The 72,089-nt window shown below is 41.9% G+C and overlaps 2 protein-coding genes across 5 annotated transcripts in view; one reads left to right on the top strand and one right to left on the bottom strand.

Moving 5' to 3' along the window:
* cenpn (centromere protein N) overlaps positions 1-14,277 on the bottom strand; it is an 18,533-nt gene extending 4,256 nt beyond the window's left edge. The window contains exons 1-9 of one of the 3 annotated variants that reach the window (XM_072595874.1): positions 14,217-14,277; positions 7,399-7,576; positions 7,051-7,096; positions 6,717-6,776; positions 6,531-6,610; positions 4,748-4,918; positions 3,894-3,995; positions 3,281-3,338; positions 2,386-2,501 (exon numbers count right to left, since the gene is read on the bottom strand). In XM_072595874.1, coding sequence (XP_072451975.1) covers positions 2,386-2,501; positions 3,281-3,338; positions 3,894-3,995; positions 4,748-4,918; positions 6,531-6,610; positions 6,717-6,776; positions 7,051-7,096; positions 7,399-7,566 — 801 coding nt within the window. In that variant the 5' untranslated portion in view covers positions 7,567-7,576; positions 14,217-14,277. Of the gene's footprint in view, positions 1-2,385; positions 2,502-3,280; positions 3,339-3,893; positions 3,996-4,747; positions 4,919-6,530; positions 6,611-6,716; positions 6,777-7,050; positions 7,097-7,398; positions 7,577-14,155 lie in introns of all 3 variants that reach the window. The other 2 variants (XM_072595875.1, XM_072595876.1) reach the window with 2 other exon arrangements.
* A 9,953-nt stretch (positions 14,278-24,230) lies between these two features.
* cmc2 (C-x(9)-C motif containing 2) lies at positions 24,231-50,652 on the top strand. 2 transcript variants are annotated; one of them, XM_072595872.1, is made up of 4 exons: positions 24,231-24,288; positions 37,160-37,296; positions 46,263-46,334; positions 50,029-50,652. In XM_072595872.1, exons 2-4 carry the CDS (start codon positions 37,216-37,218, stop codon positions 50,101-50,103), a joined length of 228 nt encoding a protein of 75 aa, XP_072451973.1. In that variant the 5' UTR covers positions 24,231-24,288; positions 37,160-37,215; the 3' UTR covers positions 50,104-50,652. The 2 variants fall into 2 exon arrangements, with proteins under 2 accessions (XP_072451973.1, XP_072451974.1); XM_072595873.1 differs by lacking the exon at positions 24,231-24,288 and adding an exon at positions 27,072-27,186.
* The last annotated feature ends 21,437 nt before the right edge of the window (positions 50,653-72,089 follow it).

Raw genomic sequence — 72,089 nt, 5'->3', positions numbered from 1 at the left:
AAGGCAGAAAGCAAGTTTGTTTAACCTTGTGGAATAAAAAAGAAACAAAGGTCAAAGTGAACAAAGGCTCTTCAGAGAATGAGACTGGTGAAATCACAATAGCGATGTGGAAAATGGTAGAGGAGTTGAATAAACGCTTTACATCATTCTTCATGGTACAAGACACCATAGCACCCCGACATATTAAATAATTAGAGGGGCTAAAGGAGAGGGAGAAAGTAAACAAAATATCATCTGAGAAAAAATGCTATGGAAACTGATGCAAAACACACAAGTCCGCTGGATCTGGTGGCATGCATCCTGCAATATTTAAGGAAGTAGCTGCACAGATGGTGGATTCAAAGTATTAATATTTCAAGAATCCTCAGGTTCTAGAAGTCTCAGAGGTTTAGAAAATTGCAAATGTAACATGCTTATTCAAAAAGAAAAGGAGATAAAAATAAAGGTAACTATAGTGTTAAACTGCAGATTTGAGAGGGCCCAGGGAATCCCTAATGGACTTACTTGTAAGCCTCTCTTGGTTAGTCCTGGAGATCATACTCTTTGGTCATCTAGAATAAAATACCGCTTACTGACAGTTTAGTTTAATTTTGGTCTTCCCCTTTATTTACCAATAGCATCACTGTTACAACATAACACTGATACTTATAAGCCAGGCTAACTAAGGTTCTAAAACCTTAGGATACCAGCTCTTCCCTGAAGAGCCCTCACAGGCTACTCTCTCTCCTTCTGTCACAAACAGACTTCCTTTATACAAAACATTTACAAAAATACTGCATATTCTAAATCAGACAGATAACAGCGGAAAGGCAATAAATTATAAGGAAGAGGAGTTAATTGACAGGTCTGTGTATGCTTAACTGATCACTCCCACAGCCCCTTAGCAATCCATCAGATTGGAAAAACAAATCCAGCCAAGTCAGGCGCTTGTTGGCGAGACAAGTTCCTATCATAAAAAAGTACCAGTCTAAACTAAGAGGGAGAGGTCAGAAGGTAACCTTGGACAGCTTGCATGTCCGATACCATTGTTTTATAAAATGGCTTCTTAGCAAGGAGGGCAAACTTGGACCATAAAATGGCTTCCTGACAGATTGTGTCAGAATTCTTCAATGTTTGGTTTAGAATAATTTAAGCTAGGAGCAGACTGCTGCTTTTTACCTTAAGCACAGAATCATTCTGTACCTGAGGTTGAAACATTACCGTAAGGTTGTATTTTAAATGATTCATTAGTCTCGAATTAAACACGCTTTCTTTTCAGGGTTGTGATTCAAATAAGACATAAGATCTGACTAGTTAGAGTTGACAGTGGGGCAGTTATGGTCTGTAAGAACAGTAAGTAATTTAAAGCTTCATCAATATTACCTTTTACAGAGTTTGCTTTTCATAATCAGCGATGGCTACTCAAAATCATCATAAAGCCCCAAAATGCAATTAAATTCAAAACATTCAATCCAGAGCAAGGAAGCACAAAGAGTTAATTTTCTAATGGCTTTGGCAATCTCAGCACTAAAGTGGTCTCTCTCTAGTGTCCTTTTGAACTCTCAAGTCAGGGACTGTAACAGAAAAATGTTTTTCCCCTCTGTCTGCCTAGCTTGCAAGGGTAATAAGAATCCATTATAACTGACAGTACCTGACTGTTAATTCCAAGGCTTTTGACATGCTTACAAGATGATCAAACACTGTCATTAATTTCACAAGGGAACAGCCGTGAACGTTATCACTCTGTGTCCTGTTTACACAGATTCATTAATGTTAAGGCAAATATTCTTAATTGCCTTACAGCATTCTGTTATCACTTGATGAGAACAGATATTTTTATCTCTGCATATCCTGGGTTCCCCCTTTATGTGGCCTGACACCTCCACCCTTGCCTGTTGGCTTATTTTCTAGTGTGCAGCAAATGTGTTCTATAATTCAGTATAGCATTAGTTTAGTTTAAGGACAAGTTTTAAAGCTATAGACTTTCTCAATAGGTCAGTTAATTTAGCTTCTTTATTCAGAGACCTGCTGAATTTTTTCCATCTTGATTTCAGATTTTAAGCACCTGCAGTATTTTGCTTTCATTCAGGTGAACAGAACTTCAGTCCATATGCCTCATTTGAAAAAAATCATGTGCAATTAGCTGACTGTTAATACGTGCCCTGCATTAAATGTCAGTTAAATTATTTATTCAATACTGCAGAATGAAGCTTGACACAAAAACGTTTGGACCGGATAGTATAGTGCTGAACTGGAACTACTAAAAAAAACCTGAACCTGGAAGTCCCAGTCTACATACACAGAATAGATTATTTTAGCTTCCCTGTGAGGAACAGAAATGGTCTAACATATGCTGTGATCTTCAATCAGTTGCATCAAATTAGAGAAACAGTACTTAGTACACACTCTGTAATGAACCTCCTCCAGTTTTGGGAGCGATCCTTCACCAAAAGTTGCAAATGTTAATCTTTTGGCATCTTCCTTCTCTCTGAGATTTTCTATGATGATCCTCTGATCTTGTACTTAGAGGGTAGAGGAGAAGAGTAGAAAATGTCAGAGCAACCTGTCTAGTTAAGGACCAATTAAATAATTTCTATTACCCAGCAAGGTAACATCTATTCTGTTTGAATCAGAAAAACAAGCAGATTAGTTAAAAGTTTCAGTTTATTCTTGCAAAAGATATTTGTATTAAAAGTCAACAGGAGAGCCCTCTCCAATATATAGGTTACTGCAAAATTGAATAAAAGAAAACCACCACAGTTAACCTATTATTAGTGTAGATAAATATGTAACATTCCATTTTTGTATACTGCAGTCTTCATCTCTGGGCCAGACGTTTGAGTTCAAGTCCCATATGGCCCAAAGATATGTCATGATGGTGTCGGTTCAGATTGGTTGAAAATATTTTTCTCAAATATTACTGTAATGCACGGGCAATACACAAAACAAACCAAAAGTCCAAGTTTAACAAAATAATTAAATACTAAATACTGTTTCTGATTTCAGTTTATAATTTCCAACATTGTTAAGAAACAGGCCAAGATCATTTGGCATTCCTCCTCTGCCAGCATCCATAAATAAAAGGTTTACCACAATAAAATCATAGCACTTCCTGCAATCAGGAAGGAGGTTACATGCACCTACAACACAGAAACAACAAACACTTCTTCCTTGCCCAAGTAAATACACCTTTTATAATTTTGCGCAAGGCATTTCTCCAACCGAGCATGTTATCTATAAATCATCCAACCCCTGTCAGAATACGGGAAGATTGTAATGCATGAAAATAATGAATTAATACCAGATTCCTGATTGGTGTTTATCTGTTGGAGTGCTTTCCTGTGGTGCATAGAAAGTGCCTGAAATTAAAATAAATAAAGTATAATGTCAACACAAGTGCAACTTTATTTACATCGCGACTTTAACAAAGCAAACCTTCCTAAGGTTCCCATAAAAATGAAAAGAAAGCACTTACAACAAATCATTAATGGCAGAGGTGACAAAAAAGCTTTAACCAATGAGCTGTGTATTGAAAATAATTCTTCAAAGAGATGGATCTTTCAAGAAGTGGGCTGGATAACCCAGGACTCAGTAATGAGTGGAAAAGACAAACAAACGTCATTAAGACTCTATTCATGTAGAGAGTAAAGAGCACAGGCAGTATTTTATGTAGGCAATGGGTCTGACAAACTGTGATTCCACCACCCGACATCCTCAAGTCTTGGAAATTATCGCTCAAGAGCAAATTAAAACAAAAAGGCTCAACCCATGACTATCCAGGCAATGCCTGATTTTCATTGGAGAACTGGGGATGGGGTGTGGGAGATTAAAACTTTTCAAGGAATCAACCCAGTTCAGTGTCAAGAACTCCAGTTTGTAGCAAGTATTGGAGGGAAGAAAACGCTTTATATTACCGGATTAAATCTTTTAAGAGTAATGGCTCGAAGGGAGTCCAAACAACGTCCTCGTAGATCCAATTCTTTGAGCATGTTATGCTCGGTAGCAACAACCAGTGCCTGAAAAACAAATCAGTCAAATTAGGAAAGAACTGGTACTTGAAACTTCCAGTAAAATGCACCGAATTCTAAGCAAGGGGTGGCAAACTCAAACTGTTCATGCAATCTAGCCAAATTCCTGCCAATGTTACATGGCAAGATGATCAGAGTTTAGTTCATTGAAAAGATTTTTTTTTATTTCTAAATACCTAGAGCTGCTTCAACTCCAAAAGGAAAGTAACCTAAAAGTTCATAGTCAAGAGCTTTTCAGGCAAGGGACTTGAGGCCTCTGGAAGTCCACATGGAGTGCATGTTTTGTTTTCATGGTATGTAACAAAAATAACATGCAAATTAACAATTTCTGTACGAACAATTCTATATTCCTTTCAAATATCCATCAGAATGTTAACTTGCAATCCCAAGAGTGACAGTACTCGTAGATCTCATCCCTAACAAGGAAACCAATACCAAGAGTCAGCCCACAATTTGAGAAAGGCTGTACTTTCAGTTCAATTTGTTTTTGCATTTCTCTGCAAAACCATTGACTTGGAAATATTAGTGCTCCTTTCTCGACAGATATTTCCTAACCTGCTAATAATGCCCAGCATTTTGTATTTAATTTCAAAAACCCAGAATCTGCAATTTTTTTGCTTTTGTACATTTGAGAGCTATGCTAGGTTTAAATATTATTTTGAGAAGGATGGCGAATTGGAAACAGTCTTCCATGCTACATAATCCAGATTATAGGTAATATCTAAGTGAAGCTGTTTTACCTGAGAAAGATACACCCTGTACTGTGCAACAATATTAGCCATGAAAACATAAGGGGTATGTGGGTAGTACACTGCATAGGCAGCCCGTTGCTGGTTAGGTGGGGAGTGATGTTTGCCCCATGCAATTCGGATCCAAACTGCTTCCCCATATTCCAAAAAGTTGACCATGACCTATGAAAGAAAAGTAAATTGGAATCTGAAATTACAATCAACGACAGAGCCATCTAAGTATTACTATATAAGTAATTCTTTTAAAAACACAACAATCTGCACAAAGTCAGGTAACATGATTTAATTGAAAATGGCTATAAACAAATAACTTGGAGTTAGACTACACGAAAGTAGACAGCTGGCAAAAATAAAATGATGGTTTAACAACTCTTATAACTTCACTAAATTAGTCACTTCTTCCAAGTAACCACTTGTCTTAGGTTACTCAGTTCATCTGCGAATAATTCAGAACAGTAGACAAGTCTGATAAATTCAGTTAACATATCTAAGAAGGAAATGCTGCAATTACACAGTAAATGCAACAAAGCTTTGAACTCCAGATTTTCTTTTATACATTGACTAACCAATGTACCTCAAAGTTTTATCTTTAGAATTTTACAATTTCTAATATTTATGCACCTCAACCATTGTACACCAGTTTTAACATGTACGGGTTATATTATCATGCAATGGCTTGGTTTAGTTGGGAATGCTCATCTCGGTCAAAACATGTTGTTGAAACCCACTTGAGAATTTAACAAAATCTAGAAACATTCATGTAATCATGTCCAAATAAATTTTTTCCAAATTCTTGAGAACACTATTGAAAATAAAATGAGTGGCATTCCATTTCAAATAAAAACACAAATCACATAGTTTGCTGGATTACTTGATTAAAAGGATTGTTCATTCACCTTTTTGCTGTTTGTAGGAACATTACTGGTAGATAGAAAATGCTGAGCTTTACTGTATAGTAGTCACTACAGCTCAAACACAAATGCAAATCGTTTCAAGAGAGAAAAAAAATCACACTTTGATTCATGATCACTTTTGCAAGTGCAGGAGGCGGCTATTCAATTCAATTCCTATGCCAGCACTTTGAAAACTATGCAATTAGTTCCACTCCTCTGCTTTCCCCCGCAGCCTTACAAACATCATCAATATCAGTGGAGTACATATTTTCATTGGTGAACAGGTGAAAACCTACAGGTGACTTTGAGATTCCCAAGCAGCTTCACAGGGATTTTTTGCATTTACAATTAAGCACAACACCTCGATTTGTTTGCAAAATATTACATACTGTTCTCCAATATTTAGTACTGATTTCTTGTAAGAGAAAGTGAGGACTGCAGATGCTGGGGATCAGAGCTAAAAATGTGTTGCTGGAAAAGTGCAGCAGGTCAGGCAGCATCCAAGGAGCATGAGAATCAACGTTTCGGGCATGAGCCCTGAAGAAGGACTCATGCCCGAAACATCGATTCTCCTGTTCCTTGGATGCTGCCTGACCTGCTGCGCTTTTCCAGCAACACATTTTCAGTACGGACCTCTTGTATTGAAATTTTATTTAACTGTTTAATGTACACCATTAAATTGAAAAGAATCATCACTATAGCCAAGCACTCTTCCAAAAGGGCTTGGAACTTTCACATGAACATAAGGACTGGTTTGCTCAATGACGGGAAAATCCAGTCTACAGTACTTTATCCTTGCACTTGGAAAGGCGAAACAAAAATGTGTGCTCTGGCTGAGCGAATAAGAGCTAAAAGGCAGTTTGGCAAGTAGTGTGACTTACATTTCTAATGAGCATTTTGAGATTTCTTTCAAATGTTTTTTTGAAGTGTCCAAAATCAAATAAAGTTGCTTCCTCACCACCTGAAAATAAAACATGAATTGATGAAACATGTTGCAGTTAATTGCAAAGCAGCTACTAAATGCTGCCCAAAGAAATGCGCATGGAATTATAGAAGATTATACACACCTTTTGACCTAAACATTTGGTAGGAACTCCATCTTTTCTTCTGAGGGTATGTACAATAATCTGCGTGTGTATACAATTCAGAAAATAAAACACAAGTTAAGCATCTTTGCATTTAAATGTTCAGATAACAAATATTTGTTCTGATAGTACTTCAAGAGAATGCAAAAATATTGGCGCAAAGCAGCTGTACAAACTAGAAATAGATAGCAAATTCTAATGTTTTAATAACAAAAGGCCTGATGGAAGTATTAGACTTGATAGTAAAAGTTTTATTGTAAATTATTAACAAAACGTGACATATCTAAACTGTAAGGCAAACTTAATTAATACTTACAAATCATATCCAAATCTGCTATCTGATTTAGGGTTACTCCATTGCCCTAGAATAAATTTTTAAAAATATATTTGGTATTGCTTTAAAAAAAACTTTCAAAACAACTGAAAAACATATTCAATTATTTTTTGTTCTCCAAATCAGTCAGCAACACCACGTCACTATAAAATATACTAGTGCTTCCTTAGAAAAGAAATAGCACATTTAAATATTTATAAAAGTGGTGGAGCTAAAGAATTGAAATTTATTTGCTGCCAAAAAAGTATTGTTTCTTGAAGAGACTATTAAGGATTTCTAAAAGAAGGAAACTCAGTCACCCATCAACTATTACATAACATTGTACATCACCTCACAGAGTGCAGCTATCTCCAAAATTAGGTCTTTTCTTGTATACTCCTTGAAGTTTATTTCTTGAAGTTGACTTGCAGACAGAAAATCCCAGGATTTCAGTAACTTGGGGAAGTCACTTATTCGAAACCTTGACAGCACTTTAATCAGGTATTCTGTTGCATCCATTTCCAGGCACCTGATAATACACAAAAATCTACTGAAAATGCATTGAACTGGGTGCAGAATTGAATAAGCCTCAAAAGGTCAGCTGTGGCTCAATTTTAATACTCTTTCTCAAGGCAGATGATTGTGTCCCAAACCTGAATGGAGTCTTAGCATTCAAACTTAGGATATCACATCAAGACAATATTGAAAGAGTGCTGCACAGTCTGAGATACCATCTTTTAGTCAAGAGTTTAAACAGAGATCTGGTCAGACTTTTCAGCTTGCCACAAGAGGTCCCATGGTGTTATTCAAGGAGAAGCAGAGCAGTTCTTTCAGTGTACTGGACAATGCTCAACAATCAACATCAAAAGCAGATAATCACACTATTGAAGGAGCTTACTATGCACTAATCAGCTGCTATTTTCTCTACACCAGTACTCCTTAAATTAGTGTCTGTAAATCTGTAGAAACTTTCTGGGGAATCTGCAAAAATGTGAGTGCTTAGGACCAAACTCAGGTTTAGTGCGAGCTAGGAGTGGAGCACAGCTTCAACAAATGCAATGCAAAAGACTGTTCATGTGGCTAGGAGAGGAAAGCACAAGGATGAATAATTTCTGCAGTAAGATGACACTCGTTTCAGTGACCTCTCTCATTAATCTCAGAATAAGGGCTTGGCCATTCAAGACGGAGGTGAGGAATAATGTCTTCATCTAGAGGATGAAAAGGCTTTGGAATCATCCATCCTATAGGAATGTGAAGCTCACTCATTGAACAAAGCAGATATTTCAGGAGTCTGATGGCATCCAGGCATATAGATACAGTATAGGATGATGACATTGGAGCAGGTGATCAGCTACCACCACCAGAGTCAGAGAGATACATAGCACAGAAACAGACCTTGCAGTTCAACTCATCCAGGCTGACCAGATGTCCTAAATAAATCTTGTCCCTTTTGCCAACATTTGGCCCATATCCCTCTAAACCTCTCTTATTCACACACTCACCCAGCCTCTATTTCTCTGGCAACTCATTCCATACCCGCACCATCCTCTGCTTGAAAAGGTTGCCCTTTAGGTCAGTTTTAAATCTTTCCCTTCTCACCTTAAACCTATGCCCTCTAGACTTGGACTCCTCCAACACAGGAAAAAGACCTTGTCTATTCATCCTATCTCCCTCATGATTTTATAAACCTCTAAAGTCACACCTCAGCCTCCAATGTAGTTTCTCCCTGTAGCTCAAACCCTCTAAACCTGGCAACATCCTTGTAAATCTTTTAAGAACCATTTCAAGTTTCACAACATTCAACCTATAGCAGGGAAACTAGAACTGGTCTCAATAGTGGCGAAAGTGAGTACAGCAGATTCTGGAGATGAGAGTCCAGATTAGAGTGGTGGTGGAAAAGTACAGCAAATCAAGCCGCATCCGAGGAGCAGGAAAAGGCTTTTGCCGAAACGTCGATTTTCCTGCTCCGCGGATGCTGCCTGACTTGCTGTGCTTTTCCAGCACCAATCTAATCTGGTCTCAATAGTGGCCTAACCAATATCCTGTACAGCTGCTACATGACCTCTCAACTCCTATACTCAACGCACTGACCAATAATGGCAAGCATAGAAATGCCTTCTTCATCATCCTATCCACTTGCGACTCTATTTTCAAGCAATTATGACCTGACATTCCAAGGTTTTTGTTCAGAAATACTCCCCAGAACCTTACCATTAAGTGTATAAGTCTTGCTGTGATTAGCCTTTCCAAAATTTAGCACCTCACACTTATCTAAATTAAACTCCATCTGCATTCCTTGGCCCATCTGATCAGGATCCCACAGTACTCTGACGTAACTTTCTTGGCTGTCCACTACACCTTCAATTTTGGTGTCATCTGCCAATTTATTATTAACTTATGTTCACATCCACATCATTTATATAAATAACAAAAATAAGTAGATCCAGCACCAATCCTTGTGGCACCCTGCTGGTCACAGACCTCCAGTCTGAAAAGCAACCCTCCACCACCATTCTGTCTTCTACCCTCGAGCCAGTTCTGTATCCAAATGGATAGCTCTCCCTGTATTCCACGTGATCAACCTTGCTAACCAATTTACCAAACAGAACCTTGTCAAATGCCTTTCTGAAGTCCATATAGATGACGTCCACTGCTCTGTCTTCATCAATACTCTTTGTTACTTCTTCAAAAAAAACTCAAATCGAGTTAGTGAGACATGATTTTCCATACACAAAGCCATGTCGACTACCACAATCAGTCCTTGCCTTCCCAAATACATGTAAATCCTGTCCCTCAGGATTCCCTCCAACAACTTGCCTACCACTGATGTCAGGTTTAAGGAGTAATTGAGACATTGGCACAAGATGTTCAGAAATATCATGACCAATGCATTCCACTATGCAATTTTCTCATGCTAATCATTGGGTTTGTTGTAGATTAACTGAGAGAGATCGAATGCCACGATTAATCAACAGATCTATTATAATTTTATCACAAGACTAGAATGGTAGAATGAAGGTTCCAAGTAGATCATACCTGTCACCTTAAAAGTAAGAGCTAGGCCATTTGTTGTGCAGCAATGGAGCAGGTGCAAAATCCAGTCAAACCAAATACAGGCTGGGATTCCATCAGAGCAGGAAATCTAACCTTAAACTATACTCAAATTCACAACCAAGATAGCCTTGCTATAATTACATCTTCTAAAGCAAATATAACAAAACTCCTCATCCATTGTGTCCTGGAATACAATTCTCTTACACACAAAGACTTAATTCAGTTTCAGTGGCACAATGACTGACGCAGAAAATGGAAATGGTTGGATCAAAAAAACAATGTTGGTCTGAGCGAGTACGAGCTCTAGAATAATGAACAGTGCTGTCTGAAAACACAAAGATTCAGGTCAAGGGTTATCAAGAACAGGCCAAAAGAGAGTTAAAGCTGCAGTCAGACTAGTCACAAATTTTACCAAAGGGGAGAATCACCTTGAGGAGCTGAATGGTCTACGCCCAAACCCAATTCTAATGGTCTTACACTTACATTGCAATAAAATAAAAGATAAAGGAACAGAGTTCATAATCTGAAATTTTTGAACTTAATGTTGAATCCAGAAGACTGCACAGTTCCTCATCAGAAGATATGATATTTCCTCTATATCTTGATGTTATGAACAGAATGCCCACCCAGCCTGTCCTCCACAACAACTCTCAGAAAATACTGGAAACACTAATCAGATCATAGCACATCAGATCAGATCATAATTGTTCGGGATAAAATAGATTTTGAGCAAGGGTGAGTGGGACAAAGAAAAAAGATCTAGGATTTAGAAGATAGGGGAGTCAGACTTTTAAGGAATGATGTGAGAGCAAGAAAAAAAAACAAAGGTGTTCAAAGCAGACATGCTACTGACTGAAATCAAAAGTAGAGAAAAACAAAAATGCAATAAAAAGAAAACAAAAATGGGAACATAACATACATAAAATTGTTGAACTTAACGTAGAATTGACTGTCAGACATGTTGAGCATTTTCAACTCTTGCTAGTTTTTGTTTTAATTTCAATTTCCCCAACATCTGCTCCATTATGAGTGCACTCCATAGAAACCAAAATGTACATTTGAATAAATACCAGGAGTAAGCCTTTTCACCCTCCTGAGTAAGCTTTCTCTTTCAATATCATGACTGACTGAATTTGATTTACTGTTGTCACATATCCCGAGATACAGGAAAGTATTTTGTGTGCCATACAGGCAGATCACGCCATACAGGCAGATCACTCCACACAAGATGCACTAGGTTAGCAGAACTGAAAAGAGGTACAGCTTACAGGGAAGGTGCAGAGAGACAGTGAGAGAGCAGACTTAACATTTAAGTGGTCCTTTTAAAAGCCTGAAAATAACAGGAAAGAAGATGTTCTTGAATCTGCCCAAACAGATATTCAAACTTTCACATCTTCAGTCTGATGGAAGAGTATAACCAGATTTGGAGGGGGTCTTTGATAATGTCGATTGTTTTCCCAATGCAGCAGGAAGTATAGTTGGAGTTGACGGGTGGAAGGTTGGTTTGCATAATAGACAGGGCTGTGCTTACAACTCTCTGCAGCTTCTTGTGGTTTTGGGAAGACAGTTACTATACCATGCTGTGACACATCCAGATAGGATGCTTTCTATGGTGCATCTATAAAAATTATTAAGTGTCTTTGTGGACATGCTGAATTTCCTTAGCCTCCTGAAGAAGTACAGGTATTACTGTGCTTTCTTGACAATCATGTCAACATGGGTGGACCAGGACTGATTGTTGACAATCATCACTCCCAGGAACTTGATGCTCTTGACTATCTCCACTTCAGCAGCATTGATGCAGGGGTGTGCTCTCCACACTGTTTTCTGAAGTTAATGACCAACTCCTTTGTTTTGCTGACAGTGGATTGTTGTCTTTACACCATGCCGCTAAGCAGTCAATTTCTTTCCTGTATTCTGTCTCATCATTGTCTGAGATCCAACCTACGACAGTGGTGTCATCAGCAAACTTGCATATGGATTTGGGGCAGAATTCAGCCACACAATCCTGAGTGTACAACGGGTAGAACAGGGGCCGAGTACACAGCATTGATTCAAGTATGCCTGCCACATTCCTGCCTACCCCCATAACTTATCATTCTCTCATTTGTCAAGAAGCTTCATACTTCTGCCTAAAAATATTCCAAGACTGCACTTAGTCATAGAGATGCACAGCATGGAAATAGACCCTTCGGTCCAACTTATCCATGCCGACCAGATATCCCAACCCAATCTTGTCCCACCTTCCAGCACCTGGCCCATATCCCTCCAAACCCTTCCTATTCATATACCCAATCCAGATGCCTGTTAAATGTTGCAATTGTACTAGCCTCCACCACTTCCTCTGACAGCTCATTCCATACACGTACCACCCTATGAATGAAAAAAGTTGCCCCTTAGTTCTCTTTTATAGCTTTCCTCTCTCACCCCAAACCTATGCCCTCTAGTTCTGGACTCCGCCACTCCAGGGAAAAGACTTTGTCTATTTACCCTATCCATGTTCTTCATGATTTTATAAACCTCTAAGGTCACACCTCAGCCTCCAGCGGTCCAGGGAAAACAGCCCCAGCCTATTCAACCACTCCCTATAGTTCAAATCCTCCAACCCTGGCAACATCCTTGTAAATCTTTTCTGAACCCTTTCAAGATTCACAACACCTTTCCGATAGGAAGGAGACCAAAATTGCAAGCAATATTCCAACAATGGCCTAAGCAATGTCCTGAATAGCTGCAATATGACCTCCCAACTCCTGTACTCATTACTCTGACCAATAAAAGGAAAGCATACCAAATGCCTTCTTCGCTGTCCTGTCTACCTGCAACTCTACTCAAGGAGCTATGAACCTGCATTCCAAGGTCTTTGTTCAGCAAAGCTCCTTAGCACCTTACCATTACGTGTACAAGTCCTGCTAAGATTTGCTTTCCCAAAAGTGTAGCACCTCACATTTAGCTAAATTAAACTCCATCTGCCACTTCTCAGCCCATTGGCCCATCTGATCAAGATCCCATTGTAATCTGAGATAACCTTCTTCACTGTCCACTACACCTCGAATTTTGGTGTCATCTGCAAACTTACTAACTGTACCTCTTATACTCACACCCAAATCATTTATATAAAATGAAGAAAACGTAGTGGACCCTGCACCGATCCTTGTGGCACTCCACTGGTCACAGGCCTCCAGTCTGAAATACACCCTCCACCACCACCTTTACCTTTGAGCCAGTTCTGTATCCAAATGGCGAGTTCTTCCTGTATTCCATGAGATCTAACCTTGCTAATCAGTCTCCCATGGGGAACCTTATCAAACGCTTTACTGAGGTCCATATACATCACATCTCTGCCCTCATCAAATCACAAAACCCTCCAAGTAAAGTGAATGAATGTGTTAAACAAGCAACCCCCATAATTTTGACAACCACCCTGTACAGACTACTCAAGATTTTGCATTTTTCAATCAAATCCACCTCACTCCTCTATCCTCTAGAAGGTGGTATAGGATTAGTCAGTCTAACATTCTCCCATAAATCCTTCCCATTTCCAGGTACCAACTAGTAAACATTATTTGAACTGCCTCCAACCTATTTGCATCCGTCCTTAAATGAGGTGAGAAATCAAGTACATAGCACTTCAGATGCAGCCTCGCCATGTGCCAGATATAACTGAAGTATTACCTCCCTACATCTTTGCATCCAATTCTCCTGGAAATTATTGATAACATTCTGACAGCTTTCCTAATTACTTGTGTAGCTGTTCATTCATCTTTTTGGGCTCATTGACTAAAACACCTCAAACTCACTATTGAAAAGCAGCCGTTTTTACATTCTTACTGTTAAAGTGGGCAGTTGCATATATTTCACACATTGTCTAGATGTTTACCCATTCCTTTAACCACAGACAATATTCTGTTCCGCCCTGAACAGGATATAGCCGCGCCGGGACCGATCACCCTTTAAAGAAGAGCGGCCTGAAGGGACGGGGAAATGGAGTGGGAGAGACAGGGTAGGGGGACTCATTCGATCACCCCCTCCCCTAAACCTGAAAGACCTCCATTACTTCAGTTACCGAGCCTGACGATAGGAATAACCCCCCCGAGTCTCCAGTCGCCACGCTTTACCTCAGTCTCCAATTCCAACCGCCACCGGCACACCCCGCCAAAACCAACCCTTTTTCAAAATCAGCCAATCAGCGGACACCGACAGCTGACCCCGCCCTCCCTTGGCGGCGCACGGCCTGATCCCTCCCCACTGCCTCAGACTCCGCCCATCAACTCACCGCTTCGGTACAATCATCGCCCCGCCCCTCCAATGCAACGCCCCGCCCCTCCAATGCAACGCCCCGCCCAGCCACACCATCGCCCCTTCTCCTCAACGCCCCGCCCCACCACATCACTGCCCCCCGCCCCTTCGTCGCCTCATCCGGTCACCGCCCCGCCCCACATTTCCACCCGCCCCTTCACCGCACCGCCCCTCTGCCTTCTCGCTCCGCACCTGGGCATTAGGTCACGCCCCTGCAGTCCTGGTTCCGACTTTTGGTCACGCCCTCCTCCCCCACACCCACCTGACCAGACGCTCCACATACACCGCCACCCAGCCTGGCGAGGAGATAGTGCAGTCTCTTGCTTATGAAGTTACCACATACCAAGTTAAAAATCACACAACACCAGGTTATAGTCCAACAGGTTTAATTGGAAGCACACTAGCTTTCGGAACGACGCTCTTTCATCAGGTGATAGTGGAGGGCTCAATCCTAACACACAGAATTTATAGCAAAGATTTACAGTGTGATGTAACTGAAATTATACATTGAAAAATTGATTGTTGAACCTTTCATCTGTTAGAATACAGTGATAGTTTCACTTCTTTCATGTGTAAATCACAAAAACTTTTTTTAAAAAAGTTTCCCCATCTCAGGTTAGTTGTTAACAATGGTCATGCAGTTTTTGAGCTCAGAATTGAAACTGCATGAATTTATGTAAAACTCCGTTATCTCACTTTTTAGATTAGAATCAATCTAAACATCATGGCATAGACAGAGGACACAGGGGGCCAGCATCTTCAACATATTACTGGATTAGTGGTGCTGGAAGAGCACAGCAGTTCAGGCAGCATCCAACGAGCAACTAAATCGACGTTTCGGGCAAAAGCATTCCTGATGAAGGGCTTTTGCCCGAAACGTCGATTTCGCTGCTCGTTGGATGCTGCCTGAACTGCTATGCTCTTCCAGCACCATTAATCCTGTATTTGCTTTCCAGCATCTGCAGTCATTATTTTTACCTCATCTTCAACATATTGTCTAGCTATCACCAATGTTAACAGCTAACCCGAGAATGCAACTGTTTAAAAAAAACGGTTTTGTGATTTACACATGAAAGAAGCGAAACTATCACTGTATTCTAACAGATGAAAGGCTTAACAATCAATTTTTCAATGTATAATTTCAGTTACATCACACTGTACATTTTTGCATTAAATTCTGTGTGTTAGGATTGAGCCCTCCACTATCACCTGTTGAAGGAGCGTCGCTCCGAAAGCTAGTGTGCTTCCAATTAAACCTGTTGGACTATAACCTGGTGTTGTGTGATTTTTAACTTTGTACACCCCAGTCCAACACCGGTATCTCCAAATCATGACCACATACCAAGTTATCCACACAGAAATGCTGGAACTCTGAAACCAAAACTGCAACAAAAATACTCAGCAGCACCTGTTTCTGCTCTCGATGGACCTTTTGCACAGCTGCTGCCTGACCTGCTGAACATTTCTCGCATTTTCTGTTCCGTCTAAAAGAACGTTGCAAAACATTTCAAATTGGACATTACACAAAATGAAATAAATACAAATTTACTCCAAGTTTTGAGAAGATTTGTAGCTCATGTTGAGGTTCTGGATGAAGTTTCATCCAGAGGCACACTGATGATGTTACCTAGTATGGTGACAAAACGTTTGAAAACTAACCTTTCAGCTCAGTGAGCAAACCTACATCTATAAATTTTCTCCGTTGAGTATGTTGCATGCTCGACAGAAATTTGATTCATTCCTGGTTATGGGCAGGAATGTGGAGATGAATTAGATCAGATCAGCTTTGATCATATTAAATTATGGTGCAGGCATGAGGGGCTGAATGGATGTACTACTAACCCTTATGTGTTGCGGTGCAAGTGATATTCTCTACATCTACTCTGTGGACCAGGAAGTGACTGTGTGAATGTGCCATTGAGGTCACCAGGCTGGATTTGATGGGGCCAGAGAAGATGAACTGGAAGTGGAGCTGGCAAAGCAGAGTTACCCCAGCACCTCTCCCCTGCACTGTATGGGCAGCAAGTCTCCTCAGCTGTTGCTTCTTCACTATGCATGCCCAACCATAACCAACCAGCCCTCTAGAGTCACACGCTATCTGGGAAGGGGTCGAGAGTGTGGTGCTGGAAAATCACAGCCTGTCAGGAGCAGGAGAATTGACAGGAAACCTGATGAAGAGCTTATGCTCGAAATATCAATTCTCCTGCTCCTCAGATGTTGGCTGACAGGCTGTGATTTTCCAGCACCACACTCTTCACTCTGATCTTCAGCAAATGCAGTCCTCATTTTCTCCCATCTGGGGAGGGGTACTGCCTGGAGTTGGGAGGCTGTGCAAGGTGCCTAGAGCTGCTCAAACACCTGTCTCACACATACCCCCCCCCCCCCCCACTACACTCCCTCATTGACTGTTCCCTTTAGCCCTCTCTCCATTCTCCCTCACGCTCACCCCAATCCCCCTGTCCAGATCCTTGTACAGATTCCAAAATGCCTGTTAAAATGGCTACTGGTATTAGGATGGTGATGTTAACAGGCCATGACACTGTGTTCCTGGCTGTGCACTTGTTTCTCCTGTTGGTGAAAATCACAACAAACACAGCCTTCAATGATAAACACACAGCCTGAGGAGTTCTATATATTACCAGATCCTCAAAACCCTTAAAGTTACAGAACTTTCACCTCTGTGATTAACTGTGAAGAAAAAATGATTTATGCCGCTCCTTCATGACATTTCAAAATAGTTTACAGACATTGAAATACATTTTGAACTGTAAACTTGATAGAAGAAATTACAAATTGGTGGTCATCTCACTGCTGAATGTGGACTTTTAAATTTAGCCCTAGGTTATTGCCAATTGGGTGAAGTCTGTTCTGGAGTTGGTGATGCATCTTGACCAGGTGTCTGCTGATCATCCTGTTCTCTGCAAGCTTTGTACTGCTCAGGAATATGAGCTGCTGGGGAGGTGTGGGAAAGGGATGCATAACAGCTTCAATGGCCTAATCCAGTAGAAGATCTTTGTCAGAATATCACACTCCATCATGATGGAGGTACTCTCCAAAAAGAGGTCTTGGGATATAAACCACACGCAAACGTTGTGCACCAACATCATGAGGACAGTTCCAAGCATGGACCGGAAGCCAATATGCTTTCCAATGAAATCTGAAGAGTAATAGGGATACTGTCTCTCCTGTGTCCTGTTCGTGCGCTGTATAGAACCTACTGCTAAGTCTATCAGAAAGGACAACGTGGTATAAGGCGGAGTATTAGTCCCTGTTAATGGTGGCACACAAGTCAAAATCTCCCTGTACATGGACAATGTTAATATCCTCTGCCTGGGTCCATTCTTGATGTCCAGACTAATGAGCATCTTTAAATAATTGAAACAAGCCATTAGGTTCCACACATTATGTACCAGACAAGAACTGTATATTGAGAACATCGGGGTTGATGTTGTATTGGGGAAAGTCAGAATGGAACGTGATACCTTGCATTTCTTACCTTCCCTTCTTTTGTATTTACTTTAGCTTTCAATTTGAAATGGCTTTCCCTCAGGCTGTGGTCTGACATGGAATGCAAATTGCAGATGTTAAGACTATTACAATTGTACTGAGGCACCTCAGAGAGCAATGTTCTGTCTGGGGGCAAGTTGAATTTTGTTGAAACTTTTGTAATTTTCAAGTCGTATTTTTTGCAAGTTTTATGAATAAGGTATACTTTTGAGAAAAAATCTCTAGTCATTTGATTCAGCATTTACTTAATTATTTGAAGGGATCCAATATCAACCGTTTTTTATGGCTGGTGCAAAAATATTTATTTATATAATATGTCTTAGCTGTGGGACTATGTTGCTACAATAGCATTTTCAGGAAAAAAAATCAAAACACATCTAAAAGGTATTAAGGGGTAACTTATTAGAACTCCAAGAGAAACAAACCCAAACTATTAGAATTTTTATCATTTACAGATATTCATTAATTTCTTGGGATTAAATTCTTGTCAATAGCACTGAACATTTGATCCCATTTCTGGCTGAGGAAGCCTGTCCCCTTTCTGTGTTTGTAGTAAAAAAAGACCACAGCACTTTGCTGTAAGTAGTTCAGTAAATAATCATTCAGGGAGTGAGCCGAAGCAAATATTTCTATTACTAGTCATACAGTCCTACAGCACGGAAACAGACCCTTTGAACGGCTGAGGATACTGGGGTTGTATTCGTTGGAGTTTAGAAGATTAAGGGGAGATCTAATAGAGACGTACAAAATAATACATGGCTTTGAAAAGGTGGATGCTAGAAAATTGTTTCTGTTAGGCGAGGAGACTAGGACCCGTGGACACAGCCTTAGAATTAGAGGGGGTCATTTCAGAACGGAAATGCGGAGACATTTCTTCAGCCAGAGAGTGGTGGGCCTGTGGAATTCATTGCCACGGAGTGCAGTGGAAGCCGGGACGCTAAATGTCTTCAAGGCCGAGATTGATAGGTTCTTGTTGTCTAGAGGAATTAAGGGCTACGGGGAGAACGCTGGCAAGTGGAGCTGAAATGCGCATCAGCCATGATTGAATGGCGGAGTGGACTCGATGGGCCGAATAGCCTTACTTCCACTCCTATGTCTTATGGTCTTATGGTCTTATGGTCTTTGGTCCAACCAGTCCATAGCGAACATAATCCCAAACTAATCTAGCTACACTTGCCTGCTCCTGGCCCATTTCCCTCCAAGCCTTCCCCATTCATGTAGTTATCCAAATGTCTTTTAAATATTGTAATTATGCCCCCATCCGCCACTTCCTTAGGAAGTTCCACATGCGAGCGACCCTCTGTGTGAAAAATTTGCCCCTCATGATTTTTTAATATCTTTCTCCTCTCTTAGTAATTTAATTTCATGAATGAAGAGGCTATTAGCGCAATATGGCCACTCAGGTATATCCTGCAAGTTGTGCATTTAAAAGTTTAATGGTAATATCAGTTACTAACCTACGAAACTTAGCGCAGCTTTGTGAGAATTAAAAGCAAAAGTTTTGTAGGCTGTGTGAAAGGTCAAGGAATTGTTGTACTAGAATTTATTAAAACCATTAGATTTGAAATTTTAATGAGGCTTAGGGTGTAACAGGACACAGGGAATGATCTTATTCATCTCATTTAAGTGCCACTTTAGATTCTGATGATGGAAATGGCTATATTTTCCACCATCCCCTCCATCTGAACTGAAGGGATTCCTTGGCTAAGTCTGGAACTTTACCCTGAATCGACCTCAATAGAACTCTCAGACCTGAAAGCTGACTTGGATTCTCCAAGGCCTCACTGATTTGCCCCTGGACCACAATGTCAGGTTACATCTGTCCATTCTCAACATTGATGCCTGAGTTCCTGCCCATGAGCAAGCCTTTGCTCAGTGTGCGAAGGAGGCTCGTGAGCATGGAAAGATCCCAGCTCATTTGGCCTTTATTTGGATGGAATTTTTTTCATTGGCACAAGGCTGTGAATCCCAGTGTTGGGACACATCTGACAGAGGCAGGTGCTTGAAATGGAGGGATCCCTTTGTGGGAATCCTCCTCTGACATACCATCTAAGTATCTTATTAAGTTGATTGGTGGACTGTTTGTGATGAGTGCAGCCTGGAAGTTACAGGCAGGGGGTCAGGGAGTCAAAGTGCTGCATCTCCTTTTCCACTAATTGAAGGCGCTCTGCCTCAATTTCTGGCTCCACCTCTGTCCCACATTCCTGTTCTTTGGTCGCCTGATGCAGAAAGGGATGGGCAAGGCGGAGCTCCTGTCCATCTGTTCCCAGGACTGGCCAAGGTAATCATTCATTGCTCTAACAGGGTGTGAACAATGGCAGTACTTGTTCCAGCTGCTTGCCTCTCCTTCCTGACTATGTCTCCATCCATGTGCCATGGAAAGGGAGCACAGCAGTGCCAGACAAAATCATGATGGGAACCTGCAGCTGCTGGTGTAATGCCAGACACAGAAATAAAAGTTGGAATGTGATAAAATTTTATTATATTTTGTGTAAGGAATTGTTTGGACCTCTATTGTAAAGGGGCATGCATTTTTCAAAGACTTGTTACAGTACGGACAGAGATCATTTAGCCCATCACTCATGCACCAGTTCTATTACCAGTGCCAATCTCTCACCTTTTCCACATATCGCTGCAAACCATTTCTATCCAAATAATCACCCCATGCCTTCTTGAATGTCTCACTTGAGCCTGCCTCCCCCACAGTAACAGGGAGGCCATTCCATACCCTAACTACCTATTGTGTGAAAAAGTTTATTTTTCACATCACTCTTGCTTCATTTCCACATCACTTTAAATCTGTGCCATCACATTCTTTTTTCATTTACAAATGGGAACAGTTTCTCCTATCTACTCTGTGCAGCCCGCTCATGATTCGGAAAACCTCTAGCAAACCTCCTCTTGGATTTCTTCTCTCCAAGGACTTCAATCTATCCTTATAACTGAAGTTTCTCATTCCTGGAACCATTCTTGTAAATCTCTGTGTTCTGAGAAATAGTGACGAGACCCAAAACTTTACCTTTGATTTCTCTTCACAGACCTGATGAGTTTTTGCACCAATTTCAATTTTTGTTTCTGATTTTCAGCATTACCAGTTCTTTCAGTTTCTTGTAAATCTCTTCTGCACTCTTTCTAATACAGTCACATCTTTGGGACTATGAGGTGCCCCCAACTTTATACAATATTTCAGCTGGAGTCTCACAATTGTTTTGTAGTGAGCCCAATTGAGGTTTTAATAATTGAAGGTACTGGGGAAAAGTCGGGCGAAACAGCCCCTCAGGTCTGCTTGGCCATTTATGATTACAGCTGAGTCATTCTCCACAGGATAACCATAAAAGAAAAGGGATGCCCTTTCAGTTGTTTTCTGTTGGGCTTGCCTGCTCTTTTATCTCTTGCTATAACCTCAGACATGAGCATCAGATGCTGTGACAGAACTGTATCTGCTTATTCGCACTGTTGGACATTCTAGGCCTGGGTAAGACTAAAGCTCCGTCCATATTATCCCCATCAAATATGCTCTGGAAGGTACAGCATGGGGTTCAATACAGAGTGAAGCTCCCTCTACACCATCCCCATCAAATGCTGCCTGGAAAGGGACAGCACAGGGTTCGATATAGAGTAAGGGTTCCTCTACGTCATCCCCATCAAACACTCCCTGGACAGGTACAGCATGGGGTTTAATACAGATTAAAGCTTTGTCTACATCGTCCCAAACAAACACTCCCTGGACAGGTACACCATGGGGTTAGGACCAGAGTAAAAGTTCCTCTGCATCATTCCCATCAAACACTCCCTGGACAGGTACACCATGGGGTTCGATCCAGAGTAAAGGTTACTCCGCATCATTCCCATCAAACACTCCCTGGACAGGTACAGCATGGGGTTAGGTCCACAGTAAAGGTTCCTCTGCATCATCCCCATCGAACACTCCCTGGACAGGTACACCATGGGGTTAGATACAGAGTGAAACTTCTTCTACACCATCCCCATCAAACATTCCCTGGACAGGTACAGCATGGGTTTGATATAGAGTAAAGGTTCCTCTACACCATCCCCATCAAACACTCCCTGGACAGGTATAGCATGGGGTTCAATACAGAATGAAGTTCCTTCTACACCATTTCCATCAAATGCTGCCTGGAAAGGGACAGAGCTGAAAAATGTGTTGCTGGAAAAGCGTAGCAGGTCAGGCAGCATCAAAGGAGCAGGAGAATCAATGTTTCGGGCATAAGCCCTTCTTCAGGAATGAAGAAGGGCTTATGCCCGAAACATCAATTCTCCTGCTCCTTTGATGCTGCCTGACCTGCTACGCTTTTCCAGCAACTCATTTTTCAGCTCTGATCTCCAGCATCTGCAGTCCTCACTTTCTGCTGGAAAGGGACAGCACAGGGTTCGATACAGGGTAAAGGTTCCTCTACACTAGTGTTTCTCAACCTTTCCATATACAACGCTCCCTTCTTATCCTTGAAATCATGCAACGCCCCCAAATCACCAAAGTCTGTTTTTGCATATAAATTGCCCATAGTGTTAGGTAAGGGGTAGATGTAGGGGTATGGGTGGGTTGCGCTTCGGCGGGGCTGTGTGGACTTGTTGGGCTGAAGGGCCTGTTTCCACACTGTAAGTAATCTAAAAAAAAACTGCAATACACTGCAGTGCTGAAAATGGAAAACTTTGTGAAATATGTTTATATACAACAAAAAATAAATGTTATCATTTATTACTGTTCTTACTGTCCACCAACGTTTGGTTTACACTGTATAAAATTTAGTCTACGATAGCAAAATAGTCAATGCGATCCTTGTGGTTCATGTTGACTTGCTAAATCATATACATCTGGTTCAAGTTTTGTCAAAAGCAATCTCAGGTCACCACGCTGAACAACATCCATGCGATTGCGGATCTTATTTTGCAATTAGCTTTGCTATGTTGGATGATGCCACAAGGACATCTACATTTGTGGCTCCCATCTTTGAAAAAGCAGTGAAAACCATTGGTCACTGATTGAATTTATTCTTTAATGTTTGAAAATATGCCAAATCTTTGTCCTTTTTGTCACTGTGTTTCTTTTCCAAATGTTTAATAAGACGGGAAGGCTTCATGGTCTCGTTGGAAAAACTTTGTTCACAGAGCAAGCTCAGTGATAGCTGCTTATTAGATGGAGATTGAATAAAGCCATATCGCAAATAGTCCATGCTATACTGCCTGCACTTTTTCTTACTTGATGAGGCCACTGTCACTCGAATACCCTGATGGAATCATGGGTATTACCTTATCATGATAATTTTAAGATGCTCAGACAAGTAACAAAATTTGATTGGCTAATTAGCTGTAATGTGCATTCATTCTGCCACCGGTAGAACAGTTGAAAAGCTATGTTTCGTCTTCCTAGAAGCGACACGAGTTCGGTGATATTGATCTCGGCAGTAGAATCAGTGCCAACTGCGAACGAGTTCAAATGATTTGCCATTCACAGAGAAGACTATCAATAATAGCGCAGCAACCAATCAGAGCACATGCCTCCATGGGTGCAGGGAAAATATCAGACTCGTGCTATGCGACTCTCCATTTGCACACAGCAATGTCCTTCAAGGACACGGCAGTCTTCCAAGTGATTGGTAAGGTCTCTACAAAGTGGTTCGGTGCCCCCTTGCTGCCCCCTTTGACTTCAATGCCCACTGAAGGAAGGTAAACACCCCTCAGCGGGCGCTCCTGCTCCCATTGAGAAATACTGCTGTACACCATCCCCATCAAGCGCTCCCTGGACAGGTACGCCATGGGGTTAGATCCAGAGTAAAAGTTCCTCTGCATCATCCCATCAAACACTCCCTGAACAGGTACACTATGGGGTTAGATCCCGAGTATAGGTTCCTCTGCATCATTCCCATCAAACACTCCCCGGACAGGTACACCATGGGGTTCGATCCAGAGTAAAGGTTACTCTGCATCATCCCCATCAAACACTCCCTGGACAGGAACACCATGGGGTTAGATCCAGAGGAAAGGGTCCTCTGCATCATCCCCATCAAGCACTCCCTGGACAGGAACACCATGGGATTAGATCCAGAGGAAAGGGTCCTCTGTATCATTCCCATCAAACAATCCTAGGATAGGGATTGCATAATGGGGTGACCTGTACCTTTAAACCCAATGACGGCTGTCAGTTCCTGCTCCACTAAATGTCACAAGCCGCAGCAAACCTCCCCTAATCGCGGATTGGTCTTTTAGTAGGGAGCCGCCCCTTCTCCGATTTTGTATTGGACAATGTCACTTGACAGGCGTTTGAATTCGACAATCTTATTGGCCAATCCCTCTATCACTCACCGACAAATTGTTACTTCCTGCCATGCAGTGACACAAGGTTCTGGGAGCAGCTTGATTCAGAAGGTGAGTGTTGGGAGGTAGGATATTTAAACAGTGAGACTTTTACCTAAATTGATCTTAAAATGCTTAGAAGTTGTAACTAAAATTAGACGTTGAATCCGTAAGGCTCCAGTAATTATTGGCGTAAGTGTAGAAATGAATCTCTTCCTCCTTTGCCACCTTGAGTTCTGTCTTATGTCCTACAATGTCCTTATGTTGTAATTAACTCTCCATTTATCTCGTTGCTACGGCCGAGTTTTGCAACAGAGCTGTCCCATCTACTTCTGTAACAGTAATAATAGCGTTTAGTTATGCCTGGTTGTTAGGACTCATTTGTTCTTGAATCAGGTAAGGGATTGTAAGTTAGTTCTGGTTTGTTACTTGCAATGGATAGGGTACAGTTTTTGTGTTGATTGGAGCTGGGAAACTGAGTGTAAATTATGCTGATTTGATGTAATTAACCTGGTGTTTTAGATTTCTGCCTGTAAATATATATGTGCACGTACAAATGTAAAATTTTCCATGAACCATTACAACTGATTGGTGTTAGGATAACAGTTTTTAAAATATATTTAATTATTAAATGGTTCAATTTTATTAATAAAGCTGTAATTTAATTAAAAATTTCTTGTGATGTGGGTGTCTTGGCTCTATTCCTGCTGAAGGGCTTTTGCCTGAAACATTGATTTTCCTGCTCCTTGGATGCTGCTTGACCTGCTGTGCTTTTCCAGCACCACTCTAATCTCTCTCTGGCAAGGCCAACCTTTGAAATTCATCCTTTAATTGCCCTCAAGATGATTGTTGTTATGGACCAGGCCAGACCCCCTAAAAACATTTCAAGAAGGTAGCCCAGACCCTAACTTTGCTAGTTATTTTAAGCAGGTGCAGAGTGGATATTCCAGGAGTGATGCAGCTGGTCAAATCATGTAGATAAATTCTATTTTGTTCAAAAACTGCAAGATTACCAAATGAAACACAAACAAAACAGAACGGAAGATGGAATAACTTAATCTATCTGACCCAACAGATCATCTCACTTAATAATTCTGTTCCAAATACTTGCAACAATCTGTATGGTGCCTCAGTGATTAGCATTGCTGCCTCACAGCACCAGGGTCCCAGGCTCAATTCCAACCTCTGGCAACTGTCTGTGCAGAGTTTGCACATTCTCCCTGTGTCTGTGTGGGTTTCCTCCCACAGTCCAAAGATGTGCAGGCTAGGGTGAATTGGCCATGCTAGATTGTCCATAGTGTTAGGTGCATTAGTCAGAGAGAAATGGGTGTGGGTGGGTTACTCTTTGGAGGGTCGGTGTGGACTTGCTGGGCTGAAGGGCCTGATTCCACACTAGGGAATCTAAACTAATCCCCATAAACACCCCTTAGCACAAAAGGTAGAATCAAACACCGGGTCTTACAGGAGTGATGTCACAAAGAGAGGACCAGCTTTGACCTGCTTTATCGGGTCCAGTATCTTCAAATACTGCTGAGCTGGGAGAACTGGCTGCTCATTTTTCATTGTACAAGTGTATTTTTTTTTAAACTTACAAGCCTTTTGCCTGAACTAGTATCTGTTAGCTATAATAAAATTGCTCCTAAAACCATTGAAAGCCAGACTTTTCAGAATCACTGCTTTTATGACCTCTCTGGGAGAAAAAATGGTTGAGGACAGCATTTAAAGGAGCAGTATCATTACACCACCCCCTCCACCAGAAAAACCCATCACTATCCAAAGCTAGCTTAATCTTAAAACGGCTTAATCTTAAACTGTTAGTACTCTACAACACCCATATACGTTACATTGACTATGATCATGCAAACATGCACTACTGCATTTTGTTTCAGTCTGTCTTACTCCTGCCACCACCTCTGTTTCGCATTCAAGTCTCGCTAATGCGTCGGCAATCAAGTTTTCTCTTCCTGCCACGTGCATAATTTTCATCTTGAATGGCTGTAGCAACAAACTGCATCTAAACACTCTGGCATTTTTGTCCTTGAATTTCTCCACAAGCTTCAATGGGTTTTGATCAATGGGTAGGATCATCTCACATACATTACTCGTAACATAAACCATGAAATGTTGTAACGCCAATGCCAAACTCCAGGTTTCCTTCTCCACTGTGGAATATTTCTGCTGATGAATGTTCAGTTTCCTGGAGAAATACCCGATAGGTCTTTCTATTTTGTTATCATCTTGTAAAAACACAACACTGACTCACTCATCACTTGCATTGATAGCCACCTTGAATGGCTTTGCGTAATTAGGTCTGGCTAATACTGGGGCAGTGGTTAACACAGCTTTCAGGCTGTCAAATGCCTTCTGACAGTCCACTGTCCACTGAAACGTCTTGGCTTTCTTTAGCAATTCAGTAAATGGAGCAGCCACCCTGCTAAAATATGGTATGAATTTTCAATAAGATTCCAGGAATCGTAGTACTGCTCTTTCTGCCGATGTAATTGGGGAGTTTCCCATACCATTTGTTTTTACATTCTGTGTCCAATGACTTGGGCTTTAGCAAATTCATTTTTTAGTCAGGTTTATCACCAGGCCTGTCTTCCAAAGTCTATCAAACAAGTCTGATAAATGTTGCAAATGTTCCTTCCATGTGTGACTAAAAACCACCAGGTTATCTCTATATATGACACAGTTGGGCAGTTCGGCAATGACCTTTTTGGTTAGTCTCTGAAATGTGACTGGTGCATTTCTTTTCATACCAAAGTGCATGATTAAGTTGATACAGTCCATATAGCGTTATAAAAGCCAAAATTGTCTTTGCTCTTTCAGAAAATGGACTTAGAGTATCATCTGAGCAAGTCCAACTTAGAAATATAAGTTGCTTGTTCCACCTTTACAAACAGTTTTCCAAACGTGGAGTTGGATATGCATCAATCTTTGTGATGGCATTGATGTTGCAATAGTCAACACGTAATTATTAAGTACTATCTGGTTTTTGGCACTATTTCTATGGGTGAGCTCCAATCACTAACTCACTTTGATTATGTTGTCTTAGAGCATATGTTCAATCTCCTTTTGAACCTGTGCCAACTTTAGAGGGCTATGCCTGTAAGGATGTTGTTTAATCAGAGCAACATCTATATCTGCATCATGTGTACTTAGGTTAGTATTTCCCAGCTTATTTCCACATATCTCCCCATGTGATAGTAATAACTCTTCCAGGTCATTTTGATTTTCCTCTGGAAGGTAACTCAGTAAGTTATCCCAATTTTTGACAACTCCTTCATTGTTCAATTTATTTTGAGGAATATCCAATTCAGAATCCTCTGAAATTGGTTCTTCACTCTGTTATAATCATTAACACATTCTCCTCTTGCTTTCCTTCCCTGTCCAAATACCTTTTGAACATGACTTACTGAGATTTCTTTCAGTCTGGAGTCATTATCAAATAATTTACCTCACTCAATTTCCACTTGATGTAATACGGTCCACGAAGCTTTACTTTTAATAACAGGTGAACCTTTTAAAAAGGATCATAACACCTTTATTTCTGATAGCAGAATTGTGAGGTTTTTTGATTTCTTTTTATGCTTCCTGTTTCATTGTATACTGTGGTACTTTTAAACACTGTCTAGCCAACTCCCCTGCTCTATTTAATTGATTCCTAATTGTTTGACACAATTCAGAGACCACATCTTTGAACTCTGACTTAGCAATTTCTCCTTAATCAGTTTTAGCGGTCCTCTCACTTCATGCGCAAAAACTAATTAAAATGGACTGAATTTGGTTGATTCATTTGGTGCATCTATGGTGGCAAAATGTACAAAGCAAATTCCCTTATCTTAGTTGTCTGGATACTCTTGACTATAAGCCCTCAACATGGTCTTTAATACTTGATGCTACCATTTGAGCACTCCCTGCAATTCTGGATGGTACGCAGTGGATTTGCATTATTTTATTCCTAAGCCGTCCATTACTTTCTTGAATAATTTTGATGTAAAATCTGATTTTTGATCTGATTGTATCTCTGAGTAGTCCGTATCTAGTGAAAAATTTGACTAATTCCTCTACAATCCTTTTGAGCTGTAATATTGCGTAATGGAACGGACTCTGGAATTTTGATGGACACATCCATCATTGTTAACAAATATTGATTCCCACTTCTTGTGCAGAACTCCTACCTCAAGCAATCAGTTAAGACTCTTACAAAAGGTTCCTCAAATGCAGGAAAAGGTATTAACGGTCTTATTACTGCCTGTGGTTTTCCAATTACCTGACATGTATGACATGTCTGGCAAAATTCAACTACATCCTTGTGCATTCCAGGCTGTAAAAATGTTTTTGTATTTTTAGTTTGAGTTTTTCTCATGCCTAAATGACCCCTTAGTGGTAGCTCATGTGTAATTCTCAACACCCCCATTCTATAACCCACTGGCAATATGGCTTGATGAACTTCTGCCCTTTTCTCATCTGCCTGAATATGTGATGGTCTCCAGTTCCTCATTAAGATATAATTTTAAGATAATAACATTCTGGAACACATTCTGATTCTTTTTGTGAATACCTTTTTGATACAGTTGCTTTAAATTTTAATCTTCCTGCTGTAACTCTGTTAATTTATCTGAGCTAAAGATGTCAACTTTGACATCTGTTTGCTCCTGGTTTGTGTCAACCATCTGATCAAATAGAGTCGCTGTTAATTCCCGTCAACTTGCTTATCTGTACTCCTTTTTAACCTCTCCTGTGTCAACTAGTGATTCATTCCTCCCTCATGGAATACAGAGAGAACTAGCCATTTGGATACAGAACTGGCTCAAAGAGTGCGGGGAGGTGGTGGAGGGTTGTTTTTCAGATTGGAGGCCTGTGACCAGTGGAGTGCCATAAGGATCGGTGATGGGTCCTCTACTTTTTGTCACTTACATAAATGCTTTGGATGTGAGTATAAGAGATACAGTTAGTAAGTTTGCAGATGACACCAAAATTGGAGGTGTAGTGGACAGCAAAGAGGGTTACCTCAGATTACAACAGGATCTGGACCAGATGGGCCAATGGGCTGAGAAGTGGCAGATGGAGTTTAATTCAGATAAATGTGAGGTGCTGCATTTTGGGAAAGCAAATCTTAGCAGGACTTATACAGGTAAGGTCCTAGGGAGTGTTGCTGAGTGTTGGAGTGCAGGTTCATATTTCCTTGAAAGTGGAGTCACAGGTAGATAGGAGAGTGAAGGCGGTGTTTGGTATGCTTTCCTTTTATTGATCAGAGTATTGAGTACAGGAGTTGGGAGGTCATGTTGTGGCTGTACAGGATATTGGTTAGGCCACTGTTGGAATATTGCGTGCAATTCTGGTCTCCTTCCTATCAGAAAGATGTTGTGAAACTTGAAAGGGTTCAGAAAAGATTTACAAGGATGTTGCCAGGGTTGGAGGATCTGAACTACAGGGAGAGGCTGAACAGGCTGGGGCTGTTTTCCTTGGAGCTTTGGAAGGTGAGGGGTGACCTTTTATAGAGGTTTACAAAATTTGAGGGGCATGGATAGGATAAATAGGCAAAGTCTTTTCCCTGGGGTCAGAGACCAGAGCTAGAGGGCAAAGGTTTAGGGTGAGAGGGGAAAGATATAAAAGACACCTAAGGGGCAATGTTTTCACGCAGAGGGTGGTACGTGTATGGAATGAGCTGCCAGAGGATGTGGTGAAGGCTGGTACAATTGCAACATTTTAAGAGGCATTTGGATGGGTATATGAATAGGAAGGGTTTGGAGGGATATGAGCCGGGTGCTGGCATTTGGGACTTCGACAGGAGTTCAAAAATTCACTTTCTGATGTAATGAGAACTCGTGTGGAAGAGCAGAGAGTTAAAACAGCAAGATTAGCAGTTGAAATAGCCAGTGATAATGAATTAGTCCATAAATCAATGTTTGGTTTCCAAAATCGATTTCAATTCGTGGGCAATAAACTGGGGAAAAGAGAAATTCTTGTGTGGAAAGGGAAAGGTAGATCTCAGTGAAGGTCATAAGGATAACTTACCACAGGGTATAAAGGAAACCCTCTGAAGAGGAAAGAGAAGTTAAAAAGCTACAGTGTTTTCACTGCAATAAATTAGGCCTCATGAAATCAGTGTTGGTGGGTTAGGAAAAGGACAGGGAAACCAGATGTGGGTAAACAGGATAAGCCAGCAAATTTTGTTGTAGTGGTAATGGATAGCACAGAGGTGACTAGAAATCTGCACCAGAATGTATAACATGATCAGAGGTTGGTTAAGGAGGAAATGCTAGGTCTTATTAAACCATATACTGTACCTGCAAAGGTAAAGTTTACTCGCAAAGGCCAGAAGCAGCAGATAATTAGGTTACAGTCTTAAAAGATACATGATCCTCTCAATCTGTGATGTTGAAAGATGAAGAGACATGTACCTCTGAAGGTCTATTGGCAGAAAAGGTACTCTTAACAGGAATTCACAGTGAGACAAGTGCTCATTATATAGAATGAGATTAGAATGTCTAGTGAAGTGTGCAGACGTTGTGGTAGGAGAACTGGACAAACTCTCAGCTCCAGGAATACAATTTGTCCTTGCTAATGATATAGCTGGCTCACAAGTAGGAGTGTTACTTACTGTGGTTGGAAAGCCAGTGGAAACTCAGGCAACTGAACTATTGTAGGACACATATATCCTGAGATCTTTCTGAACTGTGTGGTAAAGAGGTCACAAAGTCACCATAGGGTCATAGAGATGTACAGCATAGAAACAGACCCTTCGGTCCAACCCGTCCATGCCGACCAGATATCCCAACCCAATCTAGGCCCACCTGCCAGCACCCGGCCCATATCCCTCCAAACCCTTCCTATCCATATACCCATAATATACCCACTCATGCCTCTTAAATGTTGCAATTGTACCAGCCTCCACCACATCCTCTGGTAGCTCATTCCATACATGTACCACCCTCTACGTGAAAAAATTGCCCCTTTATATCTCGTTCCCCTCACCCTAAACCTATGCTCTCTAGTTCTGGGCTCCCCGACCCCTGGGAAAAGACTTAGGATAAAGAGACAATCTATGCCCCTCCATAATTCTGTAAACCACTATAAGGTCACCCCTCAGCCTCAGCCCCAGCCTGTTCAGCCTCTCCCTGTAGCTCAGATCCTCCAACCTTGGCAACATCCTTCTGAACACTTTCAAGTTTCACAACCTCTTTCAACAGTGGCCTAACCAATGTCCTGTACAGTCTCAACATGACCTCCCAACTCCTGTACTCAATACTTTGACCAATAAAGGAAAGCATACCAAACGCCGCCTTCACTATCCTATCTACCTGTGACTCCACTTTCAAGGAACTATGAACCTGCACTCCAAGGTCTCGTTTTGTTCAGCAAAACTCCCTAGGACCTTTACCATTAAGTGTATAAGTTCTGCTAAGACTTGCCTTCCCAAAATGCAGCACCTCGCATTTATCTGAATTAAACTCCATCTGCTACTTCTCAGCCCATTGGCCCATCTGGTCCAGATCCTGTTGTAATCTGAGGTAACCCTCTTTGCTGTCCACTACACCTCCAATTTTGGTGTCATCTGCAAACTTACGAACTGTACCTCTTATGCTCGCATCCAAATCATTTATGTAAATGACGAAAAGTAGAGGGCCCAGCATCGATCCTTGTAGCACTCTGCTGGTCATAGGCCTCCAGTCTGAAAAACCACCCTCTGTCTTCTACCTTTGAGCCAGTTCTGTATCCAAATGGCAAGTTCTCCCTATATTCCATGAGATCTAACCTTGCTAATCAGTCTCCCATGGGGAACCTTGTCGACCGCCTTACTGAAGTCCATATAGATCACATCTACTGCTCTGCCCTCATTAATCTTCTTTGTTACTTTTTCAAAAAACTCAATCAAGTTTGTGCGACATGATTTCCCATGCACAAAGCCATGTTGACTATCCCTAATCAGTCCTTGCCTTTCCAAAAACATGTACATCCTGTCCCTCAGGATTCCCTCCAATAACGCCCACCACCGAGGTCAGGCTCACCAGTCTATAGTTCCCTGGCTTGTCTTTACCATCTTTCTTAAACAATGGCACCATGTTTGCCAACCTCCAGTCTTCCGGCACCTCACCTGTGCCTATCGATGATACAATTATCTTAGCAAGAGGCCCAGCAATCACTTCTCTAGCTTTCCACAGAGTTCTTGGGTACATCTGATCAGGTTCTGGGGATTTATCCACCCGGAACCGTTCCAGCAGTTTATTCTTAATCTCCTTTTGCAAAACCCCCTAAGTCATTTCTTCTACCCCCAGAATCCTCTTAGTGACTGCAAGAGGTATTGCTATCCCGAGCGCTGTTTAAACCAACTGAATTCAACACCCAGAATAAAAGACACTAACACCCAACATTCGCTGCCTTCGAGTCCAACAACCCTACTCCCAATTTGGAACTATAGAACAAATCCCGCAAAGAGCTCTCAATTTATGGACCAGGCCAGACCCCTCAAAAACACTTTTAAAAAGGTAGCCAAGACCCTAACTTTGCAAGTTGTTTTAAGCAGATGCAGCACGGATATTCCAAGAGGGATGCAGTTGGTCAAACCACATAGTTTTAAACAAAACAGAATTTATTTACAAGATTACTGAATGAAGCACAAACAAAAGAGAACACAATACCAAATAGCTTACCTATCCATCACACCAGATCGTTCTAATGTAACGATGCTGTTCCAAAATACTTGCAACAAACCCCATAAGCATCCCTTGGCACAAAAGGTAGAATCAAACACCGCGTCTTACAGGAGAGAGAGAGAGGACCAGCATGGACCTCCTTCTTTGGGTCCAGCAGCTTCATCTACTACTGTGCTCAAACCAAACCAGAGAAAAGCTGAGCTAGGAGAACCAGCCACTCCCTTTTCATTGTACGAGTGTTTTTCTTTTAAACTTGAAAGCCTTTTGTCTGAGGCAATATCTGCTCGCTATAATCAAACTGGCCCTAAAATCCTTCAAACCTTGCGTTTTCGGAATTGCTGCTTTGATAACCTCTCTGAAATAAAGCCAAAGACGGCGCAGTTTTGCTAAAGGAGCGGCATCATCACATGGTGTTGAGTTACCTTCTTGAACTGCTAAAGTGCAGACAGCTTTGGTGCTGTTGGTGGGGCATAGTTCCAAACATTTGACCCAATGACACTGGAAGAATAATTATGCTTCCAGTTCTGGATGGTATGTGACCTTGAGGAGAATTTGCAGGTAGTGATGTTCTGTCATATCTGTAGATCTCCTCTTTTTTTATGGCGGTAGAGGTTGTGGGTTTTGATGAAGCAGCTAAAGATGGTTGGGTTGAGAACATTACCCTGAGATTCACCTGCAGTGATGTTCTTGAGCTGAGTTGATTGTCCTCCAGGACAGTGAAGAAGCTTATCTAGGAGTACAAAAGGATCCTGATCAATTAGGCCAGTGGGCTGAGAAAAAGCAGGTAGAGTTTAATTCTGATAAATGTGATGTGTTGTATTTGGTAAAAGAAACCACGGTAGGGCTTGCAGAGTTAATGGTAGGGCCGTTGAGAGTGTTGTGCACAGCGAGACCTAGGGATGTAGGTACTTTTAAAACTTTCGTCACAAGTAGATAGGGTGGCGAAGAAGGCTCTTGGCACATTTGTCATCCTTGGTCAGAGTTGGGACATCATATTACAGCTGCACAAGACATTAGTAAGTCCACATTTGGAGTATTGCATGCAATTCTAGTCCTTCTGCTATAGGAAGGATGCTATTAAACTGGAAATGGTGCAAAAAGATTGACAAGGATGTTAGTGAGAGTGCAATGGTTGAGGCTAGATAGGCTGGGGTATTTTTCCCAAGAGCTGAAAAAATGTTGCTGGAAAAGCGCAGCCCGAAACGTCGATTCTCCTGCTCCTTCGATGCTGCCTGACCTGCTGCGCTTTTCCAGCAACACCTTTTCAGCTCTGATCTCCAGCATCTGCAGTCCTCACTTTCTCCTATTTTTCCCTAGAGCCTGGGAGGCAGAGGAGTGATCTTATAAAGGTTTGTAAAATCATGAAGGGCATAGATAAAGCGAATAGCCGAGGTATTTCCCTCAGAATTGGGGTGTCCAAAACTATGCCCTCTAGTTTAAGGTGAGAAGGAAAGATTTAAAAGGGACCTGAGGGACAACCTTTTCACACAAAGGATGGTGCATGTATGAGATGAACTGCCAGAAGAGGTGATAGAGGTGGGTACAATTACAACATCCAAAAGACATTTGGACAGGTATGTGAATACCAAGGGTTTAGAGGGATATGGGCCAAACGCAGGCAAATGAAAACCTGGTTGCCATGGATGAGTTGGGCTGAAGGGTCTGTTTCTGTGTTGTATGACTCTATTACTCTATAACCGCACCCTCCTAAGTGCTAAGTATGACTCCAACTGGTGGTCAGTTTTCCCATTGATTCTCAATGACTTCAAGCCTGCCAGGGTTCCTTGGTGCTATACTTGGTCACATCCTGCCTTAATGTTGAAGGCAGTCACTTGCATTTCACCTCCTTGCATTCATTTCCTTAGTTTTAATTTGGACCTAGGCTGTAAGCGATTTAGTGGTCTAGCAGAATGCAAACTGTATCCCCCTGGCTAAATACATAAGGCATGAAAGCTCTGTCAGTCACTGCTTATTGTCAATTATATAAATGATTTAGATGTGAGCATAGAAGTTATGGTTAGTAATTGTGCACATGAGACCAAAAGCCAAGAAGGTTACCTCCAAAATACAATGCATCTTGATCAGATGGGCCAATGGGCTGAAGAGTGACAGTTGTGAGGTGCTGTATTTTGGAACAGCAAATCAGGCAGGACTTGTACACCTTAATGATAAGGTCCTGGGGAGTGTTGCTGAACAAAGACACCTTGGAGTGCAAGTTCATAGTTCCTTGAAAGTAGGGTTGCAGAGGGAGAGGATAGTGAAGAATGTGTTTGATATGCTTGCTTTTGTTGGTTAATGCATTGAAAATAAGAGTTGAGGCATCATGTTGCAGCTGTACAGGACACTGGTTAGACCGTTTTTGGAATACTGTGTTCAGTTCTGGTCTCCCTGCTGTAGGAATGATGTTGTAAAACTTTTCTGAGCCCTTCCAAGTTTCACAAGGATGATGCCAGGGTTGGAGGATTTGAGCTAAAGGGGGAGGCTGAATAGGCTGGGGCTATTTCCCCTGGAGCGTTGGAGGCTGAGGGGTAACCTTAGAGGTTTATAAATTCATTAGTGGCATGGATAGACTAAATAGGCAAAGTCTCTTCCCAGGGTGGGAGAGTCCAAAACTCAAGGGCATAGGTTTAAGATGAGCGAGGAAAGATGTAAAAGGGAGCTAAGGGGCAACTTTTTCACACCAAGGGTGGTGTGTATGAATTGAGCTGCCAGAGGAAGTGGTGAAGGCTGGTACAATTACGACATCTAAAAGACATCTGGATGGGTAAATGAATAGGAAGGGCTGAGAGGGACAAGGGTCAAATGCTGGCAAATGAGACTAGATTTATTAAGGATATCTGGTCAGCATGGACAAGTTGGACTGAAGGGTCTGTTTCTATGCCTATCTATGACTTTCTTTGTGTGTGAATTGGTCAGGAAGTAATTGTCTGCATTGGATTTGCTTTGCTCTTTCAGAAGAGGACATACCTGGCAATCTTTACACATTGTCAGTGTTATAGCTTACAACAAAATGAACATAACACATAAAAAGCATTTTTAGTAAGCGTCCAGTCCAGCATATGTGAGTAACTTGAATCTCATTTCTTGAAAATTGCATCCAGAGTAAACAACACTGAACCGTATACTTGGGCCAGTGGTGCACCTTCAAAAACCTGCCTTATTCTTGGGTGATCTCCATTTGAAAAGCCTCATTTGATTCGAGATAATGAGTGAAAACTTTTTGTCCTCCCTGTTTCAATTTGAAGGTTTGGCCAGATTTTAGTGAAATAATTTTGAAATAAAATTTTTGAAGCTTGCACACAGGAATGTTAAAACACAAATTACACTGTCTGGTTCAGCTGACTTTTTTCCTTTGTCTTTTGCTGATGAAATGAGTGAAGCTGTAATTCGAAAATAATATTTTTGGCTGAAACTCCCAATGCTGTGCCGTGGGAGTGTTGGACTACCAGAGGTTTCGCTGTTTGGAGGCAAGTTTAAATCTAGGCCCCGTCTTCACTTTTTAGATGGAATGTGAAAAAGTCCAATAGCACTCTTTCAAAGAAGACCACAGTATTCTGCCCACTATCTCAACCAACTGCACTGAAACAGGTTTCCCTGTGCAGTGATTAAAATACCATTGTGTTCCCTACAATACAGAACTGGCTGCGCACTGGGAGCAGTTAATTGATTGTAAAGCGCTTTGTGAAAGTCGCAGTATAAATTTGGTGTCTTTACGATGAATAATTTCATGAATTATTTGAATTGTGACCTCCTGTGCTTTTTGGGGGAAAAAAATTAGTCTATGACTCTCCAAAAATAAATGTATGGATCTCCTGTGATCTTCCTCGCTATGAGCTGGAGGAACGCTTGGACTGTAAAAGGAAATGTGAACCATGCATTTAAAATGTTAAAATAAATACACAGAATTGGATTGAATGGGGGCGTTGAGAACACTACAAGTGGGGTGATTTCTTTTAGTTGAAAGGGCCATGCTGTCCTTGAAGGGAAGGTGCATTCTTTAATCATTCTGATTCCTACAGCCAGTCTCGCGATGCTAAAGGGAGGACCATTAATTGACATGAGCTGTAAATTGCAATCATTTTGCTAATAAAGGTTTTTGGGGGGGGTGGTGTTAGTCGAGTCCCTATCCCTGGACCGAGGGGCTTGGGTTCAAGTCCCACGTGCTCCAGTAGCGTGTAATGACATCTCCTAGATTAGAAGAATAGGTTGAACTTTTTTTTTGTAAAATAACTTACAAGCTGCTGATTATGACACACATTAGTTTGACTTTGGTTTTTATCCAGGACGTGAGCATTAAGGATCCACTTACAGTTTACTCATTGTTAACTTGGAAGTGAAGATGCACCCAGATCTATCTCCACACTTGCATACAGAGGAATGCAACATTATCATACAGCGTCTCAAACAGTGTCATAGAGAAGTGAGTACGATTTCAAGCAGTAATTTTTTTTTTTCACTTCTGAAATGTTGTCTCCAATGTTTTCAATGAAATTCTGGGCATGATTTGCAGACACTTTTTTTTTAAAAAAAAAAAAAAATTGGAAAAGGCATGCTTTGAAGTGAGAACCCATCTCATTCATCTTCCTCTTAAAAATTGCATTGCTCCCAGTTTGGAAGAGGATGGAATGTTCCATTGTTCTAGCTTGGCATTGACAAAGTGGGAAAATGTGCTAGTCTGATTTCTTTTTTTTTCTCCCAATGTTGTATTTTTAAAACTTTATTTATATTTACTGATTTTTAAAAATTCGAACAAACCTCCCAACACAATTTAAAAAAATTTTTTTAATTGTTTCATCTACACAGTACCCTGTTTAGTTTCATTTCCCTGACACACTGTCACGCGTATAACTACGTTTTTTTTTCATTCTCTGTCCTCTTGGCTCTTTGTACAGTTTCACTCTTCCTTCTCTTTGTGTTTCCTTGGGAGGCCAGAGTATCTGTCCTGTCACACTACAGGCTACAGAGTGTAAACTCTGAGGATACAGAGTTGATTTGAATTCCAAGCCAGAGACTGAAGTATGAAATTAGATTTCGGTCCCTTTCTAGTTACTGTAATTGGTTTAGTTAGAGATTGCAATATTACATAAGTTTGCCTTCTAATTACTGACTAAAAACAATGACTGCAGATGCTGAAAACCAAATACTGGATTAGTGGTGCTGGAAGAGCACAGCAGTTCAGGCAGCATCCAACGAGCAGCGAAATCGACGTTTCGGGCAAAAGCCCTTCATCAGGAAAAAAGGCAGTGGGCCTGAAGCGTGGAGAGATAAGCTAGAGGAGGGTGGGGGTGGGAGAGAGTAGCATAGAGTACAATGGGTGAGTGGGGGAGGAGATGAAGGTGATAGGTCAAGGAGGAGAGGGTGGAGTGGATAGGTGGAAAAGAAGATAGGCAGGTCTGACAAGTCCAGACAAGTCAAGGAGACAGTTACTGAGCTGGAAGTTTGAAACTAGGATGAGGTGGGGGGAAGGGGAAATGAGGAAGCTGTTGAAGTCCACATTGATGCCCTGGGGTTGAAGTGTTCCGAGGCGGACGATGAGGCGTTCTTCCTCCAGGCGTCTGGTGGTGAGGGAGCGGCGGTGAAGGAGGCCCAGGACCTCCATGTCCTCGGCAGAGTGGGAGGGGGAGTTGAAATGTTGGGCCACGGGGCGGTTTGGTTGATTGGTGCAGGTGTCTCAGAGATGTTCCCTAAAGCGCTCTGCTAGGAGGCGCCCAGTCTCCCCAATGTAGAGGAGACCACATCGGGAGCAATGGATACAATAAGTGATATTGGTGGATGTGCAGGTGAAACTTTGATGGATGTGGAAGGCTCCTTTAGGGCCTTGGATAGAGGTGAGGGAGGAGGTGTGGGCACAGGTTTTACAGTTCCTGTGGTGGCAGGGGAAAGTGCCAGAATGGGTGTGGCCCTGACCAGGTAGTCACGGAGGGAACGGTCTTTGCGGACACATTCCACCCTGACCTTAAATTTACCTGGACTATCTCTGACACCTCGCTCCCCTTCCTGGACCTCTCCATCTCCATTAGTGACGACCGACTTGACACTGACATTTTTTACAAACCCACCGACTCCCATAGCTACCTGGATTACACCTCTTCCCACCCTATCTCTTGCAAAAATGCCATCCCGTATTCCCAATTTCTCCACCTCCGCCGTATCTGCTCCCAGGAGGACCAGTTCCATCATAGGACACACCAGATGGCCTCCTTCTTTAGAGACCGCAATTTTCCTTCCCACGTGGTTAAAGATGCCCTCCAACGCATCTCGTCCACATCCCGCACCTCTGCCCTCAGACCCCACCCCTCCAACCGTAACAAGGACAGAACGCCCCTGGTGCTCACCTTCCACCCTACAAACCTTCGCATCAACCAAATCATCCGCCGACATTTCCGCCACCTCCAAAAAGACCCCACCACCAGGGATATATTTCCCTCCCCACCCCTTTCCGCCTTCCGCAAAGACCGTTCCCTCTGTGACTACCTGGTCAGGTCCACACCCCCCTACGACCCACCCTCCCATTCTGGCACTTCCCCCTGCCACCGCAGGAACTGTAAAACCTCCTCCCTCACCTCTATCCAAGGCCCTAAAGGAGCCTTCCACATCCATCAAAGTTTTACTTGCACATCCACCAATATCATTTATTGTATCCGTTGCTCCTGATGTGGTCCCCTCTACATTGGGGAGACTGGGCGCCTCCTAGCAGAGCGCTTTAGGGAACATCTCCGAGACACCTGCACCAATCAACCAAACTGCCCCGTGGCCCAACATTTCAACTCCCCCTCCCACTCTGCCGAGGACATGGAGGTCCTGGGCCTCCTTCACCGCCGCTCCCTCACCACCAGACGCCTGGAGGAAGAACGCCTCATCTTCCGCCTCGGAACACTTCAACCCAGGGCATCAATGTGGACTTCAACAGCTTCCTCATTTCCCCTCCCCACCACCACCTCATCCTAGTTTCAAACTTCCAGCTCAGTAACTGTCCCCTTGACTTGTCTGGACTTGTCAGACCTGCCTATCTTCTTTTCCACCTATCCACTCCACCCTCTCCTCCTTGACCTATCACCTTCATCTCCTCCCCCACTCACCCATTGTACTCTATGCTACTCTCTCCCACCCCCACCCTCCTCTAGCTTATCTCTCCACGCTTCAGGCCCACTGCCTTTTTTCCTGATGAAGGGCTTTTGCCCGAAACGTCGATTTCGCTGCTCGTTGGATGCTGCCTGAACTGCTGTGCTCTTCCAGCACCACTAATCCAGTATTCTAATTACTGGCACCCAGTGATGCAGAAGTCTGTTTTTAAAACTGTTTCAAAACTACAATAATCAAAGTAACTGAAGAACTACCCTTTTTAAATAGGTACTCTATCAAAATAAATCTTTAACAGTGTTATGGACTAGGCCAGACCACTCAAAAATCGTAAAGCAGGCAGCCCAGATAATAACTTTGCAATTTGTTTTGGTAAGTGTACAATAAAGATTACCCAGATTAAGTTAGTGAGTTTGTCTACCAGGTTTAAAACAGACAAAAACATTTATTCACAAAATTACACAATGAAACTTGAAGAATAGGATAAAGAACCCCTACAGAACTCAGTCTATCCATATTGGACTTAATTTCCTGTTCTGAATATACACCACAGTCCCAATAAGTCCTCCACCTCCACCTCCCTCCCTTTCCCTCTTTTTTTTTTTTTTTTTTCCCCCCCCCCCCCCCAACCACCACCACCTTAAAACAGTACGAGAAAAGGGTCAGATGCGTACAGGTTGAAGTTTGAAGGGAAGACGAGAGCGAGCCCGTTCACACAGTCCAATGTCGAACCCCCAACTAGTTCTGGACTGAACTAAACTGCTCAGCTACAGAGCTGACCACTCCCCTTTCATTATACAGGTCACTTCTAAAACCTGACCACCTCGGCCTGCAGTTTCATCTGTCTATATATTTAAAAAAGCCTCTCAGTACCCTTTTAATCTCTACCAAACCAGATTAATCGACACAGAGCAGTTTATTACCTCTCTGCAAAAAACCAAGGACATAGTAAGGGTGGCATGTTGTACAGTGGTTAGCACTGCTGCCTCACAGCACCAGAACCCGGGTTCAATTCCCACCTCAGTCTGTGGGGAGTTTGCACATTCTCCCTGTGTCTGCGTGGCTTTCCTCCGGGTGCTCCGGTTTCCTCCTGCAATCCAAAAATTTGCAGGTTAAGTGAATTGGCCATGCTAAATTGACCATAGTGTTAGGTGAAGGGGTAACTGTAGGGGAATGGGTCTGGGTGGGTTGCTCTTCGGCGGGTTGGTGTGGACTTGTTGGACCGAAGGGCCTGTTTCCACACTAAGTAATCTAATCTAATCATCGTATCCTTGAGAAAAGGAACAGCTTTTAGAAGAAAAAACAGCTTTGTGACAATAGGAACTTATTGGATTCTAATGTCACTGGCATAAGTAATGTAAGTCTCACTTGTTGCAAAGTCATCTTTAAACAATTAACTCACTACCACCTCCTTTCAAGTCTTCTGTGTCGGTGTGTAATAGCTAATCAATATAATCGCAATTGGCAATGTGGTTTTACCTACTATATGTGGACTGTAGCAGTTCAAGAAGGCAGCTCATCATCACCTTCTCAAGGGCAGCAAGGAATGGGCAATAAATACTGGCCCAGCCAGCGACACTCACATTCCATGAGTAAATATTTAAAGAAAAAGCTCTTTATCCTGCACTTTAATTGGACCATTAAAATGCCCTTTTTCAAGAGAAAGTTTGCACGTTTTTCATGACGTCACAGCGGTAATGTATCTTAAAGGTGACCTTCCACTTTCCTCATATGTTCTGTCTTCTTTCTAAGTCAATCACTTCTTCACTGCCTCATGCCCGGTCACTTTTGCATTGGTCTGCTTCTGCTGTAAACTCATTCAGTCAAATGAGTCTATGCTGGTGTGTCTGCTACACTGAGCCTCCACCAACACTTCTTTTAGATATTTATGACACATCTCTGGGACCTTAACCCTTGACTCTTGGCCTAGAGGTAGGGATACACACACTGCACCATCAGAGCCCCTTTCATTCACCAGGACTCGTCTGGGAATGCTACTTTTAAACCTATTAAAGATTAACATTCTCCTCCTGTCAGCCTCATTTACTTGTTGAGCTTTGCTTTCCATTCACCTGTGATAATCACTTCAACTACGGCTCGAGGTAGTGAATTCCACATTCAAAGAATCATTGAACCCCTACAGTGCAGGTAGAGGCCATTTGGCCCATTTAGTCTGCACTAACCCTCTGAAGAGCATCTCCCCTCCTCACCCTGTCCCCATAACCCTGCACTTACCATGGCTAACCCAGCTAGCCTGGACACCTAATGGGGCAATTTAGCATGGCCAATCCACCTAACCTGCACATCCTTGGATTGTGAGAGGAAACTGGAGCACCTGGCAAACACATGCCGACACTAAAAGAATGTGCAAACTACACGGTCACTCAAGGCTAGAACTGAACCCTAACCCTGACGCTGGTGCTGTGAGGCAGCAGTGCTAACCACTAAGCTACTCGTTCCAACTATTCACATTTTGAGAAGGGGCCTTTTTATTCACTGCTGGAGTTATGTACAGGCCTTCACATGGTAGTCAGGAGCTGGAGTGCAAGATACATCAGGAGATAGGAAAGGCAAAGTTACACTGATCATGGGGAATTTAAAAATGTAGGTGGATTGGGAAAATCAGGCTGGTAGTGGATTGCAAGAAAAGGAATTTGTGGAATGTTTACAAGATGGCTTTTTGGAGCAGCTTGTGGTGAAACTTACTAGGGAATAGGCAATACTAGATTTAGTGTTGTGCAATGAGGCAGATTTGATAAAGGAGCTTGAGGTGAAGGAATCCTTAGGAGGTAGCAATCACAATGATTGCAGAGTAAATTCAATTTAAGAGGGAAAAGATAGAACCAGAGCTAATAGTATTACAGCTGAATAAAGGCAGCTACAGAGGCATGAGGGAGGAGCTGGGTAGAAATGACTGGGAGAGGAGCCTAGCAGGAAAGACAGTGGAACAGCAATGACAGGAGTTTCTGGGAGTATTTCAGGAGACACGGCAGAGAGTCATCCTGAGGAAAATGAAGCATGGTACAGGGAGGATGAGGCGACCATGGCTGACTAGGGAAGTCAGGGACAGCATAAAAGAGAAAGCAAATGTGGCGAAGGGCATTGGGAAACCAGAGGATTGGAAAGCTTACAAATACCAATAGAGGGCAACAAATAGAGAATTAAAGAGGAAGAAGATTAAATATGTGGGTAAGCTATCCTGTAATATAAAGGAAGACTGTAGGAGTTTCTTTAGATATATGAAGGCAAAAGTGGGCATTGGGCCACTAGAAAATGATGCTGGAGAGATAGTAGTGGGGAACAAGGAAATGGCTGAGGAACTGAATAATTACTTCATGTCAGTCTTCAGTGGAAGACACTTGTATTATCCCAAAGATTCAGGAGAGTGAGGGGGCAGAGCTGAATACCGTAGCCATCACAAGGAGAAGGTACTAGAAAAACTAAATGGGTTGCAGGTGGATAAATCACCTGGACCAGATGCACTACACGTCAGAGTTCTAAGGGAGATGGCTAAAGAGATAGTTGGGGCATTACTGGTGATCTTTCATGAATCACTAGAGTCAGAGGGTACCAGAAGACTGGAAAACCACTAACGTGACATCTGTTTAAAAAGGAAGTAAGGCAGAAGACAGAAAATTATAGACCAATTAACCTCACCTTGGTCATGAGTAAGGTCCTGGAATCCATCGTGAAGGATGAGATTTCTGAATACTTGGAAGTGTATGGTAAAATCTGGCAAAGTCCGCCTAGCTTTATCAAGGGGCGATCTTACCTAACAAATCTGCTAGAATTCTTTGAGGAAGTAACTTGCAGGTTAGACCAAGGAAAGCCAATGGACATGAGCTACGTGGACTTCAAGAAGACCTTCGACAAGGTCCCGCACAGGAGGTTACTGAGTAAGCTAAGGGCCCCTGGTGTTAGGGGCAAGGTGCTAGCATGGATGGAAGCTTGGCTGTCTGGCAGAAAGCAGAGTGGGGATAAAGGGGCCCTTCTCAAGATCGCAGCCAGTGTTCCGCAAGGCTCTGTTGGGTTCACAAATTTTCACTTCATATGTTAATGATCTGGATGAAGGAACTGAGGACTTTCTGGCTATGCTTGTAGATGATCCAAATATAGGTAGAGGGATGTGTAGCATTGTGGTGGCAGTGAGACTGCAGAAGGATTTGGACAAGTGAGGAGTGTGGGCATATTGGCAGATGGAGTACATCGTGGAAAATTTGAGGTCATGCACTTTGGTAGGAAGAATAGAACCATGGGCTATTTTCTAAATGAGTAGAAAATTCAGAAGTCTGAAGTGCAAGGAGACTTGGGAGTTCTAGACCAGGATTCTCTCAAGGTAAACTTGCAGGTTGAGTCAGTAGTGAGGGAAGCAAATGCAATGTTGGCATTTATTTTGAGAAGACTTGAATTTAAACGCAGGGATGTACTTCTGAAACTTTATAAGGCTCTGGACCATATTTGGAGTATTATGTGCAGTTTTGGGCCCCATATTTCAGGAAGGATGCACTGGCCCTGGAGCATGTTCAGAGGAGGTTCATAAGAATGGTCCCAGGAATGAAAAGCTTAATGTATGAGGAATGTTTGAGGACTCTGGGTTTATACTCAAAGGAGGATGGGGTGGCGGGTGGCGGGGGGCGAATCTAATTGAAACATAGAGTACTGAATAGCCTGGACAGAGTGGATGCTGGGAAGATGTTTGATAGGAGGGATTAGGATCTGCGGGCACAGCCTTAGAGTAAAGGGAAGATCTCTTAGAATGGAGATAAGGAGAAATTTCTTCAGCCAGAGTGGTGAATCTATGGAATTCATTTCCACAGAAGGCCATGGAGGCCAGGTCATTGAGTGTATATATAAGACTAAGATAGATTCTTGAATATCCAGGGTTACGGGGAGAATGTGAGAGAATGGGGAGGAGAAACTTATCAGCGGAGCAGACTTGATGGGCTGAATGGCCTAATTTCAGCTCCTGTGTCTTGTTGTCTTAAATGTAATCAGCATCATGAATTAGTCTGGAACAGGAGAGCTGATTTCCTGGGCTCTGAGCAGGGAAAACCCAGCAACTGGAGTCTTTTTTTTTGGCCTTTGGCCTTTGCTTTTAAGCAATGATGTGAGCTTGATATTGTTTTAGTACTGTCTCTGTACAAAAACTACGCGGTGAGAGTTGGGGGCACAGGACAGGAATAGCTTCAGAGGGTAAGGCCGTTAAATAAATTCACAAAGTTCAGAATTTACAGCAGGAACTGGAGTAGGCCATTCAACTCCTCTGGTCTGTGCCATTGGATCAGAGCTGACCTGCACCAAAATCCAAAACCCTGATTCGTATCCTTCGATACTCCTGTTAAACTCAAATCCACTGGCATCCGTTTTGTGAATTCCGTTTGAACCCCAACATCTACAGCCTTTGAGGGAGGGAGGTGTAAATTTAACATGTCCTTTGGGTGGACAAAGTGCTTTCTGACCTTTTTTTTTTTCTTTTGATACCCCCTCCCCCGTAAATGGTCTTGTTCTAGTTTGAATGAGATGCCACCTCTCTCTCGTCCTGGATGTCCCCACCAGAAGGAACTGTTCCCCTGCATCTCCGTGCTTTTAGTTTGAAACGTCTTCATCCGACCATTCCCTCGAGCTTTTGAACTCACTGAAATTCCCTCCTGCACCAATCATACCATTTAGCAACCACCTCTTGTTTGTCCCATTTTTATTTTGGTTCCCAACTGAAGTCCCTACACAACATGTGAATATTTTTCTAATCAACCTGTTCAGAGATGTTATTAACTGGGCCTCCTGGCTCAGAGGTGGGAACACTACCATTGCACCTCAACCCTATCTGAGTGATGGATTCACTGCATCTTTTTAAGTACTTAGTATTTGGTTCAAAATATGTCCAGGCTTTACAAATTTAAAATCTTTAAAAATTGCACCAAAGTAAGTGCAGCAATCAGTCTGCATAATTGTTAATACAATCTCGTCAAAAGTAACACTTCTAACATTTTTCAGAAGAAAATAATTGTCAGTTAAAGTGGGACACCTCATCTTATTCAAAATCATTCATGTACTGTGGACCTATTTTGTTTTAAATTCTGTCCACTGAACGCAATGTGGGCGGCTCGGTGTGGATTTGTTGGGCCGAAGGGCCTGTTTCCACACTGTGTAAGTAGTCTTAGTCTAAACCTTGATGTTCTGTGACCAGGCTTGCACAGGGCCATTGACTATGTTGCAGTTGTCTTTCCAAAGTAAAGTTACTCACCCCACGGTTAGCTAGCATGGCCAGTGTTGCGATTTGTAATGTCTATCCTTTCACTTCTACAGCATAGCTTCCTGAAGTTTTTGGGAAAATGTAATGATATTGACCGAGAGATGAGACGTTGCTTAGAGCTAGAGGTAAGGTGATCTTCAAAGTTGGACTTGGAGGTGCCAGTGTTGGACTGGTGTGGACAAAGTTTAAAAAAAAAATCACAAACACCAGGTTATGGTCCAACAGGCTTATGTGGAAGCACTAGTTTTCGGAGTGCTGCTCCTTCATAAGGTGGTTGTGGAGAATAAGATCGTGATCACAGAATGTATAGCCAAAAGGAGTCCAGTGTCATGGAGATGTGATACATTTCAACAATTTTAATCACATCTCCATGACACTGGACTCCTTTTGGCTATACATTCTGTGATCACGATCTTATTCTTCACAACCACCTGATGAAGCAGCGCTCTGAAAGCTAGTGCTTCCACATAAGCCTGTTGGACTATAACCTGGTGTTGTGATTTTTTTTTTTAACTTTCGAGTTGGAGATTGTTGTTTTGCTCATTATTGGTACAGACCCTTCTTTTGTTTCCTCTTGTCAGCATAAACACATTAGTCCTCTTCCAGGGTTCTGTCCCTGTCTCTTGTTTTATCTTTTACAGATCACAGAGTACAGTACAGAAGTGACCCTTCAGCCCACAAAATCTGTACTGCCAAAAATATACCACTGCCTACACTAGTCTCTCTTTCCAACACTAGGCCTGTAAACTTGAATGTTATGATAATTCAAGTGCTCATCTAAGTACTTGCTTTTTTTTTTACGAGACTGTGATATTTCCTGCCTCAGCTACCCTCCCATACTGCCACCATTGTCTGGGTGAAAAAAATTTCCTCAAATCTCCTACCTAAACTTTAAAATTATGCCCCTTTTGTTATTGTTATTGATCCTTTAAGGGGAACAGCTGTTTTCGGTTCCTTGCTCCTCATAATCTTATTCACCATGATCAGATTCCCTCTCAAACCCCTTTGTTCCAAAGAAAACAACCTGAGCTTATCCAGTCTCTCTCCGCTGAAATGCTCCATCCTAGGCAACCTCCTGGTGAATCTCCATTGTACTCCTTCCAGCGCAATTGCATCCTTCCTATGGCGTGGTGACCCGAACTGCAGACTGTACTCCAGCTGTGGCCTAACCTAAAGTTCTGCACAGCTCTGATATAATCTCCCTGCTCTTCTTTGTACAACCTAAAGCCTGTCTTCTAGTTTAATATTAGAGAATGTTTGTGTGTTAATAAACTGCACACAATTGTAAGTGTAGTGATTAGAATGAGGGTCAGGTAAATTTCATTGGCCTGGATTAACAGTCCCAATCAGGGACCTCACAGTCAATCAGGGAGCCCTGACTGAAAAATATAAACACGAGTCTCAGAATCTTCTAACTCTCTAGAGACTGGCTTTGAGATTTCTGGATCATGTGTAAATAAAGGGTAACTTGGCAATGGGATACTGGCTTCTGCACAGTTATTTCAGTAAGACTACAGACCACATACTCTGTGCAACTTCCAACCTCCTAGCAGAACTCTGGCACGTGACCACTGAAGTCACAGCTGACCTCAGAGGCTCATCTACAAATGCCTTTACTCAGAAACAATTTACACCTGCTTGTGCCTTTACTCTGATCTATTAGCTATCACTTCCGTGATGACCTGTAATCTGAGACTGCCTGGCTGTGCATGGGTAGAGATACCTTTCTGTGCAGCTCTAGCTGATTCTGAATGACACTGACTCATCTGTGTACATTCCGGTTTGCTGACTATGGGTTGTGAGGCAGTAATGGCTGCCTTCATGCTCTGACTGATTTCTGAAGGTGAATTTTGTTTTTGAAATCTATGTAAGAAAGGATACAGTTGCCATAGGGTTATTTCTTCCTCCAGTTTGCAGAAGGTTGGATAGGAGTGGGGGCCAGCAAAGGAAGTAATTTATTTCTTTGTAAGAGTTTGAGAGAATAATGGTGATACATTAATTTCTGTAGATTTGAGAACTTGGGGATTGCTATATGGATAAATGGATTCATTTTCTCCCATCTTGGCAGTCTCATTCTTCACCAGCCCTGATATTGATGTAGAAAAGATTCTACAACAGATATTTAAAAAAAAAAAATTGTAGTGAAGAACTTTGGAAACCCTAGAGGGGATGTGGGGGAAAGCGATATAAATATTGTCCTCCTCCCTGTAATCTTGGGGCGAGAGCACCTAATGAGTTCTTCATGATCTGATCAAAATGATTATAAGATATGTACACTTTGATATAAAGCAAATTTACCAGCTTAATCTACTTATGATGTATGCAAACTAATGAGTGTGTCTATTAGATTAAATTTAGCCATATTCCCCCAAGTGGGTCCTGCTGCCCTTTGCCCATTGGAAACTCCTGGGTGATGGCTGATGCTTGGAGTTCTATCTCTGTTTCCATGGCACCAGTCTCGTGTAGCCCAGCCTGATGGTGAAAGGTTCTGAATCTGATATTACCTACTGTTACTGTTTGGAGTGCTATCACAGGAGGTCTTGAGTACAGGGGTAGTGAAGTCTTGCCTCCACTTCAGTATAGGACTTGGTTAGCCTCCATCTAGGATAGAGACAGAGGGAATGTAGTGTTAGGTTTAAAAATGATATCTCCATTTCAGTTGCCAGTTAATGATTAACACTTAGTGATGTGGTTTGGAGATATCATTTTTAAACCTAACACTACATTCCCTCTTTTTTTCCTCCTTGCTCTCCCTTCAGAAGGAGTTGACGCTCTTTTGATTTTTGGTATGTGATTCATCTAGCGCTTCTGAGTACTTTAGCCCAAGTGCCAGCTCTACATTTTGTAATGTTAGGAAGTGGTAGCTACGAGGCTTTGTGACATTACAGCCCTCTCTCTGCCTGTTGCTAACTGGCACCTTGGTCACTTTGCAAGCCCCTAATCCATGTTGAATTCAAATGCTGATTCATTGTGAATCTTAATCATCGCCCCCTCCCCCTCTCTGGTATTTGAAGTCATGGGAATGGGAGTAGGCCATTCAGCCCCATTTAGCCTGTTCTACCATTCAAATGAGATAATGATTAACTTGTTGCCAAACTCTATCTCCCTGCCTTGGGCAATGCAGTGGCTCAGTGATCAGCACTGCTGCCTCACCGTGCCAGGGACCCAGGTTTGATTCCAGCCTCTGGTGACTGTGCAAATTCCACACAGACAGACATTCTCCCCATGTCTGTGCGAGTTTCCTCTGGGTGCTCCGGTTTCCTCCCACTGTACAAAGATATGCAGGTTATGTGATTGGCCATGCTAAATTGCCCATCGTGTTCAGGGATGTGTAGGTTAGATGCATTAGTCAGGGGTAAATGTAGAATAATAGGGTAGTGGACTCTTCGGAGGGTCAGTGTGGACCTGTTGTGCCAAGTGGTCTGTCTCCATACTGTAGGGGTTGTATTCTATATACATAACCCTGAATATCTTTGCTGAACAAAAATATATCTATCTCCGCTTTAAACTGATCTAGCATCCACTGTTTTGTGGAAGAGAGTTTTCAAACATCTACCATTGGTTGTGTGTAGAAGTGCTTCCTAACATCTCTCCTGAATGGTCTGCCCCTACTTATAGAATCCCCAAACAGCAGAAATTGCTTATCTTTTATCTATCCTGTCTTTTCCTGTTTGGCCTTCGAACAATCTCAGGGGTATACCCCGAGGATTCCTGCTGTGTATAATCTCAGTTTCCAGATGAACTGGTGGGTTTTTGCTTTCAGATCCGGTGCAAACTCTAAAGCTGCCCTTTTGTTTTCCCCCCACCTCATCCCAACAGGCAAAGGCTAAGAGAGCCAGAAGCAGAGAACACGCTGCCAGGATGCAACGCCGACTGAATTCATCTTCCGAGTAACGGTTTCCTGTCAGGTGGAGTGCTCGAATTCACTGGGCTGTGAACTGGCCTCTCAAAGCTGCCTAAGGCCACTTGGACATTTTACACAAACCATTGTCAGTTGGACTGATTTTTGTTGTTTCGAAAATTTTGCATTTCTCTGGCAAAAGTATTCTCATTTTCGATATTTATACCTGACTGTTGGATTGGTCAAGTGTTTAGATCTTCCATAAGCGGATTGTTACATAATCTGCAATGCTTAAACTCTGCAGTCTTCATTCTGCTACAGTGAAACGTGTTGTCATCACTTCCCTCCCCTGACTAGGGATAAACATTGGTACCACACTGACCCACAGCTTAATCACAGACCATTCTTACACTGACACCTGGTGGGCATTGAACATGTTGCAATGGAAGGGTGATGTATAAATTTTTAACAACGTGATCACGATTGTTTGAAGTTTTAAGACTTTGGAGTAGGTAGTAATTTTAGAAGTTTTCAAATGAATAAAATTCATGTTTGAGTTTTTTAAAAAGTATTTTGCAAAATAAATTGGTACAATATCCACACCACCGAATGGAGTATAAGAATGAACAGAGAACAGTACAGCACAGGAGCTGGCCCTTTGACCCACCATATCTGTGCCAACCATGATACCATTCTAAACTAATCCCATCTGCCTGCACATAGTCTGTATCCCTCTATTCCCTGCCTGTTCATGTCTGTCTAAATGTTTCTTAAACGTTGCTATTGTATCAGTTTTTACCATCTTCCCTGGCAAAGCACTCTAGGCATCTACCACCTACTGTTGTCAAAAAAAAAGACTTGCCTTGCACATCTCCTTTTTTAAACTTTCCCATCTCTCACTTCATAGTATTTAATATTTCCATTTGGAGAGAAGTGTCTGACTATCCACCCTTTCCATGACTGTCATAATTTTACATATTTCTAATAGGTCATCCCTGAGCCTTTTGGTCTGGAGAAAACAATCCAGGTTTGTCCAACTTCTTCTCATTTTATAGTTAAGACATGCCAAACCAAGCAATATCCTGGTAGACTTCTTTTGACGACTCTTCCTCCCTTTCTCTCTCTCTTTCTCCCCCCCCCCCCCCCCCCACCGCGCCAAAAGCCTCCACATCCTTCCTATGGTGGCGACTAGAACTGCACATACTATTCCAAGTGTGGCCTAATTAAAATTCAGTCCTTCAAAGCTGTTCTATCAATTAGGTTCTGCCTAATTTGTGTATAACTTTGTCTAATTTCCTTCGTTCCATAATCCCTCACTCCTCATGCCTAGCAATCTGTCATTAATTTTAAAACTTTTAAGTCCTCATTTTATCAATTTCCACTGATGTTGTGTAAAATGCATCAGTGACACGAACTGCTGAACATTCTACTGTCCTTGGCAGAGGGAGTTGAACTGGTCAGTCACATCCAAACACCTAATCTACTGTGTCCGTTACACTTGATGTGGTCTCCTCTACATTGAGGAGACAGGACACCAACTTGCAGAATGTTTCAGAGAACATCTTTGGAACACATGCACCGATCAACCCCACTGCCCTATGGCCGAATACTTCAACTCCTCCTTTCACTCCCCCCAAAGACCTGCAAGTCTGGGACCTCCTTCACTGTCAAATCCTAGCTACCCGTCACCTGGAGGAAGAACACCTCGCTTTCTGTCTTGGGACCCTCCAACCACACTGAATCAACCTCGATTTCACCAATTTCCTCATCTCCCCTTGGCCCAGATCCAACCCTCCAACTCTGCACTGCCCTCTTGAAGTGACATCCCTGTCCATCTTTCTTCCCACCTATCCCCTCTCACCATCACCCCCTGTCTTCATCTACCTATCGCCTTACAAGCTACCTTTTCCCCCAGCCACACCCCCTCCTATTTATCTCTAAGCCCCTTTGGCCCCCATCTTCCTGATGAAGGGTTTATGCCTGAAAGGTCAACTCTCCTACTGCTTGGATGCTGCCCGACCTGCTGTACTTTTTCAGCGCCACACTTTTTGACAATAACCAGGGACACAATTTAAGGTAACATGACTCTTGCCCAAAAGCTACTGGTGGGGGCGGGGGAAAGGGGGGGTGGGGGTGTGGGTTGGAGAATTTATAGTTAGTTGGTTTAACCTGGCTTATGAAAGGGTAGTGGAAGGTGATTTTTTTTTTAAACAATAACGTTTGAAAAGGTGAATTAGATATTTACTTTTGGTGTTGGCGGATATTAGGAACAGGTGCCCCTCAAGCCTGCTCCACCATTAAATAAGATTATGGCAATATCCCTTGATACCCTTGCTTAATAAAGATTTGTGTCCCAGATTTAAATTTAATATGATTAACATTGACCACCATTTTAAGAAGAGTGTTTCAAACCTCCACTTTATTCTGCATTCGACTAGCTGCCTTGACTATTTTCTGTACCTGTGTATGGCATTTTAAAGTGCTAGGCATCTGAAGTCCCAAATCCTGTTGGACATCCACTGAATTGAACATTGTGCCTTCTAAAAGAATACCCTGCTCTATCCTTTCTTTGTTTGAAATGATGACCTCAAGCTTGTGTATGTTAAATCTATCTTCCACAGTTTTGTCCACTCACCAAATCTATTAATATTCTGTTGTAATTCCATGTTGCCCTCAATGCTATGTTGTTGCCCAACTTTGTCATCAGCAAATTTGGATATTTGACATTTTATGCCATTATCCAAGATGTTAATGAATATTGTGAATAATTGAGGCTATGTCCTGCCAATTAGAGTACTTAGCCATTATCCCAACTCTGTTTGCTGCCACTCAACCTATTTCCTATCCAAGTCAGTAATTTGCCCTTAGTTCTGTGGGCTTCTACCTTAGCTAACAATGTTTTATGTCAGATGTCAGCAAAAAGCCATCTGGAAGTCTGTATAAACAACATCCATTGAGTTATCTCTGTCTACCATCTTCGTTTCTTCAGTTTGTCAAGCATAATCTACCCTTCGTGAATCCATGCTGACTTCCCCCGAATTAACTGAAATGTTTTGAGATGATCAATTACTATTCTTGATTATAGACTCAAACAACTTCCCCACAAAAGATGAGGCCAACTGGTTTGTAATTCACTGGTTTCTCTCTCTGTCAACTTTCTTGCAGAGCAGAGTGACCTGAGCAAATTTCCAAACCGAAGACACAATCCCTGCATCCAGGGAGCTCTAAAAGACTACGGTTAGGACATTGGCAATGTGTCTCCTTCCATTTAAGAACCATGGATGGAAGCTATTAGGTCCTGGGGATTTGTCACTCTTCAGTTGCATTAATTTGCTTAAGCTAATTTTATTTAGATCATGTCCCCGATTCTTTGTCTGAGATTTCTGGCAAGCTGACCTCTCTCTTTCTGCTGTGAATACTGAAGCAAAGTAATAATTGACTGCCATTTCTACAAGGTCATTGACAATGTCCCTGCCGTCAACCTTCAGTGGGCCAATAGTACTCTGAACCAGTCTCTTTTGCTTTTACGTAGCTATAAAATCTCTTCTTATTATCTTCCATGTCCCTTGCAAGTTTCTTTTCATAATTCTTTTGAACTGGTCTTATAAACCACCTTCTGGCCCTTTCTTGGTCTTTGTATTTATTCCATTCTGTGTGATCCATACTGTGAGTTTTTATAAGCCCTTTCTGTTAATTTTACACTGTCCCTTACCACCTCAGATGTCCATGGCTTTTTGTTTTTGAGGTCGACCTTTTTCTTTTCATTGGTACAAACTACTTCTGAATTTACAAGAGTATCAGAAAACAGCAGGAGTCAATTGAATAGTTCTAAAAACACAACATAATTTCAGTCTGGGATGTGACTGTCCAATAATATCAGCTGGGATCATAACATTAGTTTTTAAATATATTAAGTCAAAGTTGTTGATATTTTTGATCTATAACTCCACTTGTTTAAAGTCCGATCCCCTTCTCTCACTACCCACCCATGCTACATACACATGTGGAAATGGATGGAGGAAGGGAAATAGTACTGAGGAATAGTTCAGTGATGCCAATCCCAGAATTTGATGGAGGGTTTCCTATTAGATTCCCAAGTCCTTCAGTTCTCTGATCTTTTCCTTTGGGTTCATTCACTGCTTCACAGGAGGCACAGAATAACTGGTTCATAAATGATAAAGTCTCTGACTTTGTGGTTTAAAGATAAAAGCTTAACAGCAATGAGTGGGAGAAAAAAAGTGGATTTATTCAGCTTCAGTTGCTTTTACTGGAGAGAACAACACCCAAGATTCTTCCCCCCCCCACCTCACCGCTGATGTATAAGGGCTTCTCGCTGTAATCTATCAATACAATCCTAGCTCACTGTATACTCACACACTTGCTGATCAGTCACCCAGGAGCCAATCAGAGTTGTCTGGCTGATGACCTTTGGCATCCACAACTGATCACATTTTCACAAACCAACTGGCAACCTGTTGTCGAGCAAATCTCACTTGTACATACGTCTTTTACAAATCGTGTTCCCCAGTACTTCAACAAAGCAGCAGTATAAACACCACACACAATGAGTTTCAGTAATTTGTTCTTTAATAGTACTGCAATTAATTCTACAGTCCTTTGTTCTAAAGCAGTCCATTCCCTGACTCAGTCCACAATCAAAAATGATGTAAAATAAAGAGGTAGCCTTTTATAAATAAATAACGTGGCTTAGATCACAAGTGCAAACAGTTCTGGCAGTGCAGAGAGGATTTGTTTTATACATTCACAGGATGAGGGTGTTACTGGCTGGACCAGCATTTATTGTCTGTTCCTAATTGCCCTGAGGGCATATAGGGGTACATCAGTCTAAGCAGCCGATTAATCCCTTTTTTTAATCTTTCTGAACTTTCTTTCCTTTTCTTTATTCTCTTATTTTCTTTTTTCTCTTTCCCTTTTTTCTCTTTCTTTCCTTTTTTTTCCTCTTTTCCTCTTTTTCTTCCTGGATAAATCTGAAATATTAGTTGGGGATATTAATGGACGGTTTTGGGGAGTTTCTGCTGAAGGGAATTCAAGCTTTGTGTTCCTTGTGATGTAATCATGGAAAGGTTTTCCTGAGTGCTGGAGAATGTCTCTTCAACAGCTGGAACTATAGGATTGTCCTGAAGGGACATGGTGAGGTGATGTGGCTGGGGCTGTCCTCGATGAAAAATCTGGAATTCCTTCGATATCCCATGGTTCTGTCATCATTACCAGTTTCATTCCCGGGTCTACCTATGCCATAGACTCCAGAATCATTGCAAAACTGAAGAATCTCATTAAGCACATCAAGCAATCCATTCAACCCCATTAGTAAATGGCATCCAAGTCAATGCATTTGTTAATAGAGTTCCAGTTGGAATATCATGCTTCTAGGAATTCTCGTGCGTGTCTGTTTGGCTTGTCCTAGGATGGATGTGTTGTCCCAGTCGAAGTGATATCCTTCCTCATCTGTATGTAAGGATACTGGTGAGAGTGAGTCATCTCTATTTGTGGCTAGTTGATGTTCCTCCAAAGATTATCCCACCCAGACCCATCCCTTACCACTGTAACCCTGCATTCCTGGGCTAGACCACCTAGGCTGCACATCCTGGACACTATGAGCAATTTAGCATAGCCAATCCACTTAACCTGCACATCTTTGGAATTGGAGGATATACACAGCTGGTGGAATTGAAACTCTGCCCATAAATCTGGAAACTAGGCAACGGTGATCGTGTAACCAGTATTGATTGTTGTAAAGCCCCATCTGTCTCACTGATGCCCTTCAGGGAAATAATCTTCCTGGTCTACTTGTGACTCCACACCCAGAGCAATTGAGATGACTCTTAGTTACCCTCTGCGTGTGTGATGCTCAGTTCAACGGCAACAAATACTGGCCTTGCTCATGATCAGCATATCCCCTAAAGGAGAAGGATAACTTCACATGGCCTGCAGCTGATGCTGACATTACCCAATCCCTCAATGGCCTTTATAGATTGGGATGAATACTCTGTCCTAACAGACCATTTTGGAAAGAACAATGCAAGGCTGGGACTCTAATTAATCGGATGCTCGTCATGAATGGTCACGGACACTGTGGAGCAAATAGTTAGGCATTTTCTGTTTTTTCATTTTCTGAAAATTGCCCTGTTTTCTTTTATATTTAAAAATATAACCCTATGAATATTTGTGGTCTCCTTCCTGGATATTAATATAATTTCAATAAAATTAAATAGTTTAATTCATAGGTAATCTGGTAATAAAGTAATGAGTGACTGCAGCGGATGAGATTAGGCAGAGTTCAACTTGTTGTTCAACTTGATACATGTAGCACTCCCACAGCAAATCCTGTTGACTTCAGATCAAAATTGGCTGATAGTACCCAAGACGATTTCTTCTGTCTTTTTGTTAAATGGCTCCATTCTGCATTCTACTCATTTCCACAAACTTGGCCTGGCTTCTGCATGCAAATCAAGACCAAGACAATGCCCTCATTGCTTGCTGCTCTAGGTATCCATGAGTAAACTCTGCAGTGTGTTCACTGCATTTGTTGCCACAGTTCATACAAGGACACAAAAATGTACACCAGCACATTGAGATTCTTTTTCCTATCATGGCAGAACATTTATTTGCATATTTATACCTTTGCATTGGCCTTATGTCTATTGCAAGTTATTTTTTTGTCCTCAGTACTATGTTATATATTTTTTTTCCCCACAAGAATACACAAAGTCTTCTCTTCAAAAATGTATTTTTCTCCACTCTGTTCCTGGAGTTGATGACTCCGTGAGGCACACTTGATAGATTGAATCCCGGAAAATATCAACTCACAAGCCATGCTTTGGAAAGGAAGAAGGCCTTTTTTTCTGGGAATGTAGCTTGCAAAATGGCTGAATAACTTTGTAAAACAACCAGCTTTAGAGGCAAAGATTCCTTCTGTCCATCAATTGTGATCTCGTAAGGGCAAAGAAGAAATTAAAATTTTACACTACCAAACATGCAGTGGAAATCTTAGAAACCTTACAGTGTGGAAGCAGTCCATACCAACCTTCCAAAGGACGGCCCACCCATAGCTAATCCACTTAGCCAATCCACCTAACCTGCACATTTTTGGATTGTGGGAAGAACCCAGAGCAAACCCACACAAACATCTTGAGAATGTGCAAACTCCATGCAAATAGTCAGCTGAGGCTGGAATTGAACTCAGGTTCCCAGCACCATGAGGCAGCAGTGCTAAACACTGAGCCACCATTCTATCCAACTAGTCTTTGTTTGTGTGCTGAAGCCCGTCTTCCCACTGAATGAACAATAGGCAGCTTGGCATTATCCTTTCTCATTTGTCTTCTTTAAAAATACAGTTGGGTTAAATTGACCAAAATTACCAATAGATCGAGGGAAAAAAAATGCAGATCAGTGCGAATAAAAGATTGTGATGTGAGAAGATTACCATGGAAAATAACTATTGTATATTGTTGTTATTATATGTGTAAATGTATATTAGAGGGAAGAACTAAAGTTTATTTGTACAGGTTTCATTAGGAAACATTCCAAAGCTCTGTCTGTAAAGCAGGCAATGTGTAATAGAATACAGCAATTGGCCTGGTGTCATTGGAACCAAACATATGTTGCTGGAACAGGACCAGCAAAACCTAAAGATGACTGAATGCTCCATTAAGGCTTAGAATGTGATTATTCCAACAATGTAGAACACACATATCATTAACCTAGAACAGATCAAACAGCAACACCTAAATAATTTTTCACTGAAAATCAATATTTGAAGAGGCATTGATAAAGGCATTAAAATGAATGATATTCTCAGATTCTACTGCCCTTTTCCATCTTTAAGTGTTGATGAGAGAATAATTTGTTAAATAGATGCACTGAAGTTTCATGTGTTATATCCCTCTTTGATGTGTGTAAGGAATGCATGTGTTTGAAGATAGCACACAGATGATTGACAAATGGTTATCTCTTTGTTGGAAATAGCTGGCCTGAATTAAGTACTTCATTTGCTTTGGTTATTGAAGCTGCATATACAACCCTTGACCTCTCCCTGGTGAGGAGTTGTGACCTATTTTGATTCGGGTTTTGACAATGAGTGTGGGCTTAATGGGTTTTGAGTGAGTTAAAACCTGTCTTTCAAAGAAACATTTGGTCAGCCAAGATTTCCCTGCAATGAATCAGTAAATGAATGTTTTATTCTTGTGTATTTTACAGTGACATACAATAAAATAGTGAAAAGCTTTCATTTATCACTATAAGACAGCACTATTTTAATTGTTTAAGATTAAGAGAAGATGAAAAGAAATAGCTTAAAGAGAAGTACATCTATGTACGATTTCTGACTCAGTTCTGAACCACCACCACCTCATCAGATCCACCTAATGTTGTAATCGTCAATCCTCAAGCATCATCTTTTTCAGTTGGGCTTCATCTTCACCACCGCCCACGCTGGGCAAACTAACTTCAGAGACTATTGCCATGGGTGATGTTGCCATGGTGCCCTCCTGCTAACACTTTCTGCTGCCAGCACTGGACCCAACCAACAATGAAGTTGCTGACTCCTCAGGAGCCATTTTTCACCGCTGGGTATACTGCACTGACATCGCCTCAGGGTTCACTCTCCACGTGAGGCTCACTCTCTTCCCCCCAGTGAGTCATATTGCCAACGATGTCAGGAGGAGCTAACTCTAACTGCAAGCAAAACACTGCAGATGCTGAAAACTGGAAGTAAAAACAAAGTGCTGAAGAAACCTAGCAGGTCTGGCAGCATTTGTGGAGAGAGAAACATCTACAAGGCTCAAGTCAGGAGTGTGATGGAATACTCCCCACCTACCTGGAGCGGGGCTGCTCCAACAACACTCAAGAAGCTTGACACCGTCCAGAACAAAGCAATCCACTTGATTGGCACCACATAGACTCCCTCCATACCGACACTCAGTAGCAGCAGTATGTACTACCTACAAGATTCACTGCAGAAATTCACTAAACTACATCTCTGATCAAGTTTGTGGGTTATTGACCTAATACTTCCCTATGTGGCTCAGTATGAAATCTAGTTTGACAATATTCTTAAGTGATTTTAGACATCTTGCTATGTTAAAGTCATATATACACACAGCGTTTGTTGTTGACACAAGCATCAATGTGGATGTGTGGTCAAGTACCCAGCTCCAATTCGATAGCTCCCTCATTGCAGACATACAATTAAGGCTAACACTACAGTCGAGTATAGAGAGTCAGGTGCTCTGTTAGTGTTGTTTTACAGGTGAACCATTAAAATTGAAGTCTTATCTGCCCTCTTGGATGGAAGTAAGAGATCTGTCGTGAAAATCTATAATTTCACAATTCATATTGTTGCAAAGGGGTAAAAGGGTATGAAAGGTTTGTAATGAGGAATACCTTAAGCACCACCCACCATGATGATGCCATAAGGATTTGGCTGATGAATGGCTTAGGATCTTGAATTTTATTTCATTTCATTTGATTTATTATTGTCGAATGTAAAAAGATAGAGTCATAGAGATGTACAGCATGGAAACAGACCCTTCGGTCCAACCCGTCCATGCCGACCAGATATCCTAACCCAATCTAATCCCACCTGCCAGCACCCGGCCCATATCCATCCAAACCCTTCCTATTCATATACCCATCCAAATGCCTCTTAAATGTTGTAATTGTACCAGCCTCCACCACATTCTTTGGTAGCTCATTCCATGCACGTACCACCCTCTGCGCCTGAGGTCTCTTTTATATCTTTCCCCTCTCACCCTAAACCTATGCCCTTTAGTTCTGGTCTCCCTGACCCCAGGGAAAAGACTGTCTATTTATCCTATCCATGCCCCTCATAATTTTGTAGACTTCTATAAGGTCACCCCTCAGCCTCTGATGCTCCAGGGAAAACAGCCCCAGCCTGTTCAGCTTCTCCCTGTAGCTCAGATCCTCCAACCCTGGCAACATCCTTATAAATCTTTTCTGAACCCTTTCAAGTTTCACAACATCTTTCCAATAGGAAGGAGACCAGAATTGCACGCAATATTCCAACAGTGTCCTAACCAATGCCCTGTACAGCCGCAACATGACCTCCCAACTCCTGTACTCAGGACTCTGACCAATAAAGGAAAGCATACCAATTGCCTTCTTCATTATCCTATCTACCTGCGACTCCACTTTCAAGGAACTATGAACCTGCACTCCAAGGTCACTTTGTTCAGCAACACTCCCTAGGACCTTACCATTAAGTGTATAAGTCCTGCTAAGATCTGCCTTCCCAAAATGCAGCACCTAGCATTTATCTGAATTAAACTCCATCTGCCACTTCTCAGCCCTTTTGTAATCTGAGGTAACCCTCTTCGCTGTCCACTACACCTCCAATTTTGGTGTTATCTACAAACTTACTAACTGTACCTCTTATGTTCACATCCAAATCATTTATGTAAATGACAAAAAGTAGAGGGCCCAGCACCAATCCTTGTGGCACTCCACTGGTCACAGGCCTCCAGTCTGAAAAACAACCCTCCACCACGAGCCTCTGTCTTCTACCTTTGAGCCAGTTCTGTATCCAAATGGCTAGTTCTCCCTGTATTCCATGAGATCTAACCCTGCTCATCAGTCTTCCATGGGGAAACTTGTCGAACACCTTACTGAAGTCCATATAGATCACATCTACTACTCTGCCCTCATCAATCTTCTTTGTTACTTCTTCAAAAAACTCAATCAAGTTTGTGAGACATGATTTCCCATGCACAAAGCCATGTTGACTATCCCGAATCAGTCCTTGCCTTTCCAAATACATGTACATCCTGTCCCTCAGGATTCCTTCCAACAACTTGCCCACCACTGAGGTCAGGCTCACCAGTCTATAGTTCCCTGGCTTGTCTTTACCGTCCTTCTTAAACAGTGGCACCATGTTTGCCAACCTCTAGTCTTCTGGTACCTCACCTGTGACTATCGATGATACAAATATCTCAGCAAGAGGCCCAGCAATCACCTCTCTAGCTTCCCACAGAGTTCTTGGGTACACCTGATCAGGTCCTGGGGATTTATCCACCTTTACTCATTTCAAGACATCCAGCACTCCCTCCTCTGTAATCTGGACATTTTACAAGATGTCACCATCTATTTCCCTACAGTCTATATCTTCCAAATCCTTTTCCACTGTAAATACTGATGCAAAATATTCATTGAGTATCTCCTCCATTTTCTGTGGCTCCACACAAAGGCCACCTTGCTAATCTTTGAGGGGCCCTATTCTCTCCCTAGTTACCCTTTTTCCATAATATATTTGCAAAAGCCCTTTGGATTCTCCTGAATTCTATTTGCCAAAGCTATCTCATGTCCCTGTTTTGCCCTCCTGATTTCCCTCTTCGGTATACTCTTACTTTCTTTATACTCTAAGGATTCACTCGATCTATCCTGTCTATAACTGACATATGCTTCCTTCTTTTTCTTAACCAAACCTTCAATTTCTTTCGTCATCCAGCATTCCCTAAACCTACCAGCCTTCCCTTTCACCCTGACAGGTGATACAGTGAAAAGTATTGTTTTGCATGCTAACCAGACAAATCATACCTTACATAAGTGCATTAGGGTAACAGAACAGCATGCAGAATATAGTCTTACAGCTACAAAGAAGGTGCAGAGAAAGATCAATGTTAATGTATGAGAGGTCCATCCATACGTCTTATGACAGTGGGGAAAAAGCTGTTCTTGAATCTGTTGGTACGTGAGATATACAATCCCCTGCATCTTATTCACAACAAAGGCCTTTTCTTATTAGACTAGTAAGTGGGCTGTTTTACCACACCAGACCAAGTGGGTCCTGTAGACACCTGTTGTAAAAAGAGTTGGTGGCAGCACAGTTACCTTGTAGTGAACAAAAATGCAGTCAGCCTCCGACCACGAGGAGTGAGGGTTGGATTTGCAGTGCTCATGTTGTTAAATTAAATTTGTAAATGTAAGGTGATTGAAGGTCTCAAAGTTTCCAGATCACCAAAATTATTTATAAATTAAAGATCCTTCAATGTATATTTATAGAGTCAGAATTCTAAAGATGCAAAACAATAGATGGGCCCATTTAACGGAGGAGAATCCTCGTTAGAGATGTGAATATAATTTTCCAGTTTAAAGTAAGTTTGAAATGCAACTAGTTAGTAAAATAAGTTCTTAATGTATTTTCTGTGCAAAGGTTGAGAATTATGGACAACTGGTTTGAATCTCTATTTGAGACCTTATAGATATGCCACTTGGCCATGGAAACAGGTTGCAAGAAGGTATCCTTTCAGGTTATGTTTATATTCTTGGGGGTCTGCAGCACAGAAAAAAGGCCCTTCTGCCCATTGAGTCTGGACCAGTTTAAAAAAACAACCACCTAACTAATCTAATAACATTTTCCAGCTCTTGTACACATTGGCATCCATTCTTAAATATTATGAGGGCTTTTGCCTTTCGTACTCCTACAGACAGTGAGTTCCAGGTTCCTGCCATCCTCTGGGTGAAAAATGTTTTCCTCTAAACCTCCTGTTCCTTACCTTAAACCTATGATCATTGATCCCTCCACCAAGTGGAAAGATTTCTTGCCATCAATCTATGCCCCTCAATTTTAGACACCTTAATCTGTGTGGTTTCTTACTCCTGTGGCAGCTGTCCCTTTCATTAGACCATGGATTTGTCACAGGCACAGGTAAAAAAAGATAGAGCAAGCTGCCAGATGGGGATGGACGGATATAGATGAGACCAGTGTCTCTTGTCAAGAGTTACTCTTTAATCTGAGCAAGAAAGATCATGCTGGAGCTTGGATGTCCATAATCATGAGAATTGGTATGTCATCTAGCTGAAAGCCAGTGGAAAAATCCCATGAATCTCATAGAGCAGCAGGAATGTAGAAGAATCTAAGTAAATTCCTAAGGGTTGTGGCACACCATTATTTGGTCTCAGGAGAAGTGATAGAATCCTGAAGATCTTGGAAAGCATAGGGAATACCTTGGATGGAAATGACCTGTTATGATTTTCAGGTTGATAGAATAAGGCTTCATGAAATGTAGGGTTAAGTTAGCAGTATTTACATAATTTAATTCTTGTACAATAGAAGTTTTAATTTAAAATGCAAAATCGTGTTGCACAATTCTTTCAGTGAATAAGTGCGAGTTTGAAATTCTTTTTAAAACTTAACAGCCTCAGTTGAGATTATCACAGATCCCTTGGCTGGAGAAATCATCCTTAATGCCCTGACAATATCTATTCATCAATTCACATTGAAATAAAACTAGACAATTTGGTTATTATCACATTTGTGGGAGCTTGTTGTATTAACAGTGACCACTTCATTAAGTTAGTGTATTCTGTGATCATTCGGAATGCTAAATAAATACAAGTCTTTCTTTCTTGTCTTATGATCTCGGCTGATGTTATTATTGCAAGATAATTCTGACCCCATAGTGAAATATGGCTTGACAGACTGTAGTTTTATTTTTGGTTTTAACAAGGTCTCCTTCACTGAACCACATGGATGCAATGCGGCAGAATTAGTTTTAACAATAAACCAGAAATTTATTTTGCAAAAGAATTGAATAACAAATGGAAGAAACCAACTGTTTACACATAACACAAATTTAAAGGTTTCAAAATACAGTGAACTAATCTCATTCATCCCAATATCACTCCTTTACACTACACTCACAAGAGATAATTCCCTTCTTTTCACATCTATAAGGCTTACTTTAACCATGGCTTCAATTCCCCATCTTGAGTCTAATAGCCTGTTTCTGGAGTCTTCACTTGATGAAGGGGCAGTGGTCCGAAAACTTGTGATTCAGAGATGCGCCAGTGTTGGACTATAACATGGTGTCATGTGATTTCTGAGTTTGTCCACACCAGTCCAACACTGGGGCACCTCCACAACATTTCTCATCTTAAAATAACCTCTTTAAGGTTTTAACAAAACACCTCTGGTTTGGAATTTTTAAAGCAAATATCTTACTTTGAGGTGACCTCTCTAAAACCCCAACAATATCTCTCTTTTTCAGGAGCAATGGTTTTATACATTCAGCTTCAGGCAAGAATTCTGCAATCTTCCCCAAATTGAAACTAAAATGCTTTCTTTACTAGGCACTGAGTGTTTCCCCTAAACTCTTTCCAACAAAGTTCCAGAATCTTCTATCTGAAAGTCTACTGTTTTCTTTGTTCACTCATAAACTCTCCCATGATAAATAAAATTCGTTATACTCTAAAACTGCACCTTAAAAGAAATCACTATGGCTGCAGAATTACTTACAAGTTCATCATTATCCTCTTTAGACACATAGAAAATTCATATGCCACACATTTAAAATCCAAGAAACAATGAAAACAAATGATATTAAAATATATTTATATCACATACCTTACATCACATTTGCTGACACAAGTACGGTTAAGTAACCAATGGCTTGAACAGAGTTAACAGCAGAGACTTAGTCAGAATGAACACAGTATGATGTCCTTCAGGACTATCACCATTGTCTTGGTCACAGCCCAACTAAATAAAGACACCAACACCACTCAGTGAATGATGTGATGTAGCTTGCAGACATTCATTTTCAGGATTTAGCCTTTGGGAGGAGAGACTCACTTCACTCTTGAGTTTCATTTCTATAAACAGTAGCCAAGTGGTGCATTCATCCTGCCATTGCTGAATTAGTGTGCAAACAATGTCCAAATTCATTACGTACAGTTACGTAAGAACACAAGAAATAGGAACAAGAGTAGACCATATGGCCAATCGAGGTTGTTGCATCGCTTAAATATCATTACAACTGACGTTGGGCTTAATTCCATTACCATACAAACAAGGAGCAAGAAAAGGCCACATGGCTCCACCATTCAATAAGATCATGACTGATCTGATTTTAACCACAACTCTACGTTCCTGCCTATCCTCCTGATAATCTTTCATCCTCTTTGTATCTACTGCTCATATCCAAAATCCTTCAAATTATGGATAGGCCAAAGAACTGTTTATCTCAGCCTCAAATATATTTAATGATGTTGCATGCACAACCCTTTGGGGCAGAGAATTCCAAAAATTCACAATGACCTGAGTGAAATAATTTCTCCTTATCTTAGTCTGAGTAGATTGATCCCTTATTATTAGACAGTCACTCCTTGTTCCAGATCTTCCAGCCAGTGGGGAACCAATGGGTCAGATACAGAAGGTCCAAGTTTTACGTCACCCCACTTATTGTCATTTTGCTTTAAGGTCATTTGTTATTTAGCACCTTGGGGATGGTCAGCTCAGTTAGCTGGGTAGCTGGTTTGAAATACAGTGTGATGCAACAATTTCTGCACTAGCTGAGGTAACCATAAAGGACTCTCTTCATGCTCTGAGGTGTGGTGACCCTCAGGTTAAACCACTATAAGTCATCTCTCTCTAATGACCCTCTTTACCGTTTACTTAGGGTCTGGTCTTCCAATTATCATAGAATCACTACAGTGTGGAACATTGAGTCCATACTGATTTACCCCCCACCCCCTTCCTGTCCCCAAAACTCTGCATTCCCCATGGCCAATCCACCTAACCTGCACATCTTTGGACTGTGGGAGAAAACCAGAGCACCTGGAGGAAGCCCACACAGATAACAGGGAGAATCTCCACATATTCAATCACCCGAGGCTGGAATTGAACCCCAATCCTTGGCACTGTGAGGCAGCAGTGCTAACATTGAGCCAGCCAATTTGTGTCACAGGTTTTGTTTTATATCATTTGCAGTGTGGGAGTTGTATGTTATCAACGCAAGCAGAAATCCTATTGCCATGAGTTCAGGCAAAGGATATGAGAAAGTCAGCTGATGATAGTTGAAGGGCTTGGCTAGTCATCTGTAACTCAAAGGGTGAAGAATGCTCAGGAAGAAAATTATTGGGACAACTGAATGCAATATGCAGTGGTAAAAGGAGATGTACAAATGTAATGCATCATTTCTTAACTGAAATTCCTTTTAAGAACTGGGATTCAGCTGTGAGAGTGGAAGAGCTGCAGGAGAAAACACAAGGCAGGGACAAGGTTTCTCAAACTCACGAGAAGAAAACATGGTCGAGATTTCTGTGGAGCTTAGAGGAAGGATCAATGGGACAGGCATAGGGGCTTCTCCTCTGCTTCTAATCGTAGAATTGTAGAAAAATGAAATTGTATAGCACAGAGAAAGCCATTTGGCTAATCAAGCTTGTGCTGGCACTTTGTAATAACATGTCAACTAGTCTCAGTTTCCTCCTCCTAATCCATTGCCCTGCAATATTTGCCTTTGAATGTGTACAATGTTTATTTTTATCCAGTGACCTATTGTTATTTCAGGCAGGAATATGCTACATTTGCGTGGTGCAGTATTTTGACATGTACTTAGGTTTGTCTTGCTGGAATTTATTTTTCATTTTTTACTCAAGGTGGCAATGGAGCAGCAGCACAATGTGTGAGTTCCTCAGCCCAGGAGTCCAGAGCTCATCTACTCTGTCCCTTTACATTCCTTTCCTTTCCTTTCTATGCAGTTTTTAATGTCTCCACTTATTATATTTTTAATGACCGCGGTGTGTTAATGAAGGCGTGTTCTCCTAGGCCAGGCCCAGTGATGAGGTCTTTTCCGACAACCCAGAATGGCGTTGTAGGCCTGGCACCTGGTGGAGTGTGTCATTCTTCTCCTCGCGGAAAGGTCTCATCCTTTCATGGAGGTGGTTTCTGGGTCTTCCAATGGCCTCGCGTGAAGATCTTGTATTGATGTGAGGTGGTCTTGGCTTGGTGTGGTGAGATGGTCATGTCTTGGCATGGAAGGGTGGTCTTGTCTTGGTGAATGGCGTGGTCTTATCTTGGCATGGTGGGATGGTCTTGCCTTGGCATGGTGGGTTGGTCTTGGCTTGGTGGGGTGGTCTTATCTTGGTGAATGGGGTGGTCTTATCTTGGCACGGTGAGATGGTCTTATCTTGGCGTGGCAGGATGGGATTAGCTTGGCATGGCGGGGTGGTCTTGTCTTGGCCTGGCATGGAAGTCTTGTCTTGGCCTGTTGGGATGGTCTCAGCCCAGCCCTGCCTGGTGATTTTGGCCCAGTTTTCTAACGTACTCTAAAACCAGGAGTTATCATTTGAACTGTGATGAACTTTAACTTTTTTCTTATTATTTAGAGGCATAGAGATGTACAGAATGGAAATGGACCTTTTGGTCCAATTCGTTCATGCTGAACAGGTATTCTAAATTAATCTAGTCCCATTTGCCAGCACTTGGCCTATATCCCTCTAAGCCCTTCCTATTCATGTACTCATCCAGATGCCTTTTAAATGTTGTGATTGTACCAACCTTCATCACTTCCTCTGGCAGCTTATTCCATACACACACCATCCTCTGCGTGAAAATGTGGCCCGTAATGTCCCTTTTAAATCTTTCCTATCTCACCTTAAACCTATGCCCTCTAGTTCCGGATTCCCCTATCCCAGGGAAAAGATCTTGTCTATTTACCCTGTCTATGCCCCTCATGATTTGGAGATGCTGGTGTTGGACTGGGGTGTACAAAGTTAAAAAGTGAATTTTTAACTTGAGAATGTAACTTTTGAAAAAAGTTTTGCAGTTTACATATGAAAGAACTGAAACCAACGTAGTCATTCTAACAGGTGAGAGGCTTAAAAAACAATCCAGGTCTTTTTCAATATATAATTTCAGTTACATCACACTGTAAACTTTTGCTATAAATTCTGTGTCTTACAATTTTATACTCCACAACCACCTGATGAAGGGGCAGTGCTCTGAAAGCTAGTGCTTTCAATTAAACCTGTTGGACTATAACCTGGAGTTGTGTGATTTTTAAACTATGTATGCCCCACATGATTTTATAAACCTCTATAAGGTCACCCCTCAGCCTCCAACACTCCAGGGAAAACAGCCCCAGCCTATTCAGCCTCTCCCTATAGCTCAAATCCACCAACCCTGGCAACATCCTTGTAAATCTTTTCTGAATTCTTTCAAGTTTCACAGTTATTTATGCTTCTGTCATTAATTTACGCACTGTGGTATGGTGACTTGTGAAACTTTTCACTGGTTTTGTTTATAAAAATACACGTGACAGTACATTGCTATAGGTAAATGTCTGAAGGAACCTAACCCCATCTTTAACATTGATTCGCATGGAAAAACTTGATTCACTTTGTTATTTCATGTCACACAGCTAGTGCATGTTATGTCTTTAAGAGCCATGCTCATGTTATCATCACTGTGTCAGAGCAGGTGACCTGATGGTATAAAAGGTCTTAGTTTCCATCTTACCATGAAATGCTGAGGGAAGCATCCCACAGTTTGTGACCAAATTGCTCAATACCAGCCCAGAGAGGGAAGTGCCTTGTGGTTCTGTTCGCCGAGCTGGGAATTTGTCTTGCAAACGTTTCGTCCCCTGTCTAGGTGACATCCTCAGTGCTTGGGAGCCTCCTGTGAAGCGCTTCTGTGCTGTTTCCTCCGGCATTTATAGTGGCCTGTCTCTGCCGCTTCCGGTTGTCAGTTTGAACTGTCCGCTGTAGTGGCCGGTATATTGAGTTCAGGTCGATGTGTTTGTTGATAGAGTCTGTGGATGAGTGCCATGCCTCTAGGAATTCCCTGGCTGTTCTCTGTTTGGCTTGCCCTATAATGGTAGTGTTGTCCCAGTCGAATTCATGTTGCTTGTCGTCTGTGTGTGTGGCTACTAAGGTGAGCTGGTCGTGTCGTTTCGTGGCTAGTTGGTGTTCGTGTATACGGATCGTTAACTGTCTTCCTGTTTGTCCGATGTAGTGTTTTTTGCAGTCCTTGCATGGGATTTTGTACAAAAGGGAAGTGCCTTTTTTAAAATTCATTTGCAGGATATGGGCAACATTCTCTCAGCCAGCATTTATTGGCCATCTCTAACGTCTCAGAGTGCAATTAAGAATCACATGTGGACCAGACCAGCGTAATGATGGCAGTTCCCTGCCCAAATGGAAATTAGTGAACTACATGGCTTTTTCCTGACAATTGACAACAGTTTCATGGCCATCATTAGACACACAACTCAAATTTCATCATTTCAGTTTAGATTAGTTTCGATTCCCTACAGTGTGGAAACAAGCCCTTCGGCCCAACAAGTCCACACCGACCTGCCGAAGCGCAACCCACCTAGACCTATTTTCCTCTGACTAATGTACCTAACACTATGGGCAATTTAGCATGGCCAATTCACCTCACCTGCACATTTTTGGACTGTGGGAGAAATTGGAGCACCTGGAGGAAACCCACGCAGACACGGGGAGAATGTGAAAAACTCCACACAGACAGTTGCCCGAGGCTGGAATCCAGCCCAGGACCCTAGCATTGTGAGGCAGCGCCAATGAGGGATTCTAACCATTATTTAGGTCTTTGGTATTACAGTTTAGCAATAATACCACTAAGCCATCATCTCCCCTTAATAAAGCAGGAGCTGTAATAAACATCCACTGAATCTTTTGGTGCTGCAGGACTCATCTAGTTTTTACATTATGGGAATTAATATAAGGATCACCTCATCTGCAGAAAGTAAAGAGTCAATCACTGTATCAATGGAAGACTGAGGGCAGAACAGATCAGGGTTAACAGCAGTGTCCATTTATATAGAAATGACCATAGATGCCAGTTAATATATCACATTTAATGTTGTTTCTCTAAAAGTTGCAACTTTTCAGAAGTTCAAAATTAATTAAGGACTTACTATATCACACCTCAGCAATTTGAAATGTTTAAATGCAATCACCTCACTCTTCTAAAACCAGAGAGAATAAATTCAATTCATTTTTTAATCTCCTCATAGGACAATCGTCTCATCCTAGTCCTGCAACCTAAGTATATCCTTTCTTAAATATGCTCACCAAGACTGAACATAGTATTCCACGTATGCTGTCACTAATACCCTGAGAAAATACAGGAAGACATATTTATTCTTGCACATCAATCCCCTTGGAATAAATAGCAACATGCCATTTGCCATTCTAATTGCTTACTACACCAGTATGTCAACATATCGTGTTCCTGGTACAAGTCCTTTGGTTATCAATATTTGTACATTTCATGCCTTTTAAAAACATTTGCTTTCTATTCTTACAACCAAACTGAATAACCTCCTACTTCCCCACAAGACGCTCCATGTGCCATCTTGCTGTCAACACACTTTATATTCCTTTACAGCCTCTTTGCCTTACAGCTTGCAGTTCCACGCACCTTCGTATCAAAGGAGAAGCATTGTGAAAACAAACACAAGTGAGGCTCACATGTACGTGTTGACTCAACATTTAAAAATTCTGTCATACTGAAGTCACATACAGAGCATAATCTGGCAAAGCTTTGGGTTTGCAGATGGTTCAATCTTGTCTCTGCATTCTTGTCTCTGAGTCAGAAAGTTGTGAGTTCAGATTCCACAGCAAAGACTCAAGTGTATAATGTGGGCTGACATTCCAGTTAACATTAAAAATGATTCAACCTCTTTCTTTCACAATGGTGACACTTGATGACAGAGGCTGCAGAGCATTATTCATAGGTGAGTAGTCTAATTATATACAGAGGGTAGATTTCGGTTTCTGCTTCAAATGTTTGAGCCCTCCAAATAGCATTTGAAAACTACGTTCTTTTTTCTTCCTCATGTTGCTTACATTAAAAGTACCTGCCACAGTAAAACCTTCAAAATATCTATCTCTAAATCCCAAAATCTAACTTGCATAAGCAGATAGTGACTTCAGTTCTTTCAAGCAAGTGACTTTATTGGTCTTGAACCCTTTAAAGTTTATTAAGTTACCTGTCTATATGATAACACTTTGAGAATGAAGAGTGCAGATGCTGGAGATCAGAGTCAAAGTGTGATGCTGGAAAAGCACAGCAGGTCAGGCAGCATCAGTCAGGCAGGAGAGTTGACGTTTCAGGCGTAAGAACTTCATCGTCGAGTTGCCTGCTCCTCAGATGCTGCCTGACCTGCTGTGCTTTTCCAGCACCACACTTTGACTATAATGCTGAGCATGCCGAATGCAATGGATGTGGTGTATGTTCTGAAACAACAGAGCTGCACTCTCAATGGGCCACTCCATTTCTCTGTCTTTCTCTCTCACTCCATTTCTCTGTCTCTCTCTGTCTCTGTCTCTCTCTCTCTCTCTCACTCCGTTTCTCAGTCTCTCTCTCTCTCACACACATTCTCTGTCTCTCACTCCATTTCTCTCTCTCCCACTCTGTTTCTCTCTGTCTCTCTTTGTCTTTGTCTCTGTCTCTGTCTCTCTCTCTCTCTCTCTCTCTCACTCTGTTTCTCACTATCTCACTCTGTTTCTCTCTGTCTCTGTCTCTCTCACACACAGACACACACAGTTTAGTCAAGATGGCGGCAGAGTAGTTGTTCCTGACTGATCTCATCTGCTCCAGCTGTTCTTTGTCTTTCTTTCCTTCTCTTTTCTGTCTTTTTCATTCTTCTCTGTCCTCAGTATAGGAGGCGCATTCTGGTTCAATGGCAAGCACCACCAGACAGCCCCCGGAGCAGCGGGTGGGGAATGAGCCCCCGGAGCAGCGGGTGGGGAATGAGCCCCCGGAGCAGCGGGTGGGGAATGAGCCCCCGGAGCAGCGGGTGGGGAATGAGCCCCCGGAGCAGCGGGTGGGGAATGAGCCCCCGGAGCAGCGGGTGGGAGGGGGAGTTGAAATGTTGGGTGACGGGGCAGTGTGGTTGATTGGTGTGGGTGTCCCAGAGATGTTCTATGTGTTTCTGACCGAGCCTCTCAATGTGCTCACTGTCTTCCCAAATGAACCATCTCCATTTAGGTTGGTCACAAGCCAAGGGCATTCCGTATGTGACATGTTTGATCTCTTTCAGGGACGTGATGATGACATCCCACAAGCCATTCCTTGGCTCACTAGGGAGTCTCCTGCCATGACGGCCATGACATCTGAACAGAGATTGCTTCAGGACACACTTGAAGTTGAAAACATGCTGTGTTTCATTTCCTCACAAAAATTAGGCCATCCCGTTTAGATTTGAAAACCTATTGCTCCAAGTTATAAACAAGTTCAAATAATAAACCTTGA

Source organism: Chiloscyllium punctatum, chromosome 26 (genome assembly GCF_047496795.1).
Source record: "Chiloscyllium punctatum isolate Juve2018m chromosome 26, sChiPun1.3, whole genome shotgun sequence".
Taxonomy (NCBI): domain Eukaryota; kingdom Metazoa; phylum Chordata; class Chondrichthyes; order Orectolobiformes; family Hemiscylliidae; genus Chiloscyllium; species Chiloscyllium punctatum.
This window is presented reverse-complemented; position numbering and strand designations above follow the sequence as displayed.

Excerpts from the sequence above, each read along its gene's own strand:
- cmc2 (XM_072595872.1), top strand. The coding sequence starts at position 37,216 with ATGCACCCAGATCTATCTCCACACTTGCATACAGAGGAATGCAACATT. Across the intron at positions 37,297-46,262 it reads TCAAACAGTGTCATAGAGAA|CATAGCTTCCTGAAGTTTTT; the intron begins GTGAGTACGATT and ends TCACTTCTACAG. Across the intron at positions 46,335-50,028 it reads GACGTTGCTTAGAGCTAGAG|GCAAAGGCTAAGAGAGCCAG; the intron begins GTAAGGTGATCT and ends TCATCCCAACAG.